Source organism: Chiroxiphia lanceolata, chromosome 19, assembly GCF_009829145.1.
Source record: "Chiroxiphia lanceolata isolate bChiLan1 chromosome 19, bChiLan1.pri, whole genome shotgun sequence".
NCBI classification, from domain to species: domain Eukaryota; kingdom Metazoa; phylum Chordata; class Aves; order Passeriformes; family Pipridae; genus Chiroxiphia; species Chiroxiphia lanceolata.
This window is the reverse complement of record NC_045655.1, coordinates 2,627,718-2,698,168: the sequence shown is the minus strand read 5'-3', so window position 1 is coordinate 2,698,168 and position 70,451 is coordinate 2,627,718. Positions and strand designations below refer to the sequence as shown.

The following is a 70,451-nucleotide window of genomic DNA, read 5'->3' as shown; positions in this document are numbered from 1 at the left end:
ATACCCACTGTTTGCCACAGCCCAACTCCAGTAAATCCGTCACCAAGCCACGGAGTCGCCGCGCCACCGAGTCTCATAGTCTAGACTAAACACAAAAAAACACGGAGGAGTTGAGCCCTGCCTGCTTCCCAAAGGATTAGCTGAGTCTGCAGCGGGAAGGGCTGAGCTAATGCAGACCCATGGAGGGCAGTGGGAACAACTGGTGTGAGCCAGCAAAGCGTCGACGACGTGGAGAGAGAGCTCTGCCAGCCCCCCAGCCCCGACACTCCCTGTGGGACGGGGCTCCAGCACACTCCTGACATCACAGGATTGCTTTCATGGCCATCCCTGGGCATGGGTGTGCCCCCTCATCCCACCACCCAGGCGGGGAGGGGCCGTCAGCACCGCACAGCTCATTGTCTGTGAGCCCAGAGGACGGTTTTGGCATCGAATTGTTTTAATTCAACCTCCGCCCTGGCAACCCATCAATTAAAAAAGGTCTTTTTCTCAGCACTTTCAAAACAATGTTTGGGGTTTTTTTAGTCCATCAGCTTTTTCTTCTTGCCTTCAAAAAGGTCATTCAGCAAATTTAACAGTGACACACAAATCTCTCTCCATTTCATAACCAGCCCCCAGCCAGGCAGATTCACACACCAAGCACTTGGTGCTGAAGGAGAATCCTTCAAATCCCTGTAAAAAAAAGATGAAAGCAAAGGAACCACCTTACCCAGCAGGAAACAAGGATCAGTTCTCTCCTCTCCAGCAAGTTTAACCAACTCCCATCTCCTTCTTGTCAGCCAAACCACCACACTCTTTAGAACTCCCTGAAGTAGGATCTCCTCACCAGGGTTTCCATGATCCACAGGTGACTGTGACATATAACCTACAGCTGCTCCCAAATACCATCCCATGCCCACCTGGGTGTTTTGTATCATGATGGAGAGAGTGCCATGTTGTCTGCAAGAAACCCTGGCAGCTGAAAATATGGGGAGAATTCAGGTGTTCCCCTTCTTTGCTGGCAATTGGCAGATCAAACATTTAATACCAGACTGCAGAGAGGGGTCAAAACCCTGCAGGATCATCTGGGAATGGTGGAGCTCCAGTTTTGGGCTGTCCCTGTCTGGCTTTAGGTATGGGGGGAACTGGAACCTGTTAGCACGTGGCTGGTTTGGGGACCTTTCCATTAACCATGTCTGGGGTTTCTGTGTTTCCTCAAGTCCACCCCGTTCCCTTTTCCAGCAACCCCTCAGCTTTCAAGGCATTTTAGACTCACCCTAAAATGATCACTTTTGTGGAGAGTAGCCACAAAACACGGGTCTAATGTGCAAATAAACCACCCCTGTGCCTCCACAGCGACCCAACAGTTGCTCAGAGATTCCTGTCCCCAGATGAGCATCAGCAACATTCAAAGGGCTCCCTGTCCCTCGTGTCCCTTTTCTCAGCTCGTGAATGCAAAGCACTTTTCTTGTCCTTTGTCATTAACTTGATTTTGAACAGGCTGAGTACAAAAGAAAACCAGACATTTCCAGTACTTTTAAGCCCCATTTGGTCTGATTAAAGAAGTCTTAAAAAAAAAAGGAGAGAAAGGAGGGGGAAAGCAATAACTTTTTAAAACTTGTCCTGAATGCAAAGGAAAATGGAGTCCACTGTTACGAGTAATTCAGGATTAACTGTAGAATTATGTTACTCATGCAATGCTGGTTGAGGGGGAAGAATAAGCACTTTTGAAATCGTTGAAGAAAATCCCAGTAAAATATTACTTAGCTGCTGTGTGCAGTCTCACAGGCCCTTAAGGGAAGGCAGGAGGCAGAAATGTCCAATTTATAGCTCTGAGTCTGTGTGTGACTATGGAGCCCAAAGCTACCTCTCTTTGTAGATCCAAGGAGGAGGGGAAAATGTTTATCTGCAGGATATTGTGGCTGACCTAAGCCAGGGAAACATGGCTAGTCAGGAAAGCACGGGGCACGTAATTCATTTAAAGCCTTTGAGATCGAACTGAGCCTTCAGACCATAAGCAGGTCCTTTCTTCTCCAGTAATGGCTTATTTGCCTGTGTGATATGTGAATTCAGGCCCAGTTTTTTACACAAAAGTGATGTAAAGATGTCTGGGACTCACCCTGCTGTGAGCACGACTGTGAGAGCAGCATCATTGCACTGACACAACTTCCCTCCTGGACCTTCTGCCCGCACCAACTGTGGGGTTTTCTCGGCCAGGTCACGTCATTTTAGGCATGGGAAAGGGAATTCTGACCTTCAGTAAAACTGGAAAGTGGTTTGACTGCATACAGGGCAGATTTCAGCACGGGCAAGGAGAGCCTGGGGAGGTGGATGAAGGGAAACACTGCTGGTGGGACCCATGGGAGGGTCAGGATGCTGCTGGGGATGCTTCTGCCAGGCTGGAGCCTGTTCTGAGGGCAGAAACTGCAGCTTCTGCTTCAGTAGAAGCAGCAGTCCCCATCCCCCAGCCTTACCCATACCTTTCACCCCTTCTTCATGTGGCAGCAGGTCCTGGTGCAGCTTTCTGGGAAAAAAGTTTAATTTTGTCTCCTCTCCTCCTCCCACTATTTCTCCTTACATTTATCGTCTGTGGTCTTTCCTCTTGATATTTCCCAACACAGAATTGTTGCCACGTAAATAAATCGAAAAAGAAAATGGGAAATAGAAAAAGACAGCCTCTCCAGTACTATTAAGTAGAAATTATGTTAAATCTTAACCCTGGGACGAAATCAAAAGTGTTTATCCCAACACATCCCAGTGCAGCAATTGTGCAAACAAGATCCCAAAATCAAATCAGACCCAGCTTCACGTGTTTGGCAGAGATGGGTGATGGCCAAAGGAGCTGTGGGAGCTCCTGGAGCTGTGCCTCTGGACTGGTGGGCACTGGTAGAGTGTCCAGGAGAGCACCTAGATCTGCAGCCCCAGGACACGTGGGCAGTGCAGGGTGGGGGCAAAATTGCCATACCAGTCCCTTTTCAGACCTGATGTATCCTGACAAATTTGAGCATGTTGAAAATAAATTCTGTCAGGATATGGAATGGATTTTAAACACAGCAATTGGCTCCCTCTGCAACACTTTAAAATACCTGTTAGAGTGCTGCCACATGGCCCAGCAGGGTGTGACTGCAGGGAATGAGATGGAACTGAGCAAAGGAAAATAAAGGCCAAGTAAGGGGAGCAAATTCCTGGAGAATGAGATCTCCCGTTTCCAGACCACATCCAGGGTGGGGAGCTGGACTGGCACTGCAGGGAGGGCATTTTCATCGTGCCCACCCCAGCACAGCACCCACAGCTCCACACGTGCTGCAGGGCTCTGATGTGGGAAGTCCCTGCACGAGCCTGGAGCTGTCTGAGCCCAGAACTCCAGGATAAACTCTATCACTGGAACACCACTAATTTACTGACAACACTCTTGAGTCCCAGTGCCCACCTGCAAAACAGAGGCTGCGAGAACTTGGAGCTTTTTCTTCACCAAAGCCCCTCAACAGAACATTTTGCAGCTGATGGTGGTGCTGGGTAGGACTGGGGACATCAGTGGTCAGTCTGAACAGAAAATAACGCAAAAGGAGATGTAGAAATACCAGCACAGCAATTGTAAGGCCTCATTTCTCTTTGACAGCATCTTTTGGGGCCACCTGACTGTGAGGAGCCAACCACATCCTACAGTCTGGATCTCAAACCTCACCTGTAGGTGTTTGGACCTGATGGGTCCAACTCTCAAGATTCATCAACTAATGGCAAATGTAAGCTCAAAGAGCAGGAGCTGTAGAAGCTGTAAAAGCCTAGGCAGCCACATGGGCAACATCTGTCCTACCACACTGTCCACTGGTTTCTCCTGTATCCCCTCAGGAGCCACCACCCCACAGTTCCCCTCACCCTGTACCCCCCAGCACAGCAGGAATGTTTCTTACAGGTGAGTCAGGAGCATTTCTGCCCTCCCCTCACACTTCACACCCTTTTCTGCCGAAGCTTGCTTGTGCTTTCCCAGGTGTATGAGGGAATTCCATTTGGGATTGACTCCTGGATCCAGTTTTAACAAATATGGACACTTTTGCCACAGTGCAGACACGGAGTGTGGCAGCAGCTGGAGAGGGAAACTGTGTCAGGGAGAGATGGGGCAGGCAGAGGTGTCCTGGGATTTGCTTCCCAGCTGGTGAGACTGGGGTGAAACAGGCAGGGTTTTTTGGAGTGGGAATGCTGCCCCCAGGCCTGGCTGGTGCTGAGTGGTTTCATCACCTGTTAAGCCCTTCCCAAAGCCTGGCTGTGTATTTTAACGAGTGCTGCAGAAAACCTCCGTAAAACCCTGGCCAGCTGCCTGGGAAGTGACTGCATGGGAACCCCTGTTCCCTGGCTGTGGGGATCTCTTACCTGGATATCTCCAACTGCTCCACCACGTGTCATGGAAGGACAATTCATTCATTCATTCACTCCCAGCAAACTCCATTAACCTCCCATGTCAGCCAAAAGGGTTCTGAATGCCCCATGAGTCTCTCCATGACACCAGCTAATTATCTCCTCATTAACAACAACATTAGCATTCCATTTGACATATACAAGATAATTTGTTAATTGCACTTTAATTACAAAGTTATTAAGAGCTCAGAGGCATTCAACAGAAGATTGCAATTAACACAAGCTGCAAAATTGCTCCCGGCAATTTGGAGACGTTATCGGAAACTGATTCTCTGCCTTCAGCTGAAGATGGAAAAGAGACAGGAGATTTATGGGCTGACATCATGAATTCCCTCTGTTCCCCCTGAAGATGCTTTCACTCACACCCTGGGAAGCACCAGGAGCTGCCATGTGGAGATATCCTTCAGATCACTGATTTCTCTGGCTCCTGTTTCCAGAAAGTCTGTGGATCATTGTGCACCCAGCAGAGGAGGGAGGGAGGAGCAAAGGAAGCACCCAGGGGCTCACATGAAGTATTTGGCATCTTGCAGATCAGAAGTACAAACCTCCACCTCTGTGGTGGAGTCCACAGGAAGATCTTACCCCTCTCCAGAGCTGAGCTGTGCCTACACTTCACATCGGTTGCCACCCGCAGAGCTGAGGATGTTGAGCTCACCCCAGCCAGCAGTTCAGCTCCATGAGTCTTCCTTATCCACCCTCTTCCCAGAATCACAGAATTTAAGTTGGAAAAGACTGTTAAGACCATGAAGTCCAACCTTTAACCCAGCACTGCCAATCCCTCCCCTAAACCAGAGCTCCTCGGGTGGGGAGGGCTCTGATTTGCCTTGTTACATGTCCCCGAGGGTCATGTCCAGGCACTCTTGCACTGGGGGGGAAATGGGGACTGAGGATGTCCCACCGGGCAGCTCAACCACGACTGAAAAGAGAAGGTTGTGTGGAGACCTCACAGCACCTTCCAGGATGTGAAGGGTCTACAAGGAAGTGTGAGAGGGACCCTTCCCGAGGGACTGTAGTGACAGGACAAGGGGGAATGGCTTCAAACTGAAAGAGGGGAAATTTAGACAATATACAGGGAGAAATTGTTCCCTGTGAGGGTGGGGAGGGCCTGGCACAGGTTGCCCAGAGAAGCTGTGGCTGCCCCTGGATCCCTGGAAGTGTCCAAGGCCAGGTTGGATGGGGCTTGGAGCAACCTGGGCTGGTGGAAGATGTCCCTGCCCATGGCAGGGGGTGGAATGAGATGGGCTTTAAGGTCCCTTCCAACCCAAACCATTCCATGATTCTCTGATTGCAGGGGGGTCTCCCAGGGGGGATTACATCCTGGAGACACTCCTTCCCAACCCCATGTGCACTGGGAATTCTCAGCTGGCTGCCTCCAAACCACGGAGCTCTCAGTGACTGAGCCCAAAATCTCCAACCCTTGCAGCTACAATGGTTAAACCAAAACCACCCTGCTGTCCCCAGGCACCACACACCGTGTAAAATCAAGGCTTTGTTTGCTCCTTCCCAGTGTTCCTGAGCAATGCCACGACCTGCCCTGTGCCTCCTGAAGAAATCCAGGCAGGGGAGGCTCCCCTGGGCTCAGTGAGATTTCCCCTTCTCTTTTTCTTCCTTTCCATTTGTCTGAAGGGTCTCAGAGCGACGTCATTCCTGGGATTAGCTGTCAGATCTGCTGGAAAAATGCACCGGTGAATGTGGCCATTATCCACCCAGAGCCCTGTCACTCCTGCATAAAAGGGGCACTGTGGATGGGGAAAAAGCAGGACACTGGTCTTAGTGCATGCCAGAAATCAATGATAAATAGGCAGGATTTACAAATGGATTTAAAATAAAATTTCACTTTCCTACTGGCCTCACTGGCTGGGAATATCCGAAATGGTTTCATTTCATATCTTATGAAACACTGTGAGTTACTAAATGCCAATGGCATTTTATTAAAAAGGCCTCAAAGAAATTTTCTGTCCCCTTTGAAGGAGAACTTGGAGGGAACAATCAGCAGCCCAAGGATTAGGACATCCTAAAGAATGGGGGGCAAAAAAAGAGAATTACATCCCTGCTAGGGAAATCTATAACATAGTGTTCAGAAACCATGCAGACACAGAAAGGAATTTATTCCCTATAAATGATGCATATGTAGGCTCATTTCTACAGATCTGTATTATGCTCATTTCTGGCCTCTATTCCTTTCATCCCGGGCTGGTTTTGTTGCACTGTTACCTTTGGGAATCCATCCCATTTTTGCAATATAAAACACACCTCTGGAAGCCCTGAGTGTTCCCTGCTCAGACAGCCCCTGGCCTTACCCTGGATCTGGGTGTGGCTCCTGTTGCTGATTCCTTCTGCCTTCAGCTCAACCACACCCACTGCAGACTGGGCAGGTGAAAGTTGTGTTGCATCAGGATAATTTATTTGATTTCATCCAACCTTATATTTCACAGCCATCATCATCATCATCATCATCACTTTTCTCCTCAGGGTTTCTCTCGCCCACTTTTTCCCTGGGGAAAACGTAGAAGGACTTTGGGGGTGACGTGGCGATTAAGGAGGTGAAAAGGATTCCAGTTTTTTGGTGTATCTTTACAGATATTTAGTTTTAAGCTTTAAAAGAAGAAGGATTTAGATCAAATGTTAGGAAGACATTCTTTACTCTGAGGGTGGGGAGGTCCTGGCACAGGTTGCCCAGAGAAGCTGTGGCTGCCCCATCCCTGGAAGTGTCCAAGGCCAGGTTGGATGGGACTTGGAGCAACCTGGGATAGTGGAAGGTGTCCCTCTCCACAGAACAGAGATGAGCTTTAATTCCCTTCCAACCCAAACCATTCCCTGATTCTATCATACCTGTTATAACCATTTCCAAACAGCCAGACCAAAAACAGCTGAGTGTGATAGGAGATCCAGCAATCCCAACAGTGATTCCTGGGGAAAAATATACCAGTCTTGAAAATTCCAATTCCCACATCAAATTCCCCTCTTCTGAGGCACTGATTGGCATTGTCAGAACAAGTATGGGGGGGGGGTGTGCTCCCACCTTGTGCTCTGGAGCTCCAGGGACTCCCCACACAGCACTAGAGCAGTGTTTTGAACACTCCATTGGGATAAGATTTAATGCCAGAACGACTCAAACCAAAATACTTGAGTTTGAGTTTCCCAGCAGCAAATCAGAATGTGTCAGCGAGAGTCAAAGCCCCAAATCAATCATGCAAAAATTGGAGAATTAAAAAGCCATTCCTCTGGTTTGGCCCAGGGTTAGAGCAGGAATAAAGCAAATTATAACCACAATTTAGCTCATAAGCAAAAGCCTAATTAAGAAAAAGTCGTTTTACTCATTTCAGGGAAGCTCCTCAGATTCTGGAGCACTGGGTAGAGCAGAGGGAAAACAGTTCCAGGAGGGGAGGGTTCAGTTAATTTTGCTTTGCATTTCACTGTGCTAAAGGAATTTCATTCCAGCTAATATGCAATCATCAAAGCTGGAAATAATGTGGGAGAAATTGTAATAATGGTAATTATTATTACTACTTTGAAAAAGAGCTAATTCCAGCAGAAAAGTGTCTTGGATGACTTAAAAAACAATTCTTGCACTCATCAAATATTTCTGTGCAAAGGAGAGGGAAATATTCCTGAAATTAGGATGTTTCAAAGAGTCCTCTTGACCTCCTTGGATGGGTGGGGGAAGGGAAGGTTTGGGAAGGTTTGGGAAGGGGAGGGGAGGGAAGGTTTGGGAAGGTTTGGGAAGGGGAGGGGAGGGAAGGTTTGGGAAGGTTTGGGAAGGGGAGGGGAGGGGAGGGAAGGTTTGGGAAGGTTTGGAAAGGTTTGGGAAGGGAAGGGGAAGGGGAAGGGGAAAGGGAAGGGGAAAGGGAAGGGGAAGGGACCTACAACCATCATTTAGTCCAACTGCCTGAGCACTTCAAGGCAACCACAAATAGAAAAGACACTGAAGAAAATTCAAGACAGTAGGAAAAAAAGGGAAGTTCAGGATAAGAGGTCATCAAAGGTAAGGATTTCATGGAGCTGGTGGGAGATAACTGGGAAATCCTACACCTGGGAAAAGAGGTCCATCCAAACACCTTCTCCCCTTCTTCAGCTCATGATTCCATGGGAAGGAGACAGGCAGGTGTGGGAGCCCTTGGATGAATCCTGGCACCAAGTATGATGGGGTGAAGTAGGAAAAAATGGCAAAAAGTGGGAAAAGGGAGGATGCCAAGAGCCTCCAGTACGGAGAGGACAAAAGCCTGAGGACAAAAGGAAGATAAGGCTCATTAGGAAGAAGGGGTGGGAGGATGCTGGGGTCAGAGCCTGGCATACACAGAGGTACCTGGGGAGGGCTGGATGTGCAGGTGAGTCCTAGGGCTCAGAATCCTGGGAAAAATCATTTCTTTAAGTAACATATTCAGCAGGACATGGATTTTCTCTGTTGGCACCTCAGCACTGCCCATACCTGGGGGTCTTTCTGCCAAGTGCTCTGCCCCAAAGGTGTTGCTCTCACACCTTCCCTCGGATTTTGCAGGGGGTAAACAGAGCTGTCAGACACCAGGACTCTGCTCACACCAAATATTAAGTGAGAATATTCAATGCCCCAGAATTCCTACATGTTGGCTGGAAAAAATAGTGCCAGTGCTAAATAGTTGGGCTGCATTTAAGGCTCCTGCAAAAAAAAAAAAACAAACCAACAACCCCAACACCCTTAAGCTGGCAAAACTTGCCTGTGTTCAGTGGAGGTTTAAACACAACCTCAGCTGTGTGAGGTACACAAGCTGTTCTCAGGGAAAAAAGGCATGGGGTTGAGAGAATTCAGGATTTGAAGCAATGGCCCATCAGCTGGAGACCATTAAAACCCTCAATTCAAGCCATTTTTAAACCAGGCTCATTTGAGCAAATGGAAATGCTCATCCTGCTGGTATTCTGAGGGTTTTCTGTCAAAGCATGAATCTTTCAGGACTTTGACAGTTGAAAAATGAAACATGCCAACCAGTCAAAGGGAAAACACAGTAACCCCCATTAGTTCTGACCATGCAGCTAATTCTCTTCTATTTGAATTGCCAAAGAACTGCTTGAAATGTTTAACTTGTCAGCTGCCAAAACCCAGAAATATTTGGTCTCTAACGTTTAGACAGATCTTCACAAATTTTATTTACCATTTATCCACTTTTTCCCCTCAGAAATTGTCTTCATCTCATCTATTCTGAATTAAGCTGGATCTGCTCGAGACTGCAAAGGCTTGATATTATTATTTGCAGAGGACAGCAAAAAGCATGGAGCAGATCCTTCCCAAACACCCCGGGACACTGGAGGAGGCAGAGGTTGGCTTTGTTCAGAGCAAAAAGCAGGATAAAAGAGGGTCTTTCAGGTGAGCAGCTTTGACAGGAGGTGGACTTGAGGGGGTTGTATCCAAGAAATTGGAAGCAAAGACCCCCCTGCTGCCAGTGCTTGGAAACCTGGGAAGGATCCCTGAACATGGGAGGGTGGTTTGATGATTTTCAGCACAGAGATAAAGCTTCTGACCCTGCTGCTGTCAGACCCAAAGGAAAATAATCAACAGCACATAAATGTCACCAGGAAGAGCTGGGGGTGAGGATTTGCAGCACTGACTCAGTGCTGAGAGACCTTGGATCAAGCCCACAGACCCAACCAGTCAAAGGAGAGCTGAATTTACCCCCTCAGACCCCAGAAGGTGCCCCATGTGCTCAAGCCCTTCTGCTTTTCTGCTATTCAAGCAAAAGACCTTGAAAAACAGACTAAGAAAGCTGGGGGTGTTCAGTCTGGAGAAGAGAAGGCTCTGGGGTGACCTCACAGCCCCTTCCAGTGCATAAAGGGGTTCCAGGAGAGCTGGAGAGGGACTTGGGACAAGGGTCTGGAGGGACAGGACAAGGGGCAGTGGCTTTAATCTTACAGAGGGTAGATTTAGACTATATGTCGGCAATAAATTGTTCCCTGTGAGGGTGGGGAGGCCCTGGCACAGGTTACCCAGAGAAACTGTGGCTTCCCCATCCCTAGAAGTGCCCAAGGCCATGTTGGACAGGGCTTGGAGCAACCTGGGCTGGTGGAAGGTGTCCCTGCCCATGGCAGGGGGTGGAATGAGATGAGCTTTAAGGTCTCCTTTATACCAAACCATTCCCTGATTCTATGAATAAAATCTTCTCAAGTTTTGCAAGACCAGCTAAATTCCCATGACTGTTCCTTCTTTGGTGAAGAACCAAGCTTGTTATCTCCATCCTGGGCCTCTGTAGCAGATCCTGCCTGTGCTCTTGCCCCTAGGTCAGCAGGAGTTTTCTCCTGCCTGAGGACATTGGGTTGATGGAGACCACCCAGGCCAGTGTGCCTGCCTGGCAGGATCTTGGGGTTGTCTTCTGGAAAAGGGCAGACAATGACTTCATGTCTCCTCTGCCACAGCCAGGCCTCTCCTGCCCCTGCAGCTGCCCTGCTCTGTCCCTCCAGCCTTCTCAGCCCACGGAGGCAGCTGCTGTTTGGCCAACACGAGCTGATTCCTGAGGAGGGGAGCAGCTCCAAGCTCTCCCCAGCTCCCCACCAGAGCTTGTGGAGGAATGTGGGTGAAAGCCAAGGAGTTGTCAGACTCTCTCTCGCCGCAGATTTGCCAGGAGGTCAATAAAAATGTCATTGTCTCTCAGCTGCTGGTGATTATATCCCCCTTTCCTATGGCTGCTGGTAATATGGATGTGTGTATATAAGGGGGAATATCATTTCTGCACAGTGCTGGAGTCCCCCTGGCCTTTTTCAAACAATAATAGACTAAATATAAAGAGACAGAAGCCGTTACTTGGCTCTTTAATCGGTGCCAAGGAAAATGAATAATTAGGAGCATATTACTCACAATGAATTTATACAGATGCTTTTAAGTTAGGACCCACTAAGACCCTTTTGAAAATACATCATATTCCCCCTTCATCTTTCATACAGAGTTCATGTTCCAACCTAATAAGTTAGAGCAGCTACTGTTTAGATGTGAGTTTAAAAACAAAGGCAGGCTTTAGATTTCCACTGCAAGCCAGGAAAGAGAGGCAGTTAATGTGTTCTGCCTGGATTTTACCTGCCTGAACTCCACTTCTCCTCAGCCAGAAAAGATCACTTGGGGATCTTCAGTGCAAGCTGCCAGAAATGTCTCCTAAAGAGAGAAAGAATGGAAGACTCCACTGGAAAACAGGAAAATTTCCCCACTGGAAAAGTCCCTTACATTGACACTGGTCCCAAATCTGAAGGTGCTGGTGAGCAGCTGGTCCCAGGGGAGCACCCAGGGACTATGAGTTATTTTTTTGGGAGCATCTCAGCGTGAATTCAGTGAGTTTTTTAAAAGAACTAATATATCACTCTCTCTTCTGATGCCCAGGCAAGGCTAGAACTGGCAGCAAACCTGCAGGGAGAAGCCTGGCCATGGAGGGAGATCATCCCTGTGCCCTTGCTGCTCTAAGACCAAGCTTGTAGCACACCAGTGTAGCAGCCTGGAAAAGGGTTTGCTGGCTGGGGGACCCCAGGGGACCTTGTTTAGTGAAGGGTTGCAATCTTTGGGGCCACCCATTTGGAACCAACACAGAATTAATTTCTCAAGGGGAGAAGATGGTGCTGTGTATTAAGGGGAAAAAAACCTCCCACCCTCTGCCCCCTTCCACTAATTGCACAGCCAGATGAGGATTTGGGAGGCAGCTGTCTGCTGTGGGGAGCTCTGTGATGTGAAACAGTGATGACAGCAAAGGCCCAGCAGTGAGAGCTTTAGGATGTTCCATTTACTGAGCTTATTCACCAGAGAAGTGACCCCAAAACCTCCAGAGAAGGCTCTGATACCACGAGGCAAAGACACAGCAAAGTTTAGTGGCTGTACCCCAAAAGTTAAACAAAACAGTCTGGGAAGAAGTGCAGATTCAGAAAGCTTGGCTGAAGGAGTGCACATTTAGAACCCTTGGCTGATGTGCTCAGTCCCACACGAGCACCTTAACACAGAGAGGATTTGTGGGAACCTGAATTATGCAGCAGGTCAAGCTGGGCCATCCCTGGGGGCTGCTCTGGCTTTGCACGGTGGGTTTGTGAAAAAGGCACCCAATTAGGTTATCCCAGATGTGAGAACCCAGCTGTGAGGTCTCCAATCAGGGACAAAACCACAGAGTAAATATGTAGGAGTCAGTGGTGATACAAAGCCATGACCTCCACCTCTGTTCAATTGATTACTCAGCATTAATGACACGCACTGAGAACACCTGAGCAGTTTGGAAAGAGGGGCCTGCACACCTTCTCCAGCTCACACATTTGCCCAGGCTATGCAAAAGCACTGCAGGAAGTGCAAAAAGGACAGAAAAGTCCCTTTTCCCAGTCACTTGAGCAGCATCCCCTTGTGACTGGTGCACTGTGGTGACTTCTAAACATGGGACTGCCATTAATTACGAGCCCCTTGAGGTATTTCCCTGGATAACTCCCCTGCAGTGCTCCCAAAAAGTACCTGTAAAGAGCCACCCTTAGAGGAAAACAAAGAAAACTGTAAAGCTACAGTGGATTTGTGGATTGTCAGCACAAAATCTGAGGTGAAGCATTTTCATGGGACCCAAAAATCCTCCCAAAGTCTTCCCTTTGAAGTCCAACAGCAGACTAATGGTGAGACCACTCCTCTACTGAGGTTTGTCCTTTCAAACAGGAGGTGACTCAGAAACGATGGAGAAAATACAAATTACAGCAGCCCTTCCAGAACAGCCATAAAACTGTTCCAAATTACATTTGTTTTCAGTTGAAGAAACATTTGTGGAGCACCATAGGTGACCACCAGGCACCTCCCACTCACGGCTGCTTTCTGGCAGCTTCATTACAGCAACCAGCAAGTTCATATATTTAATGGATCCATGAGTCCAGCAGGTCTCATGAATCAAAGTTTTCTCATGAATCAATGTCTTGCTGGAAAACACAAGTTCATTAATCCCTGAAATGATTTGTGTAAAACATCTTCCCCTTGAAAGAGCTCTTGTTGAGGTTTCCTTCCCTCCGTTCAGCTCCATCTTTCTTTCATCTCCATTCAGCCCTGGAAGTACCAGAACTGGAGTGCTGCTTCCCAGGATATTGAGTGAGAAGGTCTAACCTAAATCATTATTATTTAGAGGAGAAGGAGAGATTTAGATTATATATTGGGAAGAAATTCTTGGCTGTGAGGGTGGGGAGGCCCTGGCACAGGTTGCCCAGAGAAGCTGTGGCTGCCCCATCCCTGGAAGTGTCCAAGGCCAGGTTGGGTGGGGCTTGGAGCAACCTGGGCTAGTGGAAGGTGCTGGAATATGGCAGGGGGTTGGAACAAGATGATCTTTAGTGTCCCTTCCAACCCAAACCCTCTGTGATTCTATTTTTTGCCATCATCCCAAAGAGAATCCGTGGTGCAAGAGGCTGGAAAAACAGAGATGTCCTGCTCGTGTGGGACTGAAAGGGACACATCTGGGTTTGATACCAGCTTAGTGCTGTTTAAAATGGTGATGTCCCTGTAGCTCAGCTTTTCCTGACGAAAATAAAGTCGAAAACAGGAAGAGCCTGAGCCAAATTCTCGTGCAGCCTGAACTGCACTGAAGATCTTCGCTCTGCCCATCCCACAAACATCCCAGTATTGCCGGTGCCCAGGAGGGATGGGCAGACCGGCACAGCCTCCCCAAAAAGCAGGGCTTAGCACAGAGAATTAACCCTCTCCTCATCCCTGAGGTGGGGGATCCTGTGGATCTTGCCCTCCCTCAGCAGCAGCAGGTTAACAGGGAACACAAACCCTTTGTTGCTCAGAGAACCCAGAGCAGAAAAACACCCCCAGGGTTAAACACCGCCCTGCTGAACTCCAACCGTTGCAAAGGTTTTTCCCCCTTTTTTTTTTTTTTCTTTCCACCCCAAAGCAACTCCCTAATAAATAAGGTCTTAAACTGAAATTACCCTTCAGAGAAAGGAATTTCCACTGGGCAGGCTGGGCACACAGGAGAAGCATTTGCAGGCACTCCACGGCTCCCACCCCAGAGGCGTCAACCGCACGAGCAGCGCCGAGGCAACTCGAAATTTCTGTTTGAATATTCCTGCAAGTGCCACTCCTGAGTTGATTTAACACCGGGGCTGTGGTGTCTAATAGCTCTCCAGTGATTAATAACAGCCATTTGTTCAAAGCTAACAGCCCCAGTGTGACAGTAACAGATAAATTAGCAACATTAAAAATATGCTAAAGAAAACATTTATGTACTGGATCGGTGCAGTATGGGATAGTAATGCACATCAGTCGTGCCAATAACAAGCTATTAATGATGAGGGCTCTATGTTTAAGCAATTTTTGCCCAGTTTTTCTATAATTACTCTGACATGGTTCATATTTAGCTTGATGAGATGGGCCAGTTCCTACGGACATTAATGTTTTTTATGTGCTCAGGCACGAATATTGCAAGCAGATGGTGGGAGGAGCAAGGAGAAGGTGCAGCATTGTATCCCCATCAGCTCCCTTTTGTCACAGAGCAGCCAATGTGCCAAGTAATATTTGGGAATAAATTACAAGGCTGTTTCCCAAATTACATCCCCGGCTTTAGATGTCGTGCAAAACATTTTAATAATGCAAATTAAAATTCCTCTGTTGAACAGATCCCAAGGTGCTCCACTCGGCTCCCAGAGCTCACAGCAGCACTCTGGTGTCCCCAGGGGTGACCAGCAGCTGTGGAGGGGAGGGGAGCCCATCAGAACCCTTCTCCCAGCCATATTCCAGCCCGGAGAAAAGCTGTTAAACTGTTTAAGATTTAGATTACATGTTAGGAAGGTGTTCTTTACTCACAGGGTGGGGATGCCCTGGCACAGGGTGCCCAGAGAAGCTTGGAGGTGTCCAAGGCCAGGTTGGATGGAAAGCTGAAGCTGAGCTGATCCACATCCTCAGAGCCATCTGACACATCTCCACGTGATCATCTGGAGCCTGTGGAAATAATCCCAGGGCATCACAGCACCCATCATATAAAAAACTGCCACCCCAGCTGGGTGCACCCTGACGTTTTTCCCTTATTATCTGTTCCTGACACTAAAGGAAAACATCAGACTGTCATGTTTTGTTCAGCTGTTGAGGCAGGAAAGTCCTTTTGTTGAAATCACACCCTGCAGTGCCAACCCCCCTGTTATTGGGATGGATTGGCTTTTATTTCTGTTGTTCCCCCCACTGATATTCAGGAGCAGGCCATGGGGCAGCACCACCACCAGGTTTTCCCTGTACAAATAATTCCCAGCAGGTGATAGATGCTGCTGGTTGGCTCGGGTTTGGTGCTGTTGGGGTGACAATATCCCTCAGCAAATCCTGCAAGGCGAGCGTAAAACCTGAAATTTAGGACTATGTAGTGGAAAAACTTGAAAATGCTCCAAACCCTGTTCCCAGATCTGTACAAACGGGCTCCAGCTGATGCCTTAAAATTTAGCTTATATACATTTTAAGTATAACTCTTCTAGCAGCACTTTAGCTGAGTACCCTTGTACTAGATTCCTGAAATGTTGTTTAATATTTCTTGTCAAGAATTCCAATGGACGAAGATTGTAGCAAGGTAAAGAACATATTTATCCTGTGCAAAATAAGAACATATATCTCTTGATAGAAGAGAGTCAAAACTATCAGAGAAGGCCCAGGATCCTTGAAAGAGGGCCGAGCAGGACAGAACATCATGAGGAAGACTTTCATAGGAGGAAGATAGGGGGTCTTGGGACCACCAACCCAGTTCTGGGAGGTGTTGCCTCTGAGCAATTTTCGGGCTGGGTGTATCCCCCTGAGGTAATAGTTAGATATTCTAATGAGATGATACTATAAGTTTGTAAAACCTAGGGGAGTGTGGTGCATGTGCCACCTTTGTGCCCCTAAGAGGTCTTATTAAAGGGCTTTTGTTTTTTTGGTCTTTCTATCCTAACATTGCCCAGAAAGCTATTTCTTCGATTTTAGGCGACACAGCCATGAAAGCAACGAGTGCTGGTGTAGCCTGAGAGCAAAACCTGCCTGGGATGTGCAGCTCTGCCTGCGTGGCCTCTCCAGGGACGTGTCTCCAAGTGGCTCCGTGTCCAGGACGCGCTGTCAGCACCAACTCAAGCGTGTGGAGGTCGGACACGGAGCCCGTGCTGACAGAAACATGATCTCATTGTTTCAGGCAAGTTGTTTTACAGAGCTCAACCTCCCCTCAAGATGCTCAGCAACCATTTATCTCTCCTGTCAAGAAGAAATGGACCAGTGTGATTGTACTTGTTTAATTCCACCTCAACGCTGCTTTAGTCGTGTCTTGCTTTCAGGTGTTTGTTTAAACGCTCCCATTTCCCATTTTGAAATATTTTGGGGGAAAAAAACCCCAACAACAAACGACTTAAAACCATAAGTTTCCCATTTTGCTGATAATTGCCTCCTTATTGAAAAAAATAAATATTATTTTAGTGGAAAATCTTCCCTGTGGGATGTTCTGCTCCATGGCTCTCTGGTGGGCTGGGGAAGCACAGCCTGAGCCCATCCACTTCTCTGCTGTCAAATGGAGCCACCTGCTCCTCACCAACCCATCTGGGAATGAGCTCATGGGACAACCATCCTCTTTGGAGCATGACCTCACAGCTTAACAGCTCCAGCATGTGGGAAAATGTGAGCGTTTCCCTCTGCTCCTGGTTGTAAAAGTCACAGTTCTCCATCTTCTCCAGATCCAGAACTGCCCTGGGGAGTACCAGGGGAGTAGCCTGGTCTGGTGAACAGGGAGATAAAGAACTTCTCCTGGGTTTGCTGTGATTTGTTGAGGAGCCTCCCAGCCCAAGCCCTAATTTTCCCACCTGGTCTCAATAGAAGGTTCATCACAAAGACTTTGCAGCCTTGCCCTGCCCTCAGTACTGTGATAACAGATGTGGCTGGTTGTCAATGCCTGTTCCGAGGCTGCAGGCACGTGGAGATGTCACCTGAAAGTCACTCTTGAGTTCCCTGATGGAAAATCTGGGATCTGTTGCCCCACAGACACCAGCCCTGGAGCAGCAGAGGAATGTCAATGAGTCACCTTAGGGGCACTGCTCACACCCTTTTTATAAACTCTCACATGAGCAGGAGAATCATATTTGAAAAGGCCTGATTTGAGGCAGAAAAAAAGCAAGGAACTATATTTACCTAAGGAGAGAGGATGGGAACAGCCACCCAAACACAGGTCACTGTGCTGTACAGCATCAGTCTTGCAACCACGGTTGGACAGTTTTTCTTCTTGATTACATGACTCCAACTCTCTCCAAAACCAGTGGTTCTGCAGCTTGGTTTCCATGTGGGGCTTCTGCCCAGGCACAGCCCAGCGTGTCCAGACTCTGCCACGTTCCCAGCAGAGCTCTGCCATTCCCCACCCCTCCCCAGCCCCGGGAAGGGCTGCCCTGTGATTCAGCATCTCTTTGCTGCCATCCACAGCCACTGCCTGCTCCCACGTTTCACCCCTCCCTGGGCTGTTTGCCTGCAGGAGAAAAGTGTTGAGATTTTTTGGTTGAAAGATCCCCCTTGGCAGTGTCTCCCTGCAAGTCCTGAGCTGCAGGGAGCTCTGACACCTCCCACAAAATGCCTTTCACGGATTAACACGTGTGGGTTGAGGCTGTTTGTTTGCTGTGGCAGATCTGTGGGAAGGGCAGCTGTGATCAAAAGGATTTGGAGGGGGTGCAGCAGCAGAACCCTCTCCAGACTTAGTGGACATGAGGAACTACACTGAAACTTGGCAGCTTGGCTTTGCTTTGAAGGGATGAGTTATGGCTTGTTTCCAAAATAACAGGGGCAGATGTTGATGGTGGAAGGACTCAACTCTAAATGACTCATTGCTGCTGCTGACCATGGCTTTGGAAGTGTCCCTGGAAGCCACCATGGTGCAAGTGGGGCAGGCAGGGGCTCAGGTGGCAGAAGTCCCCTGGCTCCCACAGCCTGGTGCTGCTGTGCCTTTCTTTTGTCCCTGCTCCCACCCCAGCCAGAAGCTGTGGCTGACCATGCTCCTGCTCAGAAGAGAATTCCAGGTTTCATTCGTTCAAGCCAAATCTCAACCTGGCCAAGAAAACACGGAGCAAAGCAGATCAGACCTATCAATCACTTGGATTGGCTCTCACATTTCTGACAGGCAGCAAAAACCTCAATAAATATCAACTGCGGGCGATTTCCGACATCGCCGGAGAAGTTTTCCAAGTTTCCGGGGGAGCAAAAGTTAGCCAGAACCCAATGCATGTGCTGGAGCCCCCAAGGCTAAGGAATGGAGAGGGCCACAGGGATCTGAGCCACAGCCAAGCTTGCAAAAACCACCCAGAGACTCGTGGTGTGCAGGAAGGAGGGGAAAGTGAACAGCTAAAAAGGCTGGAAAAGCAGCCCAGGGAATTGCTTGGTGGCATTGGAGGACAATAAACCCCTGACTGTGCTGTTCAGACTCAGGTTAACTGTTCATTGCAAAGGAAATAGAGTCAAAGTTCTCTTGCCTTCAAGAGGAGTCTGTCCTTGCACCCTGAGTTCCTCAGCAGTGAATTGAAGCCCCTGTGAGCAGCACATTTCAGCCCCTCTGGAAGCAGCTGAACTCCAGCACAGGCCCAAAGCACATCTCTGTGCCCTTGGCCAGAGAGGGTTCTAGGCCAAGACAGCTCAACCTGAAACTCTTTGGCTAAAACACGAGGGAGACTTGAGGTACCACTGACAGGACCCAGGGAATGGCTGGAGCTGTGTCAGGGCAGGCTCAGGTTGGATCTCAGCAAAAGGTTCTTCCCCCAGAGCCTGGTTGGGCACTGCCCAGGCTCCCCAGGGCACTGGGCACAGCCCCAAGGCTGCCAGAGCTGCAGGAGGGTTTGGCTGATCCTCTGGGGCACAGGGGGTGACTCTTGGGGATGGGTTTGTGCAGGGCCAGGAGTTGGACTGGATGATCCTTGTGGGTCCCTTCCAGCTCAGCATATCCTGGGATTCTGTGACCTGTGGGGTTGCCAAAGCTCCAACACACCCACGGGCAAGAGCTGTGCCCAGCAAACAGGGCTGGAGCAGCTCCTGCTGAACTCCAGCCTGATTCCCAGTCTCCCTCCTCCAGCACAGGCTGATCAGCAAATGCCCAGATATTTCCTGGAGCATTATTAGGCAGGAAATCTGCCTCTATTAGTGGTGCTGCTCATGTTGCAGCCCTTTGCCCCGACGGTGTGAACGCTGCACGTTCCCTCTCTCCCCGTCGCTCCAGCTCCGTCTGTCAGCGGGCACAAGATGCTTTTCCTGCCTTGTTTCAGACCGAGACTCGTTTTCAAGAGCCCAACTGTCATCACATGTATTCCTCTTCCTCCTGCTTTTCTTGGCCTGGAGGGCTGGGCAGGGCTGGGCTGTGGGCCCGGGGGCCCCCAGATGTGCTACAAGGTGAGGCGGGAGCATCGATATTTTCATTTGAGCCGACGGAGTTTTCCGCCGATCGCCAGCTCGTCGCAGTCGAGGTTGTTTAAGGGCTTGGGAGAGAAGAAAAGCACTGCTGGAAACAAGGGAGGGAAGAAATGCTTGGTGGCAGTGGTCTGGGGGAGATGGCTTGGTTTAACCAGGGCTGGTTACAATGCAGAGGTGGAGCTGATGAAAAGTGGCTCCCCCGACTTCACTGCTGATAAATCTCTGGCTTCACTGAGTGACTCGGGCAGCGAATCCGACAGAGGCACGTTCCTTGCAGCTTTATTTTAAAGGCATTGCCTCTGCAAGGCTCTGCAGGGCTGGGGCCTGAGCTGTGAGCCCCCAGGGGAATGCAGAGTTTGCTGGTCCTCAGCCAGAGATGGCCCATTGAAGGGAGGAGGAGGAAAGGTGGGAGGCTCAGGGGCAGGTTTGGAGCTCAGGTAGCCCAGGGATGTGATGGCAGCAGCTGCTCAAACTTTATAAAGAAGGTGAAATCATTTCCTGTCACGGTTATTGATGGATTGGCTGGAATAAAGGCAGAGTAAGCAAGTCCTGAGAACCCCTCAGGGTCAGTCACAGGAACCCCCTTGTTTGTGGTGAGACCAGTTTGGTCCAGCCAAGGGAAGCACAGCCCTGCTGGGATTCATCCTGCCCCAGGGAATTTATGCCATCAAGACAGAATCCCAGAATGGTTTGGGTTGGAAGGGACCTTCAAGACCATCTCATTCCACCCCCTGCCATGGGCAGGGACACCTTCCACTAGCCCAGGTTGCTCCAAGCCCCATCCAACCTGGCCTTGGACACTTCCAAGGATGGAACAAGGAGGGACAGAAAGCAGGGAGAGGAGCACACTTACTCTCCCAGGTCACTCAGAGGCATCAAAAGTCTCCCACATGCCTCAGTTTTCTCTTTAGAAAATGCAAATAGCAATACTCACTGATTTTTAGCAGATACCACAGAGCATTCTGTGATATTCCTGTTTTATCCTCAGTGCAATTTTGGCATGGGCTGTTCCAAACTGCAGGAAAACATCTTTGCTATAATTAATTAAAGCAAAGCCTTGTGATCAAGTACAGCTTTGATACAGTTGTGTAAGATATATATCCCCTTGAAAGAGGAATTGATGTTCATGTAATACAACCCTGTTGATATTCCAGGAGTTCTGCTGGGGATCTTGGAGTAATCCATGGGATGCTTTGCATCTCCAGCACTCCATGGATTTTAAACCCCTCACCCTCCATGTGATTTCTTTTGATTTACTTATTATAGAAGCGTTTTTAGAACCTCTGATCATCTGGTTTTTGTACATTTTGTCACACTGGGAAGAGAAATTGGGCTGTGCATCCTACTCGTAGCACAGTTCCGAGACACATTAACACCAAAGACAGGGAAGCATTTCTAAGTAGGAATAATCATTAAAGGAAAGAAATGCAAGCCAGGAAGTGGAGAAACAAAAGTCTATCAAAAATATTGTTAATAAGGAGAACAAATACACTGAACTGACTCTTCCAAATGGAAAACCCAAGCACTGTGGGGCACTTTGCCTGCTGGCAATGAGTGGAAGGTGTCATGGATTGCCCTGTGCCATCAGGGGGAGCAGGGCAGCCTGGAACCACCAGAGCACACTGAAAGAAGGTTTATGCCCAGAGCCAGCTGCTTTTGACAGATGTTTACAGTGTCTCATTCATGGTTAAACATTGCCAGTTCTCCCTGTGCTGGCAGACTCGGATTTCCATGGGAAGGGACCAAACTTCACCCACTTCACAGATGGTTTCTGAAGGAAACTTCCCCTTCCCAATTAGGGGCTTGGAAATATATATTCAAATAAGAAATAAACACAACATTCTTGTTAGGAGCAAAGAGGTGTTTTGAGCTCCCACCAGGCATGCTGTGGGCAGCAGAGTGAACCAACCCTGTGCTCCTATGGGTGGGTGTCTGTCCCTGGCCTGGCTTTGTGACTGAATTAGGTGAAGGTTTCTGTCATCTCTGCCCATGCCTGTAAAATTCCTCTCCTGTTCTTTGTACAACTCTCCTTGCAGAACAAGCTTGTTGTGACTCAAGAGCAAACTTGAGTGTGTCCAAACCTCAGCAGGGTTTGGGTCTTTTCCCTTTCAGCAGCCAATTTCCCCCATAAACTCACAAATTAGTTATTTGGATATTTACCTCCCTGTCAGATTCAGCTGAAATCACAGATGAGAAGGTCACAAGGACAGACAGAAATACACGTCCCTCAATGAACTGACTGCCCAGACACCTTTTCCCTTTCCCAGGCAGATTCAAGACATGATTTCCTCCTGAGCTAGGGAGAAATGTGTGCAGGAGGGTCTCTGGTCTCACAAACAAACTCTGAGCATCCCCCTGGAGCTGCAAGGGGAGCTCCCCCGGTTCCCAACGTCAGCAACACCTTCCAGCGTTGTGGTAAAATGTTCTTTATCTGCAAACAGCCTCTCCCAGAGCAGAGACAGTTTCAAACACATTCATTTTTCCCAAAGGCTGGGAATAAAGCACGAGGGGCAGAGAAGGCACGTGGTGCCCATCCTGCCCTGTGTGCAGTGCCCAGCAGCACCCAAGGCAAGGATTACAGGAAGCAAGGCAAGAACACAGCCCTGCCTCTCCCGGACAGCCCTTGGCTCCCAGTCATCAGCAGGATGGGAATTTGCTGAGCTGGAGAGTCTCTAAGCCTCAGTCTCTGTGTGGGAAGAACCCTCAAAACTGGGTTGCTGCCCTGGCTGCAGGAAGAGGCAAACAACCCTTATTTCACTTGCCAACGTGATCAGCTGGGGGTGGGGATGAGCAGGACCCTTCCCGAACCAGATTCAATGTCTGGTGTCAGCAAGAATCCAGACAACATTCCCAACACCACCACTCACCCACCCTAACTCATAATACAAGACTTTAATCATCAGTGTATTTTTTCTCTGCCACATCATTTTGCTTAAGTCCAGCTTAATCTTCTGGACCAAAGAAATAGCAGTAGGAAAAACAAAGCTTCCCCTTTGAACTAGTGGCTCGTGTCTGGCTTGCCAAAAAATGTATTGAAATCCAGTAATATTCCTCATAAAACTGTAGGGAAGGAAGTGGGAAGGACTTGGGGATCCAGCTCCTCAAGGATTTAAAACCTAAACTTCGTGTCACTTCCGTGAGGATAAAAGAAGCTATTGACCATTGGAGGGCTCCCCTTTATAATCAGTTCAGAACTGGGCTTTGAACACTCATTTCTTTCACTCCCCACATTTTTCCTGCTTGGATAGAAAGGCACAGGGAGGACTTCTGGGCTGGTTTGCAGCCCCTTCACAAAACACCCTCTGAAACCCCATGTCCAGGAGGCATCAGGCAGCACCACCTGATGGAAAATACCTGCACCAGCCTGGTCTCCCTTGTCCCAGCCCAGGATTGACTTAGTACAACCTATTCCTGGCCAAAAAAATAAAAGAACCTAAATAGAAACACATATAGAAACATATATATAAGAATATAAAAGAATACCAGTTGCTGGTGAGTATGTGCAACTCCTTGTTTACCAGCTGCTCATCCAAGTATCCCTTTCCATGGTCTCAGGTTGGAATGCATCCCCAACAAACAGTTTCTCATTTTTTTTTTTGTGTGGCAAGAAGGAACGTAATTTTTTAAATCATGCAAATGAGGAACAAGGTCCTTGTATAAAACAAACAGACAACCTATTTTTCACCCGTAATTACTTCTTTGCCACATTAATAAAAATATGGTGTGTATTATGGTTAATGAATATGTAAATGAAAGATGATTAATAACTCATTTGGAGAGAAATGGGAAGATTCATTTTCCTTCTGTGATTCCTCAGTGCTTCCCATCCTCTGTTTGATGTCTGGGAGGGTGGGGAGGCCCTGGCACAGGTTGCCCTGAGAAGCTGTGGCTGCCCCTGGATCCCTGGAAGTGTCCAAGGCCAGGCTGGACAGAGGGCTTGGAGCAACCTGGGCTGGTGGAAGGTGTCTCTGCCCATGGCAGAGGGTAGAATGAGATGATCTTGAAGGTCCCTCTCAACCCAAATCATTCTGGAATTCTACGTCCTTCCAGCTCCCATCTCTTAGCACCTGAACAGGGACCCCGAGACAAAATCCCTAACAAAACAACGAATTTGTAAAAGAATATTGCACATATTGAACTCCAGGCCATGCTCAAAGCATTTGGGGCTTTCAGCTCTTCGAGGGAATCTTTACTGGGCATGGAATAACGATCCAGGCACAGGAGTCCTCAGAGAGAGCAGGAATCTCCCAAAGCTTTGTCTCCTCTGCAGCACAGGGCTGTGAGAACCAACAAAGCTCATTTTTGGGCCATGATGTTGAGCTGGAGTACAGCAGAAACAGGCACAGGCCTGTTTTCCAAGTCCTTTAGTGATGCCCAAGGTCTACACAGAGAACCCAAACTCCCCCAAGCAGCAGTGCCTGCTGTGCCCTTGCTGTGCTTGGGCAGCCTCAAACACCAGAGTTCTGACAGCAGGACAGGGCAAACAGCTCCTCCAGGCATGGTAGGACTTTCTGCTCCAGAATTCCTGTTTATTCAGTGGTTCTAAAGTGACAAAATTACATGAAAGCACATTAATTACATTAATACACAAATTTCTGTTGGAATAAACTATCCACACCGAGAAGCCCCTGAATTTCTTGGTACAAACCACTTCAGCACAGCACTGGGGTCAAAGGAATTTTCTTTTGTTTCATTACACTTTAGAGTTTCAAACTTGGCTGAAACCAGTGCTTGGCAGTGATTTTTTGCCTTTTTTTTTTTTGTTTTGTACATGAATGGACTGACTTTGAAGAGTTCTAAGAGGCAACTGAGCTGGTCGTGGCTTGTAATTCCCTCCCGGCTCCTCAGGACACAGACTCCGGCTGTGCAGCACCTCCCAGGGCCTGAACGAATTCCTTGGGACGCTCCCCGTGCTCCCTGGGAGCTCCACTGCAAGGACAGATGCCCCCTCTCGTGGCAGCCCTTCGACCTTCGGAGGCTCCAGGCTCTGCTCTGTGCAGGCTGCAGGGTCTCCTTGGTGCTCCACGGGTGGGACAGACCTGCTGCCTCTGTCCCAGCACCTTCCGACCGCTCCCACGGCCCCGAGACCCCCGGGAAAGTTTGGAGACTCTTCCTGCTGGGAAGAGAAAATGTGGAGGCTCTTCCTGCTACTCCTACTGGGAGCAGCTGGTGGGCTGCAGGGTGTTTTGGGGACTTGCTGGACTGGGTTTATGTTACCTGGAGGTGTTTTGTTGCTGTTGAATTCGGGGTTTGATTCTGCTTTGGGAATTAACCCTCCAGTGCATCTTCACATGTCCCACTCTCCTCCTAATCCCAATTCATCCCTTCAGAGCCTTCAGCCTTCTCCCAGCCTTTCCCCACTTCTCCTACACCCAACACTCATAATAAGTGCTTTCTTCAGCTCCCAGAAACAACTCCCTGGGCACCTCAGTTTTCCAGAAACATGCACAACCCGTTTTTAGCCCTCCTAGGTATTGGAAAATACAACCCAAAAGGTAGTTCCCAACATCTCCTGGATCTCCTGTTTGCCTGAGCTGAGCTGACAGAGCCAGCCCTCCCTGCAGCTCCTGGGCTTGCTGTGGAGCTCAGGGACATCAGGACATGCCCACGGTCCCAGTGGGAAAGCAGAGGGAAGACTCAAGATTTCAGTTCCAAACCCTCCACCCAGTTCCCTGCAAGGTGCCTGTTCCTCTGTCCCACCACCCTTCTCTGCCCCCACGTCCCCCTTTGGCCCCTGCCAAGGGGACTGTCATCCCACCATTCCATCAGGGTTTCTGCCCACAGGGACCAAAAGGTCCCACACAATCACTGGAGACAAAAAAAATGAAGATCCCTTGGGATGCTTGGCCCGGGTGGTTTTGGGTGACAGGGGATTTATTCCCTACCCAGTAGAGATGCCACCAAAGAGATGAAAAACCCAAATGCTTTGGGCATGGTCTGGAGTTCAATATGTGCAATATTCTCCTTGGAATTTTGTCTCAGGGACCCTGTTTTGCCAAAGGGACCCAGTTCAAAGGCAGGAGCTGGAAGGACCTCGGGCAGAGGGTGGGAAGCACAGAAGGTGAGCGGGTGGATGTGAAGGGAAGCTTCTCCTGGAACCTGACTGAAGGTTCTCAGAGACACACAACAAGGCTGACTGACAGTTTGTGGGGACAGCCCTTCCCACCCAGCTCCATCCATCATGGATGAGCTTCAGGAGGCGTCAGCTGCCATGAATCCCTGCTCCTGTGCCTCTGGAGAAGGAAATGAGCGATCCAAGCACGGGAAGGTCATTTGTCCATCCCCTCTCAAGGGGGATTCCTTTTGAGGGGGAAAAAATAATTATAATAAATAAGTGGAATTCTGAACTGCAGCCTGGTTCAGCACAGTGCCTCAGTTACCCATCCACGTGTGCTTTCCCTGGAGAGCTTTTAACTGGAGCCATCAGGAGCAGGGGCTCCCCTGTGTAATTGCTTGCACCCTGCTGAGCCCAGCAACCTGCAGGGTCACAAATCTAACCCAGACATTGCCTAATTTCCTGGGTGAGCCCAGACAGGCAGAGCTGGCTGTGCACTCCCCATCCAAATGGAAATTGGGCTGGAGACCTGTCACTGGAAATTACAATTTTTGCAGGAGGAAAAAAAAACAACAAACAACAAAACTGTGATCAATCATTTGTTCCAATTTTCATTAAAAGCAAGAATTTTCCTTAAAGTAAATGTTGGTTACAGAAAAGCAGCTGTTTGTTTTGTTTGCTGTAACCAAAACCAGAAGGTTGGTCTTCAAAACGTTTTTGAAAAGCAGCTGCTTCATTCAGCAAAGCACAAACAAAAGGGAACTGTTGCAAAGACTAAAATAAATGTTTTTAACAGAACTTCCAAAAATATAATGGAAAGACAGGACTGTAGCTGGTACTGGAGTCCCTTGACTCTGCTGCAGATGCTGAGTGTTTGTTGGCTGCAGCATCACAGACCCGGGGACCTCCAGGGGTGCCAGGCAGGACAACAGCTCCCAAAACTTCCTGTGCCAATGCATTCCAGGACCAAACCCACAGCAGGACAGTGCAGGAATTAGACCTGGAGCCTTTTCAGGCCAATCCCCAGCTTGTTGGCATTGCTGCTTGGGGCAGGAGGGACCCCTGAGCCCCAAACCTGGCTCTGGGGGGCACAGCCAGGGGACATTCCTTGGGGAAGAGGCTCTGCCAGGGCCACCTGCAATCACTTGGTGGTTTCTCAGCTGCCTGGACCAGGGGGTTTGTCTCCCCCCCTTGAGCATGGCCTTGTCTTTCCAAGGGGCTTTCCAAGGCTGATGGAGTTGGCCAGATCACTTAGAGGGTTGTCTGTGGCTTACTGAGAGTGTTTCAGCCACCAGGGAGGAAAGGAAAAGGGAAGGGAAGGAGAAGAGAGGAAAAGGGAAGGGAAGGTTTGGGAAGGAAAAGGAAAGGGAAAGGGAAAGGGAGAGGGAGAGGGAGAGAAAAAGAAAGAGAAGAGAAGAGAAGAGAAGAGAAGAGAAGAGAAGAGAAGAGAAGAGAAGAGAAGAGAAGAGAAGAGAAGAGAAGAGAAGAGAAGAGAAGAGAAGAGAAGAGAAGAGAAGAGAAGAGAAGAGAAGAGAAGAGAAGAGAAGAGAAGAGAAGAGAAGAGAAGAGAAGAGAAGAAAAGAAAAGAAAAGAAAAGAAAAGAAAAGAAAAGAAAAGAAAAGAAAAGAAAAGAAAAGAAAAGAAAAGAAAAGAAAAGAAAAGAAAAGATGGATGGGAAAGCAGAAGCGTAAATGAGGAAAGGGCAAAGGTGAAGGGAAAAATGGAAGGGGAAGGAAAAAATTGAAGGGAAAGGGAGAGGGAAAAATGGGAAAAGAGGAGAGAGAAGAGAAGAGAAAGGAGAGAGGAGAGAAATTAAAATGTCTCTCTGGATCTTAGGTTATTTACTGATTTTTCACTTGGGACAAACAAAGAGTCACTCACTACCCAAACTCTTCCTCCTCAGTGTGCCTTTGCTGAATCAAGTCCTACAGCACTCAATTAACACAGAAACAGTTAAAGCAGCATTTGAAAATAAAATGTTCTGTCCAGAAGAAGGCCTGAGACGTGTGAATTGCAGGGCATTAATTCAGACCTAGTTTTCTTAATGGAGCTCGACCTTCGGCCCCATGTCTGGCACAATGAAGTGGGAATTAATCCACTGTATTTCATGGGCTGTCAACTCATCCCATCTAAATGGAGCACAGCCCCCCCCAAAGGTCACTCCAGTCTGTGGGGACAGCAGATGTGGATGGTGTGAGCTTTGCTGCGGCCCTGGAAAGGTTTGGGGTCCCCTGCATGGGGTGCCCCAAGGCTCCAACGGCACCAGGCTAATCCAGGGACCACCTTCCCGCCACAGCCCTGGGCTTTATGTGACTCAGCACCAGGCAACACAGGCATGGGATCCCCTTGGAGGGGAAAAATGCCATCAGCCCTTCCATTGCTTAGGCAGGAGCTTGCTTAATGTCTTTGGCTGATCCTTGGGGTGTCCCATCACACACAATCCCACCATCCAGGGCTTCTCTCACAGAATCGACTGGGTTGGAAAAGCCCTCCAAGATCATCCAGTCCAACCCTTGATCCAGCCCCACTGTGGTTCCCAGCCCATGGCACTGATGCCACCTCCAGTCTCACCTTAAACACCTCCAGGGATGGTGACTCCACCCCCTCCCTGGGCAGCCCATTCCAAGGGCTGATCACTCTCCCTGGAAAAAATTTCTTCCCGATATCCAACCCAAACCTGCCCTGGTGCAACATCCCTCGAGGGCTGGGTGAGCAGCAGGGATCCCACTGCTCTGCATCCCATGCACCGGATCCATGGCCATCCCAGGAGGAGCAGAGGTCCTGCTCTCACACCTCACGGGTCCTCTCCAGGCAGCAGGTTCCCTCAGCCTCATTGGAGGGATGTTACAAAGGACAAAAATGCAAATTCTATTACCCACCCCTCAAGGTTTCCTCCGTTAAAAATCAGATTTGGGCTGGGCAACATGGCTGTGCTCCTGCACTTCGAGATGAGCTTTAATTAAGAGGTAAAATTATTAAAGCTGCAAGTTATTATAGCCCCAGGACCCCGGCCCAGTGATATGAAGCAGATGGTCCGGGGGCAAGCAAAAGCCCTTTAATAAAGAAGCGTTTGCAATTCATGAGCATTAATTATGTCCACTTCTCTCATTTTAAAATGTTATGCTTGTCAGCCCTGGTATTGTGTGGAGAGCAAGCATGATGAATTAGGCAAACCCCTTCTGGTTCAGGACATATTCTTTGTGTGACGAAAATTAAAAGTATTATCTCCCAGAAGATGGAGTGATCAGAATATTTAAGCACTCGGGGTTCCCCAGCCTTCCTCAGCCTTTCTCCCCACGGGCCCAGCTTCCCTGTTGGGGTTTTGGAGGGCACTGCTGGGATCCAGCCACCCCAGGAGGCAGCAGGGGAGGCATCACCCCATCCCTGGGGTGCTGGCTGGGGGCACTGGGATGCTCCAAACAGCTGTTTAATGGGAAACCAGTGCCAGCCTGGGCACCTTTTACCCTCCTGCTTCACCCCCGGCTCACCCCATCTATTATTTATAATCACACTGTAGCCCAAAACACAAAGGACAGGGAAGAGGGTTGATCCCACTGAACACCCTGCTCTGCTGCAGTTTTCCATCACCACCAACACTCTTCCTCACCTGATTTCCATGGCAGTGAAGTGCCACATCGTGGTATCTGCTGGCCAGAGGTTTTCCTGCCACTGGATCCCTGGCTGGATTCGTAGAGTTTTGATAGGACCATGAACAGTCAGAGACAACCTGGGCACTGCTGGGCTGGCAAACTGAGGTGGCACCACGTGGCACAGCAGGCAGGAGGCTGACAGCCCAGCCTGGACCTCCTACACTCCCACCCACAGCCACAGTACCCACCCACCCTGCTCACCTGGGCAGGACAACAGCTCCAGGCTGAAGGCAAAGCACCTGGGGCTGTTAGGAGAGGGCAGGATCCAGGATCCCAATGCCTGGGTAGCCCTGGGTAAGCCCAGATCTCCTGCAATTGCTGTCACTCTGCTTCTTGCAAGGACAGCAACACCTTAAACATTTGCTGGTCCAGCTGCAGGACATGCTCTGACATCCCTGAGGCTCCTCATCCCAGCCCTGCAGGGAAGGGAAGGGCCAAGGTCCAGGCAGTGCTGCCCTGGGGCCAGTCCCACTCCATTTGCAGCACAGCCTCCAGCAGCTGTCACATCCCAGATTTTGGCCTCTCAGAAAGGGAGGAAACATTGAATCTGTGCTACTTGTTTCCAGAGGGCAGCCATGGCTGTGTGGGTTTGGTAAATGCAGGTATGAGGCACCCACTTGGGATGCAGCACACAGAGGAATCATAGAATCATAGAATCAGCTGAGTTGGAAGGGACCTCTGAGATCATCAAGTCCAACCCTTGATCCAACCCCACTGTGGTTCCCAGCCCATGGCACTGATGCCACATCCAGTCTTATCTTAAAAACCTCCAGAGATGGAGAATCCACCACTTCCCTGGGCAGCCCATTCCAATGGCTGAGCACCCTCTCTGGAAAGGATTTCTTCCTAATATCCAACCTAAACCTCCCCTGGCACAGCTGAAGACCCAGCCCTCTTGTCTTGCTGATGGTTGCCTGGGAAAAAAGACCAACTCCCACCTGGCTCCCCCCTCCTGTCAGGGAGTTGCAGAGAGTGAGGAGGTCTCCCCTGAGCCTCCTCTTCTCCAGGCTGAACAGCCCCAGCTCCCTCAGCCTCTCCTCACAGGACTCGTGCTCGAATCTCACTGTCCTGGCTGAATACCTGAACCTGGCTGTTCACCCCAATTATTGACAGACTGAGAGCTGAATCTATTTGTCCTGGTGGTAAGAGGTAGGTTTGGGCAGGAAGACACGGATCAAGGAGGTGTGGGAAGCACAGGGAGTGCTTTGGAAACACCAGCAGGATGCTCAGCCACCACGAGCACTGCCCATGGCACAGTGACTGGTGACCCTGGTACAGTAGGAAACCCTGTAAATCCACAGGAAAATCCACTCTGTCTTATTCTTGCCCTTTGCTTTCTCCTCTCATCCCTTTTTCCTCTGAGCACTTCAAACATTCACTTAAAACACAACAGCCAATAATTCCTCCCACCGCCCTCAGCAACGAGAATTTCTTTTTTGCTGCTGAAAAAAACCCCAACCCTCTCCTTGCATTTCCTGGGTACAAACTCAGATTTTCCATGCAGGGGAGGTCTGGCACCACACCTGATGTTACAAGGCATGGTAGGAAAGGCCTCAGGCTGCTCCCCAGCCCCAGAGGGCATCAGATAACCCAGTGGGACCTTACAGTGGGGCCACCCGCCCTCTGTAATCGCTTCACCCACTGCACAGCCTCAGTTAATGATGACACCTTTTACTTTCATAGAGATTTATTGGCTCTTCCTTCTGCCCTGAGCTAAACCCCACCGTGGGACTGTTGGGTTTTTCCAGGCATTACTCAGAGAAGCCCAGGACTGGAGCAAATCTGTGTTCAAATTCCCCCCAGAGTCCCATCAAGGACTGAACACCAGGCTTTGGGAGGGCACGAATCCACCCTGCAAAGGGACTGATTCACCCCAAAAAGTTGATCCTACAGGCTGTGCCGACCACTGCAAAGCACCAATCTGAGCTGGTCTACATTGAAGGGAATCCTCAGCCTAGAGCCAGAAAGCTGAGGCTTAAAAGTAAAATTGGTCCTGCCTGTGAATTCTTGCACGGAATAAACAATTGAGTCAGCCCAGAGGAGGAAGAGGAGGAAGATGCTCTGGGTGCTTGTTCAGTGTAGAGATGGCTCAGTGGGTTCAGTGCAATGGTGGCTCACACCTCAGTGCCTCTACACTGCCCCAGAGCCCGGGTCAGCCTCCTGACACCCTTTGTGTCCCCACACAGGGGACAAGCCCAGCCTTGGATGCTCAGCTCCACTCCCAGACACCCTGTGTCAGCACAGGAGCTCCCTAGGCCAGCCTGCTGCCAGTGCTGTAGGAACCTATCGCCCCCTCCTGCACTTCCCAGGGATCAGGGCTTTGGTTTGCTTGCCTGTCAGCTCCACGGGGCTTTATTTTTGCTTCATGATTTAATTTGCCCATGATTTATTTATAGCCACACTCATAAAATATGCAGCCCCTTCTGAAACCTCTGTGCACATGAGTGCTTGCAGGGACTGAAATCATTGCCCTGTGCACTGCTGGGCAAGAGCAGCCCCAGAGGAAACACTCCCAGGCTGCTGTGGGGCTGTGGAACATCCTCCCCTAGACCAGGACAGTCGGTCAGGCAGCCCTTTGGTATTAAGAGTAAATTTCATGCTTGGGTTCCCATCCCTTCACTGGCCAAATCCAGACCTTCTGGTCACTCCCTGCCAGCAGAAACACAGCTGGTGCCACCAGCTGAGCTCAAAGCCCTTTGGACACTACTGCAACTGCAGGAAGACATCTCAGCACAATGAAGTTGTCCCAGGGTGGTCCCCAAGGTTTGTTCTGAGACCTCTCAGGAAAATGAGCGGGTGACCCCGCTGCAGGTTTCTCTAGTGAACCCCAAAATGCAGTCAGCAGCTCAGGGGGACCCGAGAAGACCTTGGAGAGGTGTGGGAAGCATTTAATTCAAACTCCTCTCTGTTAGGGGTCCTGCCCAAAGGATCAGGAGCCTCCCAGCCCTGGAATTTGCTCCCCACTCTCCCTGGGAGGGACTGGCCCTGCACCCATCCTTTGATGTCCCTGGAGAAGCATCAGACAATGCCCAGCAGGTGCACAGGGCTCATCCTGCACATTCAGCCAGGGCTGGGGGATGCAACCCAGGAACTCCCTGAGATCAGCTCACTTGGTTAGAGCCTGCTGCTAACAGAACCAGGGCTGTGGGACTGATCCCTGTGTGAGCCATTCACTTCAGAGTTGGCCTTGAAGGTCCTTGTGGATCTTCAACTTCCTTCCAGCTCAGAATATTTACCCTGAGATGAGCTCAGTTGGTTGTTGGCTCATGGTGCCAACAGAGCCAAGGCTGTGGGTTTGATCCCTGGATGGACCATTCACTTAAGAGCTGGGCTTGAAGATCCTTCTGGGTCCCTTCCAACTCAGACTGTTCTCTGGATTCTCTGAGACTCCAGGAGGGCAGTGCATTTTTGGAACAGGACCTGGAGGCTGGGTAGGGCTCCTTGTGGTGATAGAACCAGCCCTTGGCACAACATTCCCAAGCCAAGCACCAAAGCATGGGCATCTTCAGGTGCTGAAGGATAAATCATATTTCACTGTCCAAGGCCAGGTTGGACAAGGCTTGGAGCAATGTGGTCTAGTGAAAGGTGCCCCACCCATGGCAGGAGAATGAGCTTTAAGGTCCCTTCCAACCCAAACTGTTCTGTGATTCTATGATACACAGTGGCCTCCTGCAAACAGTGAGTTCTTTCCATATGCAAAGCTTCCTGCACATATAGAATTTGCATATTCAATTATCCCTCCACAGGGTATCTCTGTTCCCTTCCTGTGGGCCTGCCCAGTTTGCAGCCTGCAAGGCCACGTGCTGCTTTCCCAGCACGAAGCAGGGGCCAAAGGAGCCTCAAATCCCCCTCACACACAAAAATCCCCCCCACACACACCCCTCTTCTGGCCAAGTTAAACACCAGCACACTCAGCTCAGCTCATGCCAAACGCAGCTGGTCCCTCAAGTGCTGGCTCAGGCACACAAAGGGCTGTGCTGGGTGTTGGGAAAGTCCACCCTGCAGAGCTGTCACAGCATCAGGACGTTGGAAAAGCCCACCCCACAGGGCTGGCACAGGGTTAGGGTGCTGGGAAAGCCCACCCTTTGGAGCTGCTTACCCCACAGTGTTGGGACACTGGGAAAGCTCATCCTTTGGAGCTGTCACAGTGTTGGGACATTGGGAAAGCTCATCCTTTGGAGCTGTCCACTCTGCAAGGCTGTCACAGGCTTAGGGTGCTGGAAAAACCCACCCTTTGGAGCTGCCCACCCCAGAGGGTGGTCACAGTGCTGGGACACTGGGAAAGCCCATCCTTTGGAGCTGCTCATCCCACAGGGCTGTCACAGTGTTGACACACTGGGAAAGCCCACTCTTTGGACCTGTCACAGTGTTGGGACATTGGGGAAGCCCATCCTTTGGAGTTGCTCATCCCACAGGGTTGTCACAGTGTTGGGACACTGGGAAAGCCCACCCTTTGGAGCTGTCACAGAGCTGGGACACTGGGAAAGCCCACCCTTTGGAGCTGCCCACCCTGCAGGGCTGTCACAGCCTCAGGACATTGGGAAATCCCACCCTTTGGAGCTGTCCCAGCACAGGGGCTCAGGAACCTCCTGCTCCAGCTGCTCCTCAGCCGAGAAGGGGTGGGGTGCAGCTCCACCTCCCCCAGCACAGCCGGGGCACTGGGGAGGTGCTGGGGGGCCCCTGGGCTCAGGGGGTCTCTCATTAAGGGGGAATAAGAGAGCAGAAAAAAAGCAGAATTAGATCCTGAACGCAGGGCAAGGGAGGTGGGCAGTAATTCATTATCCCAGCGTCCTCAGCCTATTAAACACTCCCCATTCCCAGGTCGGGAATCCTGCCCTGCACAGGGCAGATGGGATCCCCTCCAAACCACCCCCGGGTGCTTCACGGTCAATTAGAGGCGAGTGGAGCAAGGGAGAGGGGTTAAAGATTACGCCGAGGGCCAGGCCAGGGCCACAGCGGGGAGCTCCTCTGCTCATCTATATCATAGACACTAATTTGGTTTAATTTACTTCAAAGGCTTTCCTGGGGGCTCTGGTGTACGCAGGGTTGGGATCTATTTCTCTCAAAAGAGGTTTGAAAGGGGGGCAGGGGCCTTTCTCTTGAAAGCAGCCCAGGGAGAGTGCTCTGGGGTTTGATTTTTCTCTCTCTTTTTATTTTTTTCCCTTTTTTTTACAAGGGCTGTCTCCGAAGGCAGATAAGAGGGAGCCCTGGGAAATGAAAGCTGCAAAAGTGGATATGAAAGGAAACACGGCGGACAAAGACTGTAATGAAGCAGTTAAAGCACTTTAAAATAAAGCCTCTCCCCACCCAGTGCCTGCAGAGGGGCAATAAAACCGTCCTGCAAAGTGCTAGCCAAAGATTCCCCCAGGAAAGCACACCCTTTGGGGAAAGCTAAATATGTTGAATTATCCCCCAGGAAGCGAATAAACCAGGGACAACACGGCGCTTTTATCCTTTCATCAGTGCGGGGAGAAGTGGCTCGTTAATGTTGGGAGCTCAGGGAGGATGGAAAGCCAAGGAACAGCCTGGGCTGGGGGACGTGGAGCAGGATGGCCCTTGGCTGGTGGGGGGGGAGAGCAGGAGGATGAATCCTGGAGTGCCACCACCAACCTGCTCCCTCCTACCTCGTGGATGAGTCTGGGAGCCTTACCCGCTTCCAGCCCAGCTCTGAGCACCTTCCTGCAGCTCTGGGCAGTCACAGGGGCCCTTTCTCCAGCCCAGTCCAGGGTGGAGGCAATGCCAGACACCACAGGGGCTTGGGGTACAAAACCACAGCAGAGTTGGTCCCATTCAGCCCCAGGATAAAGCCCCCTTGGCTGGGTTAGAGCAGGGTTAGACCCACCACACCCCCCTGGGTGTCTCTGCAGCACCACAGACCCCCCCTGCCCTCGAGTCGGGGTCGGCAGCATTCACACACCAGCACTGGGCTCAGCATCTCCTGGTCACAGCCCCAGCCCTGCAGCTGAGGAAACCCTCCATAAATCACTGCAGGAAGGGGCAGCACCAGTAATCATGGTAAATAATTAGGGGGCAAAAAAGTTGACCAAGTGAGAATGGAAGGGCTGCGGGGTCAGAGCTGGAGGGTAGAGCCAGGAGGGAGAGGATGAGGGTGGGAGAGGGATGGGAGGGCTCAGGGAATGGCAATGAATGCAAAAAGTAGTGTTGCAGGATGCTGGAAGCAGGCTGAGCCCACTCCAGCCAAGTCCTGCAGGGATCTAAATGTACATTCCCTACTCATATCCCTGCTCAAAGTCATCTGGGAAAATTCAGCCCTCACACCCCTGTGCTTGGGGATGTTTGGCAGGGGAGACCTGGAGTGGATGGCTTTATTCAAATCCCTGTCATAGCAGTGGTGTTGTTATAACATTTATTTTAATTAACCTGGTCAGTAGCAATAAATAATAAAAGCCCCTGAAATCACTTGTGATTTGAGTCTCTTCTTCTGCCAGTCTTGAGCAGGGCTGAGGTGAACAACTTTGGAGCCCTCCCACCCAGGATGGGTTATCTGACATTATTTGTGCCACATAAAACCACAAAAATGATGAAAAAACATTGCCACCCACCACAGTGCTTGCTGATTTGCAGCAGTGAAACGAATGTGGATGTGGTTCATTCGTTTAGTTAATAAAAACAGCCAAGTACAGCCAAGGTAGAAAAGGAAAGGCAAACAATGATTTGTATTAAGGCTGTTCCATTCCCAGTGCCAGAGTCATTACCCTGCACTGCTTCCTCCACACAGATCAGGTAGGATAATTAATTACAGGTTGCTAACAAACTTTGCCACTGCACTAATTGAGCTCGTCGTGAGGATGTCGGACACTCTCTGCAAGATACTGGCCCCTGCCACGGACTCACAGTCACAAATGCTCATCTGCTTTAGGTGTTTTCCTTGTACATTAGCATGTTCCAGCCGAGAGGAGGAGAAGGGACTGGGGCATCTTTAGGTGACTTGGAGATGTCCCCAGGAACTCGGGTCTGTCTCTCCCATTCAGTTGATCTTCACATGTCTACACCAGGGCACTCTGAGCCACCTTGAATGAGCTGACTTCTTCACTGGGACAGGCTGAAGCCTCTTGTTCCTTGTCAACCACTATGGGGCTGCTGAAGAAAACCTCCCCTGCTTGAATTAATGCAACACTGACCAGAGAAGTCAAGCCAGAGTTAACTGATTAGCTGGTACTTGGTGATGGTCACAGCAGCTGGGTTGCCCAAGTGCCAGCACCTGCCTGGTGTGTGCACAGCCCACACTGGTGGCAGAAGGAATTGGGCTGCAGAACTGCAGTCAAAGAGCAGCAGCAGCCACTGTGCCCTGTGAGTGCTGTAAGGAGACCTGGCTGACAGCCCAGCCAAGGAGGTCTGGTAGAAACCCTGGTCAAGGACAGCTGGTTGACCCCCCAGCTGTTCTGACCTGGATGTGCAGTGTGGTCGAGCCCACTCCAAACACCCCCTGATGTGCTCAGGGCTGCAGGGAACCAAGGAGTCACAGAACAGTTTGAGTTGGAAGGGACCTTTAAGATCATCCAATTCCAAGCCCCTGCCGTGGGCAGGGACACTCTCCACCAGCCCAGGCTGTTCCTACCTGGCCTTGAACACTTCCAGGGATCCAGGGGCAGCCACAGCTTCTCTGTGCCACCCTTTGGGGAGGCAAGAATTCCTTCCTCACAGCCAAGAATTCCTTCCCCATATCCCATCTAACCCTGCCCTCTGGTCGTGGGAAGCCATTCCCCCTTGTCCTGTCACTCCATCCTTTGTCCAAAGTCCGCTTCTTGGATTTCCCCTCCCTGCCTTGGAGCCCCTTTAGGCACTGGAAGGGGCTCTAAGGTGTCCTCGGAGCCTTCTCTTCTCCAGGCGGAACACCCCCGGCTCTCCCAACCTGGCTCCAGGGTAGAGGTGCTCGTGGCCTCCCCTGGACTCGCTCCAGCAGCTCCACCTTCCTCCCCGTGCTGGGGACGCGGAGCTGGAGGCAGCACCGCAGGAGGGGTCTCACCCGAGCGGGGCAGAGAGGGAACAGCCCCAATTCACCCCCAGGTTTGGCCGCTCCCGCCTGCGCTGATTCCGAGCCGGGTCCTGCCCAGGGACCATCTCCCGGGGTCTCCAGCGCCGTCGGGATCTCTCCAGCTCTCCCGCTCCCATCCCGGGAGCGCTCCCGGACCGCGGGCCGGGGCTGCCCCCGCCCGGCCGCCAGCGGGGCTGGAACCGCCCGGGCACCCAGGAGTTTTTATTCCCACCATAATTTTTCAATTTACAAGGCAATAAATGAAAGAGGAGGATGAGATCTGCTCAGCGCATTTTCCAGAAGTATTTACTGCTGAGAGCACTGCAAAAGCCATTTAAACAATTGCTTTTATGACACAACACACATTAAAGAAAGTTCCCTAATTTTTTTTTCACCCCTCTGCCATTTCGTGCCGTGCTGCTGCTGTTGTGTTCAGCTCGCTGCTTTATGGGCTGTTTGGATTTTAATTGGGCTGTAGCTCCAGGGAGCAGTGAAATTTTGGAGACTCATTTAGCTCTGAGTGTGCTCACAGCTAATCGGGTAGAAAGGCTGGGTCCTGCCTTAATGTCTGCTGAAATTTTGTGAGCTGGAAGAGCCGTGTGTGAGGAACAGAGCACACCCTGCGGGTGATGTGGGAACAGAGCACACCCTGGGGGTGATGTCCCTCCCGCCTGAGTGCTGGTGATCCCCACATCCCTGGTGGGGGGGATTCCTGGGGCGGGTTTTAGGGTATGGGTACTATGGCCACTTGATGCAATGAGAACCAGACTGAAGCCTGGGATGTTCAGGAAAGGCTTTTTGCCAATGAGGGGAGCACACCCCAAGCAGCAGACAGGACTAAAGACCTCTGGAGCTCCCTCTGGGTTTTAAATTAATGTCATTAATTATAGTTTAATTAATTATAATTTTATTAACTATAATTTTATTAATTATAATTTTATCAATTATAATTTATTATTTATTTGTACTTTAACCCACTGTTCCCAGTGGCCAGTAAGGGATACCTCGGGAGAGGGACAGTGTTCCACTGCTAATGAGGGTTGGGAACTGCATCCCATCTGCCATGTGGCCACAGGAACAGCAGCCTATGGAGACAGCCTGGGAGACCTGGGGCTATTCAGCCTGGAGAAGTCTCCAGGGTGACTTTAGAGCACCTTTTAGTGCCTAAAGGGGCTCCAAGAAAGCTGGAGAGGGACTTTGGACAAGGATCAGAATGACAGGACGAGAGGGAATGGCTTCAAGCTGACAGAGGATAGACTGGATACCAGGAAGAAATTCTCGGCTGTGAGGGTGGGGAGGCCCTGGCACAGGGTGCCCAGAGAAGCTGTGGCTGCCCCTGGATCCCTGGCAGTGTCCAAGGCCAGGTTGGACGGGGCTTGGAGCAACCTGGGCTAGTGGAAGGTGTCCCTGCCCAGGGCAGGGAGTTGAACTAGAGGAGCTTAAAGGTCCCTCCGACACAAACCATTCCGTGATTCCAGGATGCTGTGACAGGGATGTGACGACAATCCCAGGGACATCCCAGCCTGTGGTAGCCCTGGCCGTGCCCCTCGGAGGGGCTGGGGCGGCTCTCGGGGGGCTCAGGCGGGGGGTCCCCGCAGGGTCCGTCCCGGTCCCGCAGTTCCCGCAGGAGCCACCGGGCGGTGCCCGCGCCCCGCCAGCGGAGCGGACCCGGGTCCCGCCCCACCCCGGCACCGGGGACAGCCGGGAGGGGGATTAGGGCAAAGGAAAACGTCAAAAGAGGCCCGCTGGAGGCCAAAGCAACCGTGGCGGAAGGTCTCGCCCAGCAGCTCCTGTCTCCACTGGCCATCAAGCTGTGGGACGTGTTTGCAGCCACGGTGGAGAGCCAGGGAAACGGGGTTCAGCATCATCCAACCCCACAGTCAGACCAAATGAGATAGTTTCATAGAATCATAGAATCTCTTGAGCTGGAAGGGACCCACAGGGATCATCCAGTCCAACTCCTGGCCCTGCACAGACACCCCAACAATCCCACCCTGTCCCTGAGAGCGTTGTCCAAAGACTCCCTGAGCTCTGTCAATTTTGGTGCTGTGCCCACTGCCCTGGGGAGCCTGTTCAGTACCCAACCACCCTCTGGGGGAAGAACCTTTCCCTAATATCCAACCTAAACCTGCCCTGACACAGCTTCATACCGGTTTGGTTTGGAGGGATATGAAGGGGATGTCAGCTCTGCTTCAAATAGGAGGCATTTCCCCTTCAGACCTTTCCAAAAGGGATTCAGCCCTTCACACTGTTTCCACTTTGGAAAGTCGCCTTGTTCCTCGTGCTTCCACAAATGCATCCCTGAAATGAAGCAACTGTGCAACCCCAAGATCTGAACTGATGCCACTCACTGTGAATGGCCAAAGAGCAGAGGCCAAACTGAAGCACTCACCTGTTTTGTGCCTTCTGAGATGTTGATCCAAAGTGAGGAAAAGCATCTTTAATTTCCCCACAGGAGGGGAAAAAACACCTGTGTTCCTACCTGCTCCTCAGAAGGGAAATGTTTGTCCCCTTTGCCAGGTGCTGAACCCGACAGGACCCAGGATGACCCCGAGTTCCAGCGCTGCAGCTCACGGGGGCTCAGATGCTGCTTCAACAAGTGAAATCCGCCCCAGGCTTCATCAGAGCTCAGCAAAATGAGCACACAGGGAAATGCACTGTGAGGGTGGGGAGGCCCTGGCACAGACTGCCCAGAGAAGCTGTGGCTGCCCCTGGATCCCTGGAAGTGTCCAAGGCCAGGTTGGATGGGGCTTGGAGCAACTTGGGCTGGTGGAAGGTGTCCCTGCCCATGGCAGGGGGTGGAATGAGATGATCTTGAAGGTCCCTTCAGACCCAAACCAGTCTGTGATTCTTTGGTGTCCTTGCCCATGGCAGAGGGTTAGAAAAGATGGTCTTTAAGGTCCCTTTCAACACAGACCATCTGTGACTCCATGAAATACTCCCAGTTTTTAGACCACCACCAGGAGCCCTGGCCATCAGGGGTGGTCACACCACGCTGCCCAGGCCCTGGCACAGGGGATTCCACACAGCTCCTGCTCCTTTCCCTGGGGATGTGGCTGGGCTGAGGGCTTTGGGGCATGGCCTGATGTTAATAGCTGGCCTCAAGGGGCAGCCTAGCAAGAGCCATGGTGTCTCTGCCAGCAGCAGTTGCCACATCAGCTCAGGTGTTTAATGGCCAGGGGATGAGGGAGAGGAAGTGTGAGCAGTCCCATGCCAGCCTTTCCTGCTGCACACACTGCACAACGTGCTAATCCCCCCATGGCTGCACCCCCACCCGGGGAGGGGGGTTGGCACTCAGGACTGAAAGGCTTCTGCCGTTTGTGCCGAGTGGCAGAGCCAGTCAGATCCCCCCAGGCAGCTAATGCTGACCAGAACCATCCCTGCATGGAGGGGACAACTGTGGTCCTTCCACCCACTGGCTTTGGGACATTGGTGGTGGCCTTACTGTGGTATTGCAGTACCTGAAGGGGCTCCAAGAGAGCTGGAGAAAGACTCTGGACAAGGGTGTGTACTGATAAACAAGGGTTTAAACTGACAGGGTGTAGGTTTAGATTGGATATTGGGAAGAAATTCCTTACTCTGAGGGTGGTGAGGCCCTGGCACAGGTTGTCCAGAGCAGATGTGCCCATCCCTGGAAGTGTTCAAGGCCAGTCTGGACAGGCCTTGGAACAACCTGGTCTAGTGGAAGGTGTCCCAGCCCACAGAGATCATCACCATGAGATGATCTTTAAGGTCCCTCCAACCCAAACCATTCTGTGATTCCATGATTCCATGGGATGGCCATGGAAGCAGGCTGGTGGAGCACAGCCCACCTCTAACCCCCCAAAGACACCAAAAATCAGAAGCACCTGAGTTATTCTGACTTTTATTTCATTGCTTCTTAGTCCACACAGTCGGTATAAAATCAGAAAAAGCAAAGCGGAAAAAAAAAAAGTAGAACCCCAAAAAACCCCAAAATTAAACAAAAAACAACAGCAAGAGTGTCTGGAGTCCTCAGAGGCAGCCTGGGGTCTGTGCTGGTGCCTGTTCAATTCATGGCCAGACACTTTGCTGACACAGACAGAGGACAGACATCTCGCTCTGGCACCGGGGAGCGACCGCTCCAGCCAGAGCTGTTTCTGTTCCTCTGGACCACGGAGGGGGAAAAAGGAACCTCGGTTATAAATGCTTTATTAAAAATAATAGTAAGAGCAAATCTAAGTACAAAAGCAGTTATAGCTCCGTTATATTACATAGAATTATTCCTCGTTTCTAGCTCGGTTGTTTTACCTCCAGGTCGTTAACTGAATTTCCAGTGACTAAGGTTAACTGGCTTAGCAGGGTAAGGAATGGTAAATAGATAGCACCATTTCATACAATCTGGGGGTTCCTTTCAGGGAGATGCTGGGTTGGGTTCTTTCTCGTGGGCAGTTTCGCTCCACGGCAAGGACAGAGCACGTTTTCACGGGTGGGAGCAGCAGTTCCTGGTGGCTCAGCCTGGCACGGCTTGGCACGGCTTGGCACACACCCCAACCCCACCGGAGGACGGCCAGGGCTGGATTGCAACTCAGCCTAAGTGATTTAAAGCCCAAATTCCCAGCGGGTGTGGTGGCAAGGCAATGGGACTTAGGCACGTAAGTCATTTAGGCACTTGGGGCAATCAAAGCCTTTGCTCCGAAATCCTTCCAACCCTTTGGAAGCGTCTCCCGTCAGATCTGGACGTGCACTTTGGTTACCAGGATCACAGCATGTGGCAGGAGCAGGGAGCAGCCCTCTGGCTGAGTGAACAGGCCTAACTCTGATTTACACCAGCCTGAAACCAGTCAGAGCCAGGGGGGTTCTGACGGTTCAACAGGGGCTGGGAGAGGGGAGGAGAGTTCAGCTCAGGGAGGATTTTGCACGAGAGAAAAAAATCACTGCGCTCTTGTTACACTGTTAGGAGTTATAGTCCCTTAGGCACTTGCTTTAGGCTTTAAAACAGCGCATGGTCAACAAAAGCAAACAAGACTATGTACATATATGTAAAAAGTGTTATAAATAGGTTTTTTTAAACCATAGATACTATATACATCTTCAATTAACAAGTAACCCTTTGAGTGTTTCCTTTTGAGGGGGGGGGGTCGGTTGGGGTCGGGTTTGGTGGGAAGGTTTGTTCCTTCGCTTTTCTTTTTTTTTTGGGGTGGGGGGTGGGGTTTTTTGTGGGGTTTTTTTTTTTTTTTTGTTTTTGGTTAATTTTCTTTCCCGTTTTCTCGTCTACTTTCCCCCGCCTCCGTCTCCTCCGTGGACGTCAGGAGTGCCCTTGTCACACCCCACCAGGGCCGGGCATCACTCGCGCTTCCGTAGGATGACGTAGATGATGCCGCTGGCCAGCGCCAGGGGGAAGGCCAACCACGCCAGGATGTAGGCGAAGCCGTAGGTGGTGCTTTCCGAGGCTTGGTGCCAGTCCGTGTGCCTCACTGTGAAGATGGCAGCGCCACTCATCACGCACAGCCCTGCCAGGAGCAACACAGGGAAGGGGTCAGTGGGGCCACCGCTGCTGCCTAAAATTTCTTACAAGAATCGTGGAATCAACGGGTTTGGGAAAGAACCCTGAGATCATCAAGTTCAACCCACTGTGGTTCCCAGACCATGGCACTGATGCCACATCCAGTTTATCCTTAAACACCTCCAGGGACGGTGACTCCACCCCTCCCTGGGCAGCCCATTCCAATGGCTGAGCACTCTGTAAAAAAGTTCTTCCTGATATCCAACCCAAACCTCCCCTGGCACAGCTTGAGACCGTAAGAAACCCCCTAAAACTCGATTTGTGAGGCTTAGAAAGCAACATTCCCTGCTATCACAAGAATCTATTTCTTCTAAAGCGTGCATAACTGAGTCACAAAAACCTCTTGCTTTTATTTACTTACCTAATTAACAATTCAAAGCATTACCTAGCACTGCTACACCCACTTCCAAAACTGTCCCTCCCACAGCACCGCCCTCACCACACCTCCCAAATCTGAGCTGGAAGTCCCAGAAGACTCCTATCCTCATCTCTTCATCCTCCTCCTCATCTCCCTTGTCACAGTGTCACACCTTCTGGAACAATTTTGAGGCTCCTGAGTAGCTCTGACTGCCTATCAGGTGTTAAGTCTCTTTCTCAGTTCATTTTCACAGGTAAAAAAACTCTTTACCTCGTTCTGTTGAGGTTCTTAACAATGCTAAACAGCATTTTAGGAATAGTGTACAAAGGTACTAACAAGCTAAGCTGGAAACTTATACAATGTATGTGTTATGCCTATGCCATGCATGGACTATCCCCCACTGGAATGAGCCAGACAGGATAATCCCCAACACCAGCATGGGAGGATGTTTCTTATTGCCCCTTTGTCTCCTGTCTCCTGGAAAACTGAGTATCTCCTGTCTTCTGATTTGGGGGGCGATGCTGTTGGCTCTGCAGGTGAGAGGGGGTATCTCTGCCATGCTCAGCAAGCAAATCCAGAGCCCTGGAGCAGACAAAGCTGGAGCACTGCCCGGGCTCACCCATCTCTTGGGCAACCCCAGGTCCAGCTGCTGCTCCAGGCCAGCCCCACTGCTCTGGGTGGCTTGTTTAAAACTCAGGCTGCAGCCTGACCCACCTTCCTGAGGTGCTGCAAGAAGTCAGACATGAACCTGGGGTTTCTCTAAGCAATTAAGTTTCTTTATCACCTGTCCAGGTGGTAAAGAACACAAAGAGCTGGGCCTCAGGGTGCTCTGGCCGAGCAGGGTCTGTGCCCTATGATTTTCCCATCCTTCACAGCTGTGCCAGGAGCTCAGCTGCAAACCCCACTCCCTGCAAACCCTACACCCTGCAAACCCCATTCCCTGAACACCTCACTCCCTGCAGACCCCATTCCCTGTAGACCTCGTCCCTGGAGACCTCATTCCCTGAAGATACCACTCCCTGAAAACCCCATTTCCTGAAAATCACAGTCCCTTAAAACAGTTTCCTGCAATCTCTGTTCCCAGCAAACCCCAATCCCTGCAAACCCCACTCCCAGAAAACCCCACATCCTAAAACCCCCACTCTCTGAAAGCCCCATTGCCTTGAAAACCCTGTTCCCTTGAAAAACCTCCCTGCAAACCCTGTTCCTTGAAAACCCCAGTAACAGCCCCTGAAAACCCCAGTACCTTCAAACTCTACTCCCGGAAAACCCTGTTCCCTGAAAATTCCATTTCCCTAAAATCACCATGCCCTTGAAAACCCAGTTCCCTAAAAACCCCATTCCCTGAAAACCCTGTTCCTTTGAAAACCCTGTTCTGCTGCAAACCCTGTTCCTTGAACACCCCACTCCCTGCAAACCCCATTCCCAGCAACCCCCACTCCCTGCAAGCCCCACCGTGCCCGTGGCTCGTCCCTCTTCCCCACTGCTGGCACCCACCCTGTCCCACCAGGGGCCACTGTGGGTCCCCGAGGGGTGTCCAGCCAGGCCCAGCCCTGGCAGGCAGAGTTGAAGCTTTGTTGCAAAGCCCCCGTGAGCGCTGGGCTCACACAAAGCCACCTCTATTCCTGCCCGAAAACAAGCCCTTTTAGTCAATCCCAGCAGTTCCATTATACAGTCGTGGGGCTGTTGTTGGAGCCGAGTTCCAAATCCCCTGCACGGACCTCAGGACCACCTACATTTAACCACCGTGATATTTGAGCTGCAATTCCACTTGACACTGCTCCTTTTGTTCTGGGAAAGTGCACAAGTGGGAATACGCTTCATTAAGGCGCTGCTGGAGCAGTTTCCATTCTCCCAGCACGGAGCCGACTCCCACTGCCCAGCCCATGCACAGAGAGCACAGCCATTGTCTGCCCGGCCTGTGGGACAGGGACGGGCGTGTGGCCACCCCAGTCACCTCCAGACAGCGAAAATACAGCAGCAATTGTCCCCAGGAGGAATTTGGCAGAATGGAGGCCATGGCTGGGACTGCACTTGTACAGCATCTGCACTGGTTTGGGCATGGAGAACAAACTGGGAAGTGAGGCACAGCTGGATCCAGCTGCCTGCACCAATGAAAGCAATAATGCATCACCACTTTGGAGCGTGATTTTGAGAACGCTCTAGTCTTGCTTTGACAGGTCAGGAGGGCAAACGTGTCCTGGGATTTGTTCCCACAGGTCTGTGTGTGTTGGCGCTGCCCCAGCCCTGCAGAGGATCCAGGCTGGGCACTGGTGCCAGCTCCAGGTCAGCTCTCCAAACCCAGGGGTTTGCAAAAAGCTGTGGGATATGTGGCAGGCACAGCCCTTGAGGCTGAGCTCACCCTCTCCACCCCACAGCTCTAGGGTGGGAAGGCTGGGAGAGAAGAGATAGAAGTGAAAATGAGGCTGGAGAAGAACAGAAAAGTTGGGTCAAACCCCGATAAGTCCAAACCAACGTCTCTCCCAGGCTGGAATGACACAGCTGTGAGGAGTTACCCATGGATGTGGTTGACCCAGCAAAGGTGGAGGGTCAAGGGTCTTTTGTTGCCCTTTTGTCAGCTGCAAATCCCATCAGGGCAAATCCAAGTAGTCTTCATGATTCCAAGCAGTGTGGAGAAGGTGCTGGTGATGATCCTGCCTGGCCACTGCACAACAGACCCCACTGGCTTCATGCATCTCTTCTTGCCCTTCTCTCCACTCCCCACTGTCCCTGAGCTAAGCTGTAGTGGAAACCAGCCCCTGCCCTCTTCCTTGGCTCTCAGGGCACCACTACCAAGCTCTGCCACCCAACAGCACCTGGTGGTCCTACCCCTGGCACCCACTGGTTCAGGTCCAGCACTGCTGTTTGCCAGGCTCCAAAGCTGGAGACCTTCAGCCTTGCCAGGCTGCAGCACCCCGGGAGGAGGTGCAGGGTGATGAAAGGCTTCAGGCAGAGCCTCCTCATCCCCTCCCAGAAGGAGGAAGGTCCTCTCCAGCTCTGCTGCAGCTGAGAACAAAGCACTCAGGTGGGTAAGACCCCATCCCTGGCAGATCTGCTGCAGGACTCTATCATGCCAGGGCTTGGCAAGGCATGGATGAACACCTGCAAAGCCTGAAGGCCTCAGGAACTTCCTTTTTTGGCTTCAGACAGCAGTGGCTTCCCACAACAAGCTGCAAGGAGACCACATCAGGTTCAGCTCCTGTGAGCAAAGCTGTGTGTACCTCCAGGGGGATCTCCTGGCAGTGCTGGCACAGCCGTGCCCTGTTTCCTACCAACAACCCTGAAATTTAGGGTCACAAAGATCACAGCTGTCCTGTGCCCCCTCCTCCAGCCCTGGAAGCTTCATGGGGATCAGGTCACCCTTCTTCTGTCCTTCATACTGGCCGGGGATGGATTTGACCCACACCTCAGGCTCAACAAGGAAAGACGCTGCATCCCTTTAGGACACCCAGCATAACAAGGACAGGAGGGCTGCAATCCCCATTTTCTCCTCCTCTGACAATGAGGATTCACCAGCAATCACTCAGGAGAGAGAAGCCTTCTGCTCCCAGGTCTATTAGACAGGCTCTCAGGCAGGTAATTGCATTGTTAATGCCCATTTCCCTTCCTTGTCTCCATGGCTCTAATGGGTTTTCTAAACATCCACCTTTCCAGAGATGCATTATGGCCAAGCAGATGCACTTATCAGAGATTTCATGCCAATAAAGGTTAGTTCTAAACTTCTTCAGGGTTTGTGAAGGCCAGGCACTTAGAGGATACTCAGAGACTTTGTCTCTACTCAGTAGATGAGTTTTACCACTGACTTAGTGGGCTAGAGTGGCTTCTAGTTTAACATCTAAAGCTCTAGGAAATGACTAATCTCCTTCCCAGACACCCTGTCATAATGCAGCCAGAACCTTGAAGCACAATTAAATTTTTCTAGCCTGAACACTTGAAAATCCTCTCCACTGGTTTCGTGTGTGGAAACATAAACAGAGTCAGAGGCTTTACAGCATCTATATTTGGGAACTGCAACATAGGACATGAACTGTGGCTCGTTTCCAGCACCAAGTTCTTTAAGAGTTAAAAATAGTAGCTGACAGTTCCAAGTCAGCTGGCTCAGCCTGCAGCTCCAGTAGCTCTTTGGTGATGTGGAAAGCACCAGGCCCCCTCATGGCAAGTTTATAAATAATCACTGGGTCCTCTTTTGCCAAAACAGGATTGTCAGGACTTCCCCCACCCCACCAGCAGCTGTGAAAGCCTCACCCAGACCGGCAAAGGTGTGTCCCAGAGCCAGCACAGCCACCCTGGACCCTCCATGTCCCACCCTGAGCCCTGAGGAGAGCAGGCAGAGCCCTCAGTCTGGCAGCCCCCATGACCTGCTTGCCCCCAGCTCTGCCCCCAGTGGGTCTGACACCTTTTCCCTTTAAAACCTCCCAAGCTGGGGCAGCAACCCTCTTGCACTTCCATGGTGCAAGGGCAGAAGAGCCTGGATATGCCCTGACAGACAGATCCCATCCTGGGCCATGCAGGACCTCAACACACCCAAATTATTCCACCCCTCTTCCCTTCGCTGGACCGTGCAGGGACCAGCTCCATGACCCTCCTGCCCCTGTACCCAGGGCTGTGCTCATTCCCACACCACCCTCTGTGCCTGGCAGCCCCATCCCCAGCAGTGACAGCCCCATCCCTCAGCCCCCACTCACCAGCAAGGATCTGGAAGATTCCAGTGATGTAGAACCTGCCGCCCTTGGTGAGCGTGAACAGCTGGCAGAAGAACAGGAACAGGGACAGGACGCTGAAGATGACGGAGAGGATCATCATGGCTTGGACAGACTGCAGCCATTCTGGGGACAGACAGACAGATGGACACCTCAGCGTGGGAACTGCACATCACAGCCCACCACTATGCCCGTGGCCCTGGCACCAGGTCCTGTGCCACCATCCCACCCCTGGATCCCATGGAGTTTGTTAACAGTGACAGTGACAGACTGGATGAGACCACATCCAGTGCTGCACCAGCTGGTGAGGTTCTCAGCACTCAGCACGGACAGGATGCTCCCTGGGATTTAGGATGCCATGGGGTAAAACGAATTGCAGGGCCAGGCACTGCCTCGGGGAGCATTTCCCATTAAAGAGGAGCAGGGAGATTAGCCCTGACCGAAAGCCTGCAGAAGACAAAGCCTCTCCCCCAGCTCCGTGCCAGGCCCTGGTTGTTCAGCTGGGCTACAAACACAAAGCCATGTGCAACAAGCTGTGAGACACCGTGCTGGCCAAGCTCCGAGGGCAAACAAATACACAGGGAGTGAAAACACCCTCTGCCCTTGTGGAGTCAAACCTTTTGGAAGAGCCTTCCCCAGCTGCCAAACGCAGCTGCCTCCCAGAGCAGACCAGTCAAACCAGCCCCTGCATGACTCACTGCCCAGCTATTTCCAGGCTTAGTGGGTGTGTAACTCCCCACGCAAAAAAAAATACACATAAACAAGCAAAAACCATCCCATGAGCTGCTGCAGCCTGACAGAAAGAGGCAGCTCCTGAGGGCACCGGGATGGGGCCATGCTCACAAATACCTCTGCCTTCCCCTTTCCTTAGTAAGTCTGAAACCAAAATGTGTATTTGCAGCCTTCCTTGAGAGGTCTCTGAGGATGCAACATCAATTAACTCACCGTGAAAACCAGCAGGACTCAGTTCAGGTAAACTGAGGCACAAACCACGCAGTGCAAGGTGGAAGAATTGGGCTTTGGGCTGCATCCTCAGGTGGGATTAGGGAGCAATGAAGCCTCAGGCTCAGTCCCATGTTCCTGCCAGTTTTACTCCCACCAACTTCAGTCCCTGACTGCAAGAACCAGCTTTCTGCAGCAAATAGCTGAAATGTAGCAAAACTTCCAAACAAAGCTGTGCTGTCACCTCTAACACCTGGAGCAGCAAATGAGGCCATTGGGACTGTCCAGGGCAGTGTCTGCTCCAGAGAACTGATCACTCCTCCCCACCAAATTCCTGCAAGCTGCACTCAGGGAGGTGACAGAGGAATTGGAACTGGAGAGCGAGGCACAGCCTTCAGCTGGGATGGCAATAATGCTCTGTGCCTGAGCCCTCCCAACAAATCCATGCCTGTGGGGAACATCCTGTGCCACTCAGTCACGTCTGCTGTGTTTGACTTTGGACCAGCAATTCCACCCCTTGTCTTTGCCTCAGGACATTCATGTAATGGAGCAAACTCAGTCCCTGGAACCACCCAGAGAGGCCCCTGCTCATCCCAGACAGCCTTTTCCTTCCCCTCCTTGACACGCTTCCCGTGCCAAACTACTCTGCAGCATCAACAAGCTGCTGCACTTCACTCATTCCAGGGCACTGGGTTCCCCCTGCACCAGCTGCTGCCATTCCTTAGGAAGGAGCAGCTACCACTGCTTCCAGGAAAGCCCTCTGTGGTGGGATGTGTAAAAAAATATCCAATATATTTCATCTATCTCACGCAGCCGGGCAGGGAAACCCTCTTGCCTCACCCCCACCTGCCCCTTCAGCTCTGGCCATGATCCACCTCTGGGAAACAGGGATGAGGTAGATCCAGCACCACCAAAAATCATCATATCAGAAGAGATCAGGGAAGTGGGTAGGTGGTGGAGCTGCTGAACTGCAATCTCCCTCCACGCTTCAGCACAGAAAGACTCTGATCCCAGCTCTGGGAAGCTGAGCCTTCCTCTCACCCTTTCCCAAGCCCTGAAGCCACATCCAGCCCCGTGCACTGGCTGAGCCAAAGTCAAGCCCTGCAGTTTCATCCAGGACCCAGAAAGCCAAGTCTTTTGTGATTTCAAAGGCCACGGGATCCGGCCCGGAGAGGAGCCCTTTCTGCTCGGAGGTGGACGCTCCAACTGCTGGTTATTTTCGGAGAAGTCTGTCTAGACAGAAAGCTGAGCTGAGCTGAGCTGCCCTTTAATTGCATCCGCCTCCCCGTGCCTGTTTTTTGGTTCTGAATGCAAATGATTTATAGGGGCTTTGCAAAATCCCGTTGTAATAAAGGGCCGTGCCAGAGGAATATAAAAGTGGGCACTGAGGGGGGAGCCCATCGGGGCCGGAGGGTTTCTGCAGCCAGAGAGCAGAGTGAGCCTGTGAGCAGGGAAACCAGGAGACAATTCCACAGACCAGAGCTCTGAACCTGCTCACATCCAGCCCTTTGCTGACTTTGATTGGCCTCTTTTGTGAGAACAAGGGGCAGCATCCCCAGCCCAGGACTCAGAGATCCACAAGCTGCTCTTCTCCTTTAACTCTAAGCCCAGCTTACCACAGACTTCAGCTGTATTAGGACAGCTAATTGCCTCTAATTCGTTTAAAATCAGCCCTATAAGTGCAGATCGATTTTTACCTCCTCAGCCCTGCATCCTTTTAACTCCTTTGCTGTCAGTGCTGTGTCCTTCCCAAAGCCTTTCCCAAACACAGTGAGTTTCCCGGAGGGAGGCTGAGCCCAGGAGCTGCACCACAGGCTGTCAGCACTGTTTACTCCCAGCCCGTTATTTGTGGTTTCCCCTGGCCAGCAAGTCGGTTGTTCCATTTTTCTCCTGCATCTCTGCTGCTCTGTGTTTGTATCTTTGTTCTTCAGGAGGAGGAAGAAAAGGAAGCAGCGTGGAAAGGACAGATAACACCCTGCATGCTGCTTCCGGAGAGGACCCATCAGGAGGGGCTTTAGAGCCCTTTCAGAGCAGTCAGAAACAAAGCAAGAAGTTTTTACGAAATAAATTCGAATTTTCCCCGAAGTTCTGCAAGCCCTGATGTGCCCACACCACTGCTGACAACAGCAGGGAAGAGACTTCACCCCTGGGATGCTGAAGAACACATTTCACTGCCCTGAAGTCCAACATGAAAGAAAGAAACCCAGAGGAGAAACTGGGACCTAGAGCAGAAATTGCAGCTGAATCCCACAGAAATACAGCACCAAACACAACTCCTTCCAACAGAGCCCCAGCCCTGCTTGCAGGGAGGTTTTATACCCAGACAGGACTGACAGGGAGAAACATGCCCACGGCCTTAAAGGACAGGTATTGCCTCCCCAGGGTTTAATTCACACACTCCCCACCCTCTTTGGACCCAGCCAAGGAGAAAGAATAAAATGCAAACTGCAAAGACACTTATTTGAGCAATCACCTTATTCCATCACTGTAAAACATCATTAAATTAGTGCTGTTCTTTAAAGCACCTGAGTGCTGGGACCTGCCACTGATGGGAATATTTTGCAGATAGATTTTCCCTTTGCAAACTGTGTAAGCACTCTACACTTAAAAAGCAACCACTTCTGGGGAGGAAAACATTCATGAAGGAGGTAATTGTAGCAATTATAATATATACAAAGCTAGAGGGAGGGGAAATTCATGATCAACAACGGCATGGTAAAACCTGCCCCTTCAATGCTGCAAACTAAATATCAGCAGGGTCAGGAACAGCACAAAGGTACCAGCCCAGGTCTGCCAGGAAAAGCCATGTTCTCTGAGCAGAATTGCCAGAGCAGACTCCCAGGTTTCAAGGTCTGACCAAGAACCTGAACCCAGCTCATATCTTTGGCCTATAAAGTGGAGAGGTTGCATCAAAGCGGTGGGTTTGATATTGAAACACCCCTTAAGATGGCTGGAAAAGGCTGAGCTGAAGATGCAGAAATATCAGTTTAATTGCCTCATTCTTCAGGGGCTGCACTTCAGACTGAAGCCCCTCAGCAACTCGCTGAAGCAGCTGAGAAAGCCAAAAAGGCTCAGCCCCTGCAGTGCTGTTCCTGCACTGCCCAGACCCCTCCACTGCCTCCCACACCCCAGAGCTCCAAGGCAACATCTCTCCTGTTGGGGAGAACAGCATCACAGTCCATCCAGCAGAGCCTCTGAGCTCTGCTCAGATTCCCTGGAATTTCCCAGGGAAATCCAGCTCCATGACACTGCAACTTTATCCTGCTTTGGCCCCGGACCTCCCACAGGCACACAGTGAAACCAACCCTGGCTGGTGCTGCTGGATGCTCAAACCAGGAAAAGCAGGTTTTGCACCCAAAAGACCACAGGGTGCTGGATTGAGGCATTCCTGGAAATCCCACCAGAAAAGGGCTCCCAAGGTGTTTGTGAGGGACGGGGATGAGCAGGTGGGAAACGCAGGCACTGCAAGGAGGTAATGAATGAACCCAGTGCTGTAATTCCTGCCCCTGAAGAGACCTCTTGGCCCTCTTCTGTAGCCCCTTCAGAAGGAGATGAACCTCTCAAACCCCTGTTTTCTCCTCTCCTCCTCTTTTCCTCTTGACTCTCCTCCCTTTGCCTTCTCCTTGGAGCTCCATCCAGGCAGTCCATGAGGCCAAGCTGTCCGTAGCTCTCTGGAGCTGCCACACTCAGACATCCCATCACACCATCAAAGCTCACGTCCCACAGGGGCAACCTCTGATGCAGCTGAGGCAGCAGAAAGCTCTGGCACCATGAAAAGCACCTTCCAACAGCTCCACAAAGCCCAAGCCAGCTCCTCTCCAAGACCCTCGGCGTGGTGGCTCTGACTCCCTTTGGCTGGTGTGTGAGAGTGAGCTGAGGTGGCAGATCCATCACTCCAGGCTCAGATCCTCCAAAGGGCTCCCAGGGATTTCAAGTCCAGGCACCAGGAGCAGGGGTGGGCAGTGGTGGTGCCCTGACCCACAGGCACATTGCAGGGGGACACTCAGCCCATGGCCTCAGGGACATCCAAGAGTCTCATCAAGGCCAAAAAAATGTTGAATTAAGGGTTTTCCAGCACTGCACTCTGCAGGGAACTCCCCCATTCATCCTTCTGGTTTGACAGTCATCATTAGCCCACAGGTTACCTTCGTCCTCCCTTTCACCCGTCTTCCATGGGCCAGAGCACAGATCCAGCAGGGAAGGTTGTCTGACCTCCCTTTACACAGAAAAATGGGAGCCAAAGAGCTCTGGAGCAGCTCAGAAAAACACAGCACCAGTTTCCTACCTCTCCTTATCAGATGCTCTTTGTAAGAACAAACGACAATAAAAAATGGGTTTATGCAGAGGAAATCCCTTTCCTATCAAAGGCAACAAAGTTGTGGGAGAAACTGATCTGAAATACAAAATACTCTCCTGGAATAGGAGAGTTTTAGATGTTAGGAATAAGTTCTTAACTCAGAGGGCTGTGAGGCCCTGGCACAGGTTGCCCAGAGAAGCTGTGGCTGCCCCATCCCTGGAAGTGTCCAAGGCCAGGTTGGACGGGGCTTGGAGCAACCTGGGCTGGTGGAAGGTGCCCATGGCAGGGGGTGGAACTGGATGAGCTTTACCAACCCAAACCATTCTGGGATTTCGTGAATGCCCTGCAGTTTATTTCAAACTAAGGGACAAGTGACAGTCACCCACAGCAGGCAGAGAGGGTTCAACCCTGCCCAAGTTAGGCTGGTGCCACCCATCATTAATGACAAAGTGGGTGTCCTGGACCCACTAAAAGCTGCCTCTTTGCTACTCTGCTGCCAACTACAGAGAGCCTGAGAGACCAGATATGTCCCCAAATCAAGATATCTCTACATGGGGTCCGTAACTGGGTGGAACCAGCTGATGACCAGAACCTGAAGTATAAAAGCTGTGCACTCTCACACAAACAAGCTATCCAGTATTCACTGTAGGCCTTCACTCCAACACATCCAGCACCTTTAAACAAGGATAATTTCCTGCTGGTTGGTAATTTCTTTCCAGTTTGCAACTGCCCAGCAGAAGCAAAGCAAAAGGCAGCAGCAGCAGCAGCGCTGTGGCCACAGATGCACATCATGTAGGCAGATGGTCACTTCAGCTTTCAAGAAAAAGCTGAAATCATTGTTTAAATCTTCATATCAATAAATTTTTGACTGTCTAGCTTGCTGGGGTGACTGGACTCTCCCCTCCTGTGCTAGGAAGTGTCCCCTCACCGCTGAGACATTCTCCTGTTGGTGCAGTCTCAGCCTTCCCAGTGGGTTGGAGGGGAATTCCCCCCCATCTCTTTTTGTTGAGATACTTTACACTCCCTGTCGATAATGGAATTAGACATTGAGAAATAATTTTCCCCAGCACAAGGCTTCAACGAAGCCTTGCTACACCATTTTCAGTCGTAAAAAGGATTACAACAAGTTAAACAGCACCTCCATCTCTCCATCCCACCTTTCCCATGTCATGTGAGTCCAGCACTGCTGGAAGAAAGAGTTTGAAAGAATAAAGGCTGCAAAGCCCCTCTGGGGGAGCTGACAGAGCAAAAGCAAAGGGTTCAGATGTTTCAGTTATGCATTTTAAAGCGGAGAAGCAGCAGCACAATTTCTCCTGGGAGCAGCAGATGGGTCAGGGTCCAGATGTTTCTGCCTCGTTCCAGGGATGAAAAGCTTTCCTGCCTCCTCCAGCACAAAGAAAATGCATTTACAACACCAGCAGTGCTGCTTAGGGACCCATCTGCCAAGGGAAAGAGGCTCTGGAAGAGGCAGAGTCGGTGTGCAGAGGAGCAGGGCAATCCCTGGGGTGTGGCAGTGGCTGCCCCATCCATGGGAGGCCCAGGTGGTCCAGGGCAGATCTTTGCTCTGGGCAACCCACCTGGGCTTAGCTCGTGGCCCTCACATCAGTAAATCAGTGGGTGCATCACACAGCCCTCAGCACTCAGCAATCTTGTGGACTGGCAGCCCGTGCATTTCCCAAGGGTTTGGGTTTTCTTCTCCCTTCAAAAAAGCCAAAAAACACCAGCCTGCCTGTGAACAAGCCAGTCATGTGAAAGCCACAGAGCAGCAACAGGAAAAACTGTGCAAAGACAACAGGAAAAACGTCTCCTGACATTACAGAAGGACGCGGGGATCTCCACGGATGCCCCCGTTGCTTCCCCACTTGCAGCGCTCCCACCGAAATCAGAAGAAGAGCAGAAAAAAAAGGTCTTCTTGTCCGCATAAATAATTCAGTTGTGGAAAGAAAAGGCCATTTTTGGAGGGGAAAAAAACTATCAAACTGTCTGGACACTTGGGGTGGAATCTACTTGAGAGCACTCGAGCAGCTCAGGCCCGGGCGCGTGCCCCGTGCCGGCAGCGGGACCGCGCAGCCGGGGCTGGCACAGGGCCCTGCCGACGCACAATCCTGGGATTCAGAGCCGGATTCCTGAGATAAGTCTTTTCCAGGAATGTCTGACAGCGCAAACGAAGCAAAGATTGCAACATTTTTTCCATAGTTTTCGGCCTCTCGGAAAAAAAAAAGGCATTATCTGCCGAGCAAACGCAAAAATCAAAGCAACAAGCGGGCGGTTGTACGAGGAGAAGAAGTGGGCACCTGCCCTCAGCTCCCTCCCCGGGGCTGACTCAGCCCTCACACAGGGTTTGAGCCCTTCCAAGAGGAATTTGGGAGGTGGGAGCTCAGCCTCCACAGAGGCCAGGCCCACCCTGTACCCAAGGTCTGATGTCCCAGGAAGCCGTGGCCTGGCAGTGCTGCACTCAGCCCTTGGGTTGTTCTGCTGCCTGTTCCACCCCCATGGGGTTATCTGTAGGGCTAGGGGCACAGTCCCAAACCTGCCTCAGTGTTAGACAAAAGCAAATCCCACTGGCACTTGGTTTTACAAGCTCAACTTCTTGTTGTGCATCCACAGGGCAGGGGAGGCTCATTCGTGCCGAGACCAAGAGGGACATCACAGCACAACCAACCCCCAAAGCCCCCATCCATGACGAACACAGGGGACCCAGCACTACCTAATTCCCCAAATTCCACCTGCACAACCAACCCCCAAAGCCCCCATCCATGACAGGACATGAAGAAGGCTCATCTCTGAGACCAAGAGGGACATCACAGCACAACCAACCCCCAAAGCCCCCATCCATGACGAACACAGGGCAACAAGCACTACCTAATTCCCCAAATTCCACCTGCACAACCAACCCCCAAAGCCACCATCCACGATGAACAGAGGTGACCCAGTACCACCTAATTCCCCAAATTCCACTTACTGAGTTCCACTGCTTTTGAAAAGAGAGGAAGGAATAACCCCACCACAGCAGCCACTGTGCTGGCCAGAAGAAAAACTGCCTCTGCGTAAAGAGTGAGTTCTGCCCAAATTCCCAAACGAGGGTTCCTTGCTCTTAGCCCAGAGCAGGCCTTGGCACTCCAGGATTAACCATTAAGTACAATCTTTGGCACCAGGGAAAGGAATTCTTAGGGCTGTCTCCATCCCCCTGCAGCACAGCCCATGTCCTGAGAGGGATGGAACCGAGGACAGCTTGTGGTATTTGACAGGGGATCATTCCTGTTTTTGAAAGTAAGCATATTCCTAGGAAAGAGCATATGAGGAGCATAAGGATGAGGCAGGAGACAAGTGTGAGCCTCTACCACAGCATCCTTGCCCTGTATTGCTACTGCTGCAAACAGTGGCTGACAGCAGCTCCCCTGGTAGCAGTGGGAGCAAGGGATGGACAGCAGGGAGGGAGGGAACAGGACCTGCTGGAAAGGATATGTGGCATTTTTTATCTGTTTCTACAAACAGATCTTAAAAGCCTTATGTAAGCCCAGGAAAAATCCTTTTGTGTTCCTACAGCAGCAGTGAGCTCAGGATCCTGCCTCCAGGGCCTTACAAGGTGAAGGTCCTCAGCTGCATTGCTCCCACACTCCTGCCCCAGGGTGGATGGGGCACAAGCTTTTGCTGAAGCAAAACCCCCTTCTCATGCTGCCAGAGCAGAACCTTTGGATAAATAAGAGCTGTTAGAGGGCTGTTGAAGCCTTGAGCAGGATGCACTTCTGCTCAATGAGCAGCTCACTGGGGCACCTTATCACAGAATCACAGAATCACACAATCATGGTTTGGGGTGGAAGGGACCTTAAAGACCATCCCATTCCAACCCACCTGCCATGGGCAGGGACACCTTCCATAGACAAGGGCTATCACCCCAACTCAGTTGCTCGACTGTGTTTGTAACAGGGTCATCTTGACTACAGTCCCTTTAATGATAAAAAATCATCACTGCAAAGGGTTCACAGGGAAGCCCAAATTTAAGTGGCTCAGTCATAGAATCATAGAACATGCTGGGCTGGGAGAGACCCATCAGGATCATCCAGTCCAACTCAGCGTAGACTCAAAACACACAGCAGGACAGTCAGGCGTGGAGGAAAGCATCCAACAGCATTTTGGACAAGCCCCTCTCGACACTGACAGCTCCAACACACAAACATCCTGTAAACATCCAGAAACAGCCACGCAGGTTTGAAAAGCAAAAAGATTTGGGGAGGCTTTAGAGCCCTCGGCTCTGGGACTCCTGGGGGCAGTCGCTGCCTTTCATTGCAAAGCACAAGCTCAGCAGTTCGGGAGCTCGCATGACTGGCCGTGCACAGGCTGCCTACGCTGCAGATAGCCAGCACCAGCCAACTGCTGATGAAGGACACGGCTCCAGAAGGCTCCTCGCCTGGGATGCGATCCAGCCGCTTCCCGGCCGTCCCGGACACCACCAGGCGTCAGCAGAGACCGGCGGTGGGAGCTCCACTCCCACCGACACCAGAGCCTGGGCCCGCGCAGGGACACACTGCTGCTTTCAGCAACAGGGAAAGCAAGAGGAAGACTCAGCACCCACCTTCCTGCATGGGGTAACGCAAATGTGTTGCTCGCAGCATTAGGGGGAGCAAAATCCCCAATCTCCAAAACCCATCTGACAGTCTCCCATCGCTCCAAGACCCTCTGGAAGCATTTAGTGCTCAGTGTGACTGTTCCCTCCTCGCTAAGGCCACGAGGCATCATCGCTTTGCTCCTACACCGAGTCTGTTTTCCAGCATGAAGTGCCTGTGCTCCCAGTGACAGCACTGGGATTCACAGCTGCTTGCACTGGAAGTTGCACTGGGACAATCTGTTTCCACAGGAAAGCAAAAAACCAGGCTAACAAAACAAATGATGGCCACAGCAGCACTGGCATTAGCTCTCTCTTCTGGGGAAACTGAGGCACGGGCTTGCCTGACTCCCTGAGCACGGGTTTCCTGTTAGTGGTACCATAAATCGCCCTGGAAACTCTGTGTCATGGTGTCTCCTCCCCTGCTGACCTCAGCAAACAGCTTGCCGGGTGATGTCACCCAGTGTGACATCAGCCTTCACCCAGAGGTGGCTGTTCAGCCCCCCAGATGTGCAGGTGCCACGGGAGCCCTCTCAGCAGTGGGATGAAGAAGGACTCGAGCGCTCAGCACATCCCTCAAAGTGCCCGACAGCAAACCACAGGGCAAGGGTCGTGCCCAAAAACTCAGCCTGTCACAGCAGGAAAGCACGGGTAGGGATGGGGTATCCCCTGGAGACAGGCTGTCCTTGGAGCACCGTGTGCATCTCTAAAACCCCCTCACACAGGAGCAAGAGGGAGGAGTGCCCAAAACAGCCCCTCTGCTCCCAGCAGGGCAACAGAGCAAGCCCTGCTCCAAGGACCACCTCGTGTTCATACATCCAACTGGAAAAACGGGCTAGCAACAGGAGAGCCCTCAAAAGGGCTCCAGCAAGTCACCTGCCCTGTGGCTGAGTGTGCCAACACCCTGCCACGGTGCTGCCAGGAGCTTGAGGGCACAGGGCAGGGTGATGGGCATTGGGTCTGGTTTCCTTGCTAAGCCCCATCACAGCTTCAAGGACTCGTAAGGGTGGGGGAGCAATCCCCCCTTTGTGGCCCTCCAGGACCACAGCAGAGCCATCCCCCTCCATGTGGGGACAGAGCAGAGGAGGCAAGGGGATGGGGTGGGAGGGAACAACTTCAGGGATGCAGGGAAAACCAAGAAGGAATCGTAAATAACCCTCACAGGCAACCCCCCTTTAATTCCATAAGTCCCAGGAGGAGAATAAAAGCGAGGGGCAGCAACAGGGAGCACTCACCATTGTTGGATGACGCCAGGCAGTGGAAGATGGTTCCAGAGGTGCAGTTCTGCCAGAGGTCTGCCGTGTGCTCGCCGTTCACCAGCCATTGCTGCGAGAGAGACACAGCCCGGTGAGCAGGGCCCTGGGGGCAGCAGGACAACGTGTCCCCCCCCTCAAAGCTTCGGCCCCGAGCAGCCCCAGCACACCCCGGCACGTGTCTGCCCGGCCGGGAGCTCCCAGGCACACGCTTTCCTTTAGAGAGAGGTTTGGAAAGTAAACACTGATATTTGCTTTTAACTGCTTTCGCCTCAACGGCAGAAAAACAGAAGCTCTTTATGCTCTTTAAACACGGAGCGAGTCCCGAGGGGATGCGCGTTTCCCTCCTCCCGACCGGGATATTTGAATGCTTCCACGTGATTCCTAACGACTCGGAAGATTTTTGTAACGTCTTCTACTACTATTACCACAAAAAAAAAAAAAAAAAAAAAAAAAGAGAGAGAGAGAGAAAAAAAAATACGCGAAGAAGCCCCTGGTGAAGCAACCCTGCGAGTCACCAGCTCCACAGAACGGCTGCCTTAAAACCAAATCAGACTTTTTCCCAAGCAGCTGACGTGTTCCCTGGGCTCCAGCCCTAGGACAGTGCTGGGAAGGCTCTGTGCCGCATCCAGCACTCAGTCTTCCCGCTCCTCGCAAAGTTTAAGCCTTGGAAATCACCAGCAGGAGCCCATCTGGGTTAGGAAACAGTCTGTGCCTAATTCACAGCCCCAGAGGAGCAGAGCTGGGGAGCAGAACTGCCGGCGCCGAGGAGCCAGTGCCCAAATCAGCGCCGTGCCAAGGGGCTTCGCTCGGACTGGCCGTACTGGTCCTGTGGGCTGGAGCCCATTAGCAGGAAGGGGAGTGAAAGAAGCATCACCCCCATGGAGGGGATTTTGGGTGCTCTGAGGCAGCTCCCTGATATGGACCAGTGCAGGGATGATGAGGAGATGGGCTTCAACAGTGCTCTGTACTAACGTGGATGCCCTGAGCACCCACCACACCACACACAGAAACCCCCACCAGTTACACCTGACAGCAGAAACTCCGAAATCCAAAATCCCACTGTTAGTGAGACCAGCAAGCGGCAAGTAAAGCTTCCTGCTAAAAAAACAGGCTGTAAAATAGGCCATAAATAAAATACCACCTCCTGCTCTTGCCATGCTATGCCCCTGGCTCGCTGGCACCCCGGGGCCAGGGGAAAATCCGTACTTACACTGACGATGGTGGAGACGAAGAGCAGCACCAGCACGGTGACGTGGAGCACGATGATCCCCAGCAGCAAGAGCAGCATCTTGGCGGCGGTGGAGGGCAGAACTGGAGGGGGACAGGGATGCTGCTGAATGCGTGTCTCTGTGTGTGTGTCTGTCCGTCTGTCCGGGCCGGCCGGCCGGGGGCAGCAGGAGACGCTCCGCTCCGCCCCGCCGGCTCCGGGGCATCCTACTGGGGCAGCGCCCGCCGCCCGGGCCCCCTCCCTCGGCCCCGCCGACGGACGGGGGTCCGAACCCTCTGCCTGGACCCGCTCCCGATACCCCCGGGGGTCCTTCGAGCCCTCGCCCCGAGCCGGATCCCCCAAGTCACCTCACCGAGGATCCCCCAAGTCACCTCACCGAGGATCCCTAAGTCACCTCAAGGAGGGCGCTCCCCCAGTCCCCTCTCCAGGATCCCCAGGGGGATGGTTCCCCGAGAAGGCTCCCCCAGACCCTCTCCCCGAGGGGGGCTCCGATCCCTCTCCGCAAGGGGAATCTGCTCCTCTCCTCCCCCGCCCGCGGCGGGAATGCTCGATGTCGGCGCATCTCACCCGAGGGGCTGCCCCGGCCCCACTCTGCGGGAAGGGGGGTTGTACCTTGCCCACCCACCCATGGGACCACCGGGGGTGATGCTGTCGGCCCCCCTCCCCAGCGGAGGCTTTCCCGGACGACCCCCCGTGGGGGTGGGGGGAAGGGGGCGTCTACTTCGGCCCATTTCACCCCAGCGAGCTACCTCGGCCCGTCTCTCCGGAGGTGCCCTCGGCCAATCTCCCTTCGGCACCGCCAACAGAGGCTCTCCTGGACCCTTTCCAGGGCTGGGGGAGACTTTCCTCAGCTATCTCCCCTTGGCACCGCCAACAGCGGCTCTCCTGGACCCTCTCCCGGGCTGAAGGAGGGAGCTCACCCCAGCCCACCTCCCTTCGGGACCCTCGGTGAGGAGCGGAGGGGGCTGCCCTGACCCTTTCTCCCTAGAGAATCCCTCTCCCAGGGTCTCCGCAGCCCCTCTCCCGCTCGCTGTGGCCGTTCCCCTCCCCTCCCGGTCGCCCCCCGCCCATCGCGGGGCCCGCTCCGTACTCCACGTCGCTGCGGAGCCGAGCGGGGCCGGGCGGGCGGGAGCGGAGCGGGGCGCGGAGCGGAGCGGGCGGCGGCGCTGTCAAGTTTCCCCTTTAAACGGGGCCACCGCCCCGCTTGCGTCTGTGGGACGGGGAGGGCTCAGCCCTCCGCCGCCGCCCGCCTATAACGCGGCAGCGCCCCGGCCCCGCGCTCCCCCCGGCAGCCGCTCACCGCCCCGCTGCCTTCTCCCGGGCTCCGATCCCTTCTCCCGGGCTCCGCATCCCTTCTCCCGGGCTCCGCATCCCTTCTCCCGGGCTCCGCATCCCTTCTCCCGGGCTCCGCATCCCTTTCCCGGGCTCCGCATCCCGGCCCCGAGCCGCTCCCTGCCCCGGGCGCAGCGCGGCCGCTCCCACGGACAGCGAGGAGATTGACGGGGGGGAACGAAGACCACCCCTCTCTCCCCCACGATGGGAACCCCCGGCACCCCTGGAGGAGGAAAGAAGGAGGGGGAGAGGTGTGGCCCCGTGAGTGGGTGTCCCCGGGGTGCCCGGGCAGGACCGACCGGTGCCTGCGGCTGCAGGGACAGGACAAGCTGTCCGAGCTGACCACATCGGGGGGCCCCTCGCCCCCCTTTGTGCAGTCCCGAACAGATTCCGTGGGACAGGATTTGGGGAATGGGCTGTGCTGGAGGGATTGTAGCTCTTGGACTCGGTTTTTTTTGTTGTTTTTTTTTTTAGCACTTGAAAGCCAAATGAGGTGGAACTGAGCAACTTTTCACTAAATGGAGGGTGAGATTTTTCAAAATGCTGGAGGACACTGGGAGAGCTGGGGCTGATCAGCCTGGAGAAGAGAAGGTTCTGGGGAGACCTTAAAGCTCCTTTCAGTGCATAAAGGGGCTCCAAGAGAGCTGGAAAGGGCATGGAGTGACAGGACAAGGGGGAATGGCTTCCCACTGACAAAGGGCAGGGATAGATGGGATATTGAGAAGGAATTCTTCCCTGTAAGAGTGGGGAGGCCCTGGCACAGGTTGCCCAGAGAAGCTGTGGCTGCCCCTGGATCCCTGGAAGTGTCCAAGGCCAGGCTGGATGGGGCTTGGAGCAACCTGGGCTAGTGGAAGGTGTCCCTGCCCATGGCAGGGGTGGGACTGGATGATCTTTAAGGTCTTTCTAACCCAAACTATGCTGTGATTCTGTGACTTAGGTGCTCGGGGAGGAAGGAGTGGCTGCACAGCAGCCCTTACTCATTCCTCACCCCCAGCTAATCTGTTGATATAAAGCTCACACACAGTCCAGCCCCCACCCCCGGGGACCTGCACCTCCTGGGAGTCCTGAGCACTCACACCAACTCCCCTTCACCTCTTGCCCTCCTCACACACCAGCTCCAAGCTAATCCCACGTTGTTGCACAGAAAGAGGGAAGTCGGCATCCAGCCACCGAGACTGTAAATCTTGGGAGAAAAGAGGGAGAGGAGCGTGCTTGGCTCCCTCCTCCTGGCAGGCAGAGGCGTGTTCCCTGCAGCGCTGGCTCTGGCTCCTCACACTCACGCAAGGGGTCCCGTCACAGGCACCAGCCAGCAAGTGGGAGTTCAGAGCGCTCCGTAGGGGTCGGGGGAGGGAGGCCAGCGGCTGAAACGACATTCCAAAGGATGCAATCTGCCCTCCCCTCCAAAAATGCCAGCCCATTTCTCTGCTGCTTCCACCCCCTGCACCCTGGGACGCTGCTGCCTGCCAGTGCCACCCGTGGCTGCAAGCCCCAGAGGACTGAAACATCTGGGCCGCCATCGGTACTTTCCTGGCTAATGAGGCTATTTTGGGCTGGTTTTCCTCTGTGCAGAAGAAGCCCCCACGCTCAGGGCTGCCCAAACACAGAGTGAGAAGGGCTTGTCCCCAGGGCTGCAATCCAGCATGCTTTTAGAGACCCTCTTCTGATTTGGGTTGTAGGTCTGAAATCTCAGTTGCTGTTATCTCTGGATAAAATATCCAGTGTTTTCTCCGAAAGCCAGAGCAGGATGATGCACAGTAGGGGAGGTGTGGGGGTGACATTCTGCTCCTGAGCTTCCTCCATGAATGTGGGCAAGCAAAACCACTGCAGTTTCAGTTCTGGAAAAGGTGCCAAAAGTAGCCTTTTTAACCACGGGATAAATATCTGAGACTGAAATCAGGGAAAGAATAGCCTGCAGATCTGAAGCCTGTTTTGGCTGAGAGCCGTGGATTGGAAACAGTGGTAGGGATCCCAGAGAGAAAGTGCACATCACTCCTGTGCTCCAGGACACTTCTTCTGGAAATGTGCATCATCCAAACAGAGCAGGGCTTTGGAAAAGCACCAGCTGAGCACGTGCTGTGCCAGCTCTGGTGCCAGGGACTCCACGTGCTGGAGTGCTGGAGGCACCTTCCATCGGCCAGAGATGTTGGATGGCGACTGTCCAGGGAGAGAAAAGGAGGTGAGGAAGTGAGGATGTTCACACAGAGCCCTGGAGGTTTTGCTGGAGAGGCGTCACCCCCCGACCCAACCCAGGCTTGGAGGATCTCCCGGTGTTTCCCATCTCTGGGGCTCCAAAGCTGCCCCTGCTCACACTCGGGGTGAGCTCGGCCATCACAGCCTAAAGAAAAGCAGGCCACCACAATAACAATGTTTTGTGTACAAACAAGGTTGGCCACAGGCTGTGCTGGGAATACTGGGAAGACTGACGGGTTGTGTAAACACCGGGTGAAACGTGGATTTCTCGCTTTGAATCTATTCCGTGGGATCGCTCCAAACACAACGCTTCAGCTTGAAATTCTGGAGTAAAATAATGAGAACTGAGGAGAGAAAGTGAGTTTTATAACACTTTAAGGGGCTCAGATGCTAATCTGGCATGGCAGTGATGGATTGAAAAGGACCCAAGCTCACTGAACTGTGTCTGGGCATCACCTGCACCAGCACATCAGGGGCTCTGCTCATCCCCTACCCTGGGCCAGGTGAATGAAACCACTCCTAAACAAGCATTTTCAAACTACAAGGGCAAGATTTCTCTGTATGTCTTCATGTTTAACCCCAAGATTTGCTCTGTCATCACAATTTTAGGGACTTGCTTCCTGTTTCCTATCCTGGTGATCCAGACCATTAGCAACAGAGGATTGGAAATGCAAAGGGAAGGGGCAGAAATCTGCCCTGCCATCAGTGATCCCATAGCTCATGTGGGCTGGGAATGGAACAAGGAGGGCAAACCCCTGTTTTCACACAACTGGGCAACTAGGAAAAGGAGCAGAGCAAGATATTGTTTGACTCACATTTTGTAGAGAATCTATAATGCTCCCCCAAACAACACGTGTACACATACATGTACCTATATAAAAATACATATACACTGGTGGAATGGCTATTGAAAACACATTTCAAGCAGAAAAAAACAGAAGGGGAGACTTTTACCTTCAGCAAACATCTGTAACAAAAGGTCCAATACATCTTGGAGGAATTGACTTACTTTTCCTGACTTTTGGGTTTCACCAAACCAAGAGGAATTATAAAACATATCAGTCCTGTTCTGCATTCATGCCCCAAAAACAAACTTTAACCAACTTTTTTCCTTTCCACTCCAGCCAGTTGTCAGCACTGATGAGCCAGGCTGAAATCACCGGAGAAAATCCACTGACGTCAGTGAAACCGAAATTTGCCCACTGACCCCAAAACCCACAAAAAGTCAACCAAGCTTCCCAGCTGGGACATCACTCTGAACACACTCAGATACTTCCAGAATTGATAGTTCATGCTCATCTTCTGGGACATGACTCTGAACACACTCAGATACCTCCAGAATTGATAGTTCATGCTCATCTTCTGAGAGCAGAAAACAGCACCAGCCTGCTGCGAGGCTGAACCTGCAGAGGACACGGGGTCTAAACCAGCTTTGAGCCACATTTTGCCCAAACTATGGAGTTTTAACACTTTTGGCTCCAGCAGTCCTGGGTTGGTCCCTCTTGGAGTCTCCTCGAGGGTCCCCAGGTGGTCACTGCGTGCCTGAGGGGAGGATTCTCATTGCCCTGCAGCTCCTGCTGGGGGATCGCAGCGGATGGCCGCGACTGCGCACGGGCTCGAGGAACAACTGCAACGAGAGCATGTGAACAATCCATGGGGGGATATCAGATCCAAGGACAGCCTCAGGAAGTTCCTTGAGATGCTAATTGCTGGGAGCTGGGAAAGTAGACTGGGAAAATATCACAGAGTGCTTGCTGCCTTCTGTGCTTTTATCTGAGCATCTCCTGTTGGCTCTGGCAGAGGCCGCTCACTGGACTCTGCTCTGAGCCAGCACAATCATTTCTGTGATCCTCCACTGCCCAAATTTCCTTTAGCATTTTGCCAAAGTTTTCTCCCTTTTTTCCACAATAGCAATGAGTTGGGTTGTTTTGGTTTTTTTTTCTGACTGCTGATGCTCTTTGGGGAATTCTCTCTCCCTCAAGCATAATAATCTGCACTAGTTATGTAATATAGTGTTAACAGGGGGTTGGCAGGCTTTGATTTCACCCAAATTGTATCAGACTCTTCCAGGAAATTCAATGATTTTTATTTTCTTAGACAACAAAACCCCCTTTCTGAAAAGCTTCTTGATAGACCTTCCTGGAGTGTTCACCTGGATCCTGGACTGACAAAATCAACAGTGTCCTGGTTTTATTAATTTATTGTCTTTCTCCAGTCACTAAACAATTAATTTACAGACACGGCTCTGCAGGGCTGATGCAAAAGGAATGATGCAGAAGGGTGGGAATATGGTTGTAAGATGCAAAGGAATTTCCACAAACTAACCTTCTCAGCAACTTGGCTGATAAAGCCAGCAATAAACCAGCATAAATAGCAATAAAAGCAAACATGTTGTTCCTCAGACTGGAGAAAGGAGACTCACATCAGTGCACAAAGGTGTATCAGGTGGCCAGGGATGTGACTTAGAAATGATCTACAAAAGCAAATCATATAATGGTACAGCAGAAAAAGCATCTCACACATCAGCAGAATGTTGTTCCATGCTCCTGGAATACATAAAAAATAGAGGCTGTTTGAACCCCAAACCCAGCCCTGAGGGGTTGGGACTGAGCAGCTTCACTCAGCAGCAGCTCTGTCATGGGAGACAAATCCATCTGTGGGCAGGAGATTCCGGCCACGACCACGTGTCTGTTGGAATTTCACCCAAACCCCCTCCCTGGAGAGCCATTTTACAGGAGTTTTGTGGCAGGGCTGGCTCCAGTCATGGGAAAAAAAAAAAAGTTCACATGGAAGCACATGTAGGATTCAGTGATCAAAGTGTTTGGGGGAGATTTGGGAGTATCAGCTGCCAGAAGTAACATCAATACTGTCAACTTATGGAAAACTGGGCGTGGAGAGAACAAAACCCCAGAGGGACCTGGGAATTCTCTAACGTCTGGGAAATCTGCTGCAGGAAAGTGGAAAGTATTTGTGAAAGAAAATTAGAGAAGCTGCAACTGAAATTCCTCTGGTTGTGGCTGGAACAGAGGAAAGAAATGTTCTGCAATGTTGTGTAAAGGAGCATCAGGAGGGCAGGACAGCAAGGGAAAATGAAGAGCTGGGGACTTGTGACGCCACATAAATACTGTCACAGGAGAAAGCCTTAAAGGAGTTGGGCCAGTGGGAAAGGTGAGTGTTTTGGGGAGCTCTGAAAGCAACACTGGAGGAAATAGGAGGCTTTAGGGTGCTGACTGATACTGGTGTGCCCTCGTTGTAAAACAGAGCTCAGATATTTTTTACATGACTCAGAAACGAAGGTGAAAGTGAAATGAAGTGAAATGAAGGCGAAGCTGTTGCTGGTGCCAGGACGTTGGCTCCAGGTACTCGAGAGCTGGAACCTTTCAGGAAGGGGCTGTGGGTGCCTTTGCTGCCCCACACTGAGCTGGGCACAAACTCACAGGGCCCATTGCCCAAAAAGCAGGCAGCTCTGCCTGAAAACCAGCTGTCTGGAGCAGGGCTCCAGACCAGTGGAGCAGGCCAAAATCGCCAGAGGTTGGGAAAGGCTTCAGGAAAGGAATACAGGGAGAGTAACAGCACAGAGCTGGGGAGGATGCTAAAAAACTAGAGGTGCCTGTGAGTTCAGTCTGCCATCAGTTTATTTTGGGGAGGCAGATCAGTGGAAAAAGGAAGGGTGATCAGCTGGGCAGTTTTTCCTGCTTACATTTGGATCTTTCCTTTAGAAGGGGTGGCTGCTGGCTCCAAGATACACACAAAGTAGAGGAAATCTATTTTTAGTCTCCTTGAGACAAAAGTGCTAGTAAAAAAAAAAAAATAAAATGCTAGAAAGACAATTGCTTCCTGTTTAGGGCTGCTGGGAAGGGAGATCCTGCCGAGACACTGAGGCTGGGCAGGACCTGGGTACAGCTCTCAGGAGCTGCCCCGGGCAGAGCAGGGAGGGGCAGAGGGTCTGTCAGGTGAGGTGGAGTCACCTGGGGATGTGAGACAAGGAAAGATTTTCTCAGCTCCTGGGAGCCCCCACACTGGCTGGAGGTGCCTGCCCTGGATTCCCGAGGGAGGGGAAGGGATTTGAGCTTCTGCTCCTTTGGGATTCTTGGTGCCTAAAGACTTTAGCCTGAGCTCAGCTGCTGAGGGTGAAAGACTCCAAAGTGTCTAAGTGACACTCTAAGTGACACAAATTGTCTAGGAGACAATTTGCAAAGTGACTTTCACACTGAGCCTCAGACTGATTGAAGACTTATCCCTCTGAAAATTCCAATACTTGGTCAAATCAGTCTGATCCACAGCAAGAGAGCAGGTTGTGTGTCAGCTGGGGGTTTGACTTCAACACTGACTCATCTCTATATCTTCAAAGTGCTGCTTCCACCAACAAACTACGCACAGAAGGTTACAATTAGGAACCCAAATTAAATCCACAGCACTCTCTACAATAACTAGTCAAATATACTTCCTCATTTTCGATGGCACTTTAAATTTTTCCAAAGCAAGACAATTATCATTAGAAATCAGCTTAAACTGCTGATTTTCTCTTTAGGAACAGCACATCCTGCAGCTCTTTCCCGGGACAGTTTGTGTTTCTTCGGCTGCACCATTAAAAATACATCATGGATGTCAGCAGCTAATCTCTGACAAGTAGCTTTATTTCCCCTTGTGCTTTTTCCACATCACACACACTCAAAAAGAGGAAGACACGACAGTTTTTCTCCTAAAATCACAGACTGGAAGGGTGGGAATGGATCCCTCTGGGTGGATTTACTCTTAGTGTCATACAGGATATTTTCAGCTCCTTTCTGGCACAGAGCGAAAGAGAAAACCAAAGGGGGAGGGGGGAAATTATCCTGGTATGAACCACACACCAAACCAACCAATCATTCGACTTCTACTCAGGGTTTACACGAGGAAATGAAACTCTGACGCGGCCGTGAAATCGTAACAATCTATTGGCAAAGAACCGTAACAAAACTGGGAATCTGCCCCCCGGCAGACGCTCCGTGTGCTCAGGTGAGCCCTGCTGAGACATATCCCAGGATCTGCACGGTGCTGGGATAGGTCTTGCGCATCCCCATGCACCTCTCCTGGTCGATGAAGAGCGAGTTGTTCTTGATGACCAGGTCGTGCTCCAAGACGGCCTTGGAACGGACCAGCATTTGCAGCATGTCCTCGGAGGCTCTGAGGCACTGGTGGAGGTTCCTGAGTGTCTCATTGATTTCATTGACCTCGTGGACAAGGCTGGAAGACAGCGAGAACCCCCGTTAGCAGGTCCCGTCACGGCAGTCGTTTCCAGCAGAGCGTTGCTGATGGTGCCCTTTGGGCACAGGATTTCCTCCATCAGCAGGATCAGACCATTTGGACCCCTCATTCCTGTCAGATATAATGCTGAGGGAAGAGCTTCTCCATGGAGAGGAGGGGTAAGTTGCTCTAAGGGCTTCAAACTTACTGCAGCTTCAGAGATTTCACAGAACTTCTGAGTTGGAAGGGACCCATGAGATCCTGAGTCCAACTCTGTAGTGAATGGCCCATACAGGGGGTCAAACCCAGCAGCCTTGGGGTTATGAGCACCATCTCCAAAGAACGGAGCTGATCTCAGGGTCAGGCTGTGGGTATGTGCAGTGTCTGCCAGAGCAGCTCGTCCCGCTGAGAACAGGGATGAGCAGTTGTGGTTTCCCACCTCTGCTCGGGTTTGAGGGTTTGTTGGTTCACCCTCCTGCACTTCCCTGTGCTGGGGCCCTACCCACACCCACACAGGCTCACACAGCAGAACAGGGCAGCTGGGAGAGGCTAAAAATGAATGTGAAACAAGTAGAGGATGGAAAAAACAACAGCGTGTGAGATGCTGAACCAGCTCTGGGGCTGGTTTAAATCATTATTTAAAGGGAATCATGCTGAGGGCTTCCAGGAGGAGGTGTGAAGTTTGGGTGCCTCACAGAGGGCACTGAGGGCAACCTGCTTTGCCACAGCCCTCTGGGGTGCAATCCCAAAGAGCTCACTATGTCCTTGAAAGGATTTCCAGTGTCCCCAGGGTGGGGAGGACAGCCCTTACTGGTTCTCCATGTGGTGCACCCTTCTTGGAGTTACCCAAAAGGAAGGAGCTAAGGGCTCTCAACATGAGCCTGTCAGAGAGTTGAATCACAGAATCATAGACATCAATCACAGGATGGTTTGGGTCAGAAGGGACCTTCAAGATCATCCGGTTCCAGCCCCTGCCACAGGCAGGGACACCTTCCATAGCCCAGGTTGCTCCAAGCCCTGTCCAACCTGGCCTTGGACACTTCCAGGGATGGGGCAGCCACAGCTTCTCTGGGCAACCTGTGCCAGGGCCTCCCCACCCTCCCAGGGAAGAATTTCTTCCCCATATCCCATCTAACCCTGCCCCCTGGCAGTGAGAAGCCATTCCCCCTTGTCCTGTCACTATCTGCCCATATAAAAAGTCCCTCTCCCTCCTTTTTATAAGCCCCCTTCATATACTGGAGGGCCAAAATAGGGAGAATAAAGGGCTTATCCTTCAAACCTGAGCACATCCAGCCACCTGGGTGAGGCAGGAGAGGCTGAGTTTTACCCAAGTGGGAAAAATCCCAGTCCCTCATGGGGTGGCATCAGGCTGTACCC

At 51.6% G+C, this 70,451-nt stretch overlaps 2 protein-coding genes across 2 annotated transcripts in view; both read right to left on the bottom strand.

Annotated features, from left to right (window-relative positions):
- Positions 1-41,267: 41,267 nt before the first annotated feature.
- Positions 41,268-61,532, bottom strand: PMP22 (peripheral myelin protein 22). The gene is made up of 5 exons (XM_032707008.1): positions 61,422-61,532; positions 60,309-60,409; positions 59,078-59,168; positions 47,986-48,126; positions 41,268-42,889 (listed from the first exon to the last, which is right to left on the bottom strand). The coding sequence occupies exons 2-5, from the start codon at positions 60,384-60,386 to the stop codon at positions 42,723-42,725; spliced, it is 477 nt and encodes a 158-aa protein (XP_032562899.1). The 5' UTR covers positions 60,387-60,409; positions 61,422-61,532; the 3' UTR covers positions 41,268-42,722.
- Positions 61,533-68,767: 7,235 nt separating this feature from the next.
- The window catches only part of TEKT3 (tektin 3), an 8,787-nt gene continuing 7,103 nt past the window's right edge, over positions 68,768-70,451 (bottom strand). Inside the window, 1 exon segment of the mRNA XM_032707065.1 lies at positions 68,768-69,077. Coding sequence (XP_032562956.1) covers positions 68,843-69,077 — 235 coding nt within the window. The 3' untranslated portion in view covers positions 68,768-68,842.

Coding starts and splice junctions, on each gene's coding strand:
- PMP22 (XM_032707008.1), bottom strand. CDS start 60,386: ATGCTGCTCTTGCTGCTGGGGATCATCGTGCTCCACGTCACCGTGCTG. Junction 59,169..60,308: donor TCGTCTCCACCATCGTCAGT/GTAAGTACGGAT, acceptor TCTCTCTCGCAG/CAATGGCTGGTGAACGGCGA. Junction 48,127..59,077: donor CCTGGCGTCATCCAACAATG/GTGAGTGCTCCC, acceptor GTCTGTCCCCAG/AATGGCTGCAGTCTGTCCAA.